This window comes from Odontesthes bonariensis, chromosome 4, assembly GCF_027942865.1.
Source record: "Odontesthes bonariensis isolate fOdoBon6 chromosome 4, fOdoBon6.hap1, whole genome shotgun sequence".
NCBI lineage: Eukaryota > Metazoa > Chordata > Actinopteri > Atheriniformes > Atherinopsidae > Odontesthes > Odontesthes bonariensis.
This window is the reverse complement of record NC_134509.1, coordinates 42,758,316-42,830,404: the sequence shown is the minus strand read 5'-3', so window position 1 is coordinate 42,830,404 and position 72,089 is coordinate 42,758,316. Positions and strand designations below refer to the sequence as shown.

Genomic DNA, 72,089 nt, shown 5'->3' with positions numbered 1-72,089 from the left:
GTTTCAGGGGGGAGAGCGAGGTGCTGCGCGTGCACGCTGCTTGTGCAGATGCACGCCGTTTGTCCTTGACATTCTTGTGCTGTTTCCACACTCACAAATGTTCGTGTGTAATCACATTTTCTTTCCTTTTTGTTTTCCAGGGCACTTTATGGTTGAACTGTAATAATTATTAGTTTCTTTAGGTAATGTGCTAATTGCAGAGTTGTTATCAGTCGAGTAAATGAGGGTTTCGCAATCTTAGAGGAGAGTTTCTGCTTCTAAGCCATTGTTTGTCACGCCATTTGACGTGATTTTTGACATTCCTGATAAAGAAAGTTCTTCGCTTATGCATCGTTTCTGTATCCTTTGGTCTGTATTTCCCCCTGTCCACAGCTAGTAAAGTGAATTTCTTTCTCTTTCTTAATTTATTACAAAAGTGTGACAAACGCCATTTTGAGTTAGGGTGTGTTTCAATTGTTATGTCTTGATCATAAGATTACATATTGGGAGGAGTCAATAATCATCCTTTTCTTCACTGCCATGTGCAGATATGACAGAAGACGACTACCTAAACTTTACTCCAGCAGCACTTGACTCTCTTGTTGACAGCACTATAGTTTCAATGCGTACAGCACTGGACAATGTTGCCCCTCTGAAAAGGAAGGTAATCAGTCAGAAGAGGTTGGCTCCTTGGTATAATTCACAGCTGCGTGCTTTAAAGCAGACCGCAAGAAAGCTGGAGAGACAGTGGCGTTCCTCTAATTTAGAAGAGTCTCAGTTAGTCTGGAAAGATAGTTTAACAATGTATAAGAAAGCCCTTCGTAAAGCTAGAACTGCTTATTATTCATCATTGATAGAAGAGAATAAGAATAATCCCAGGTTTCTTTTCAGCACTGTAGCCAGTCTGACTAAGAGTCCGAGCTCTGCTGAGCCAGGTATTCCTTTAACTCTCAGCAGTGATGATTTCATGAGCTTCTTTATTAATAAAATTGTTTCTATCAGAGAGAAGATTGATGGAGTCCTTCCCACTATTATTAGTGATGTATCATCAAGTACAGCAGCTTTAGAAGTATCTTTAGAACCTGATTTATATTTAGAAGGCTTCTGCCCAGTTGATCTCTCTGATCTAACAACAGCAATAGTCTCTTCTAAACCATCAACTTGTGTTTTAGACCCAATCCCAACCAGACTGTTCAAGGAGGTTTTCCCATTAATTGACACTTCCATATTGGATTTGATCAATCTGTCTTTGTTGACAGGATATGTACCTCAGACTTTTAAGGTTGCTGTAATTAAACCTTTACTTAAAAAACCTACTCTTGATTCAGAAGTGTTAGCTAATTATAGACCTATATCCAATCTCCCTTTTATGTCTAAAGTTCTTGAAAAAATAGTTGCAGCTCAGCTTTGTGATCATTTACACAGAAATAATCTGTTTGAAGAGTTTCAGTCAGGATTCAGAGTGCATCATAGCACAGAAACAGCACTGCTGAAAGTTACCAATGATCTCCTCTTAGCCTCTGATAGCGGACTTGTGTCTGTGCTTGTCCTGTTGGATCTCAGTGCTGCATTTGATACGGTCGATCACAGTATCTTATTACACAGACTTGAACATGTTATTGGGATTAAAGGAACTGCATTAGGCTGGTTTAAGTCATATTTATCTGATAGATTTCAGTTTGTTCTTGTAAATGAAGAATCTTCCTCACACACCAGAGTAAGTCATGGAGTTCCTCAGGGTTCTGTGCTTGGACCGATTCTTTTTACTTTATACATGCTTCCATTAGGTAACATTATTAGACAGCATGGCATAAATTTCCATTGCTATGCTGATGATACTCAGCTGTACTTATCTATAAAACCAGATGAACCCAATAGGTTGGTCAGACTACAAGCATGTCTTAAAGACATAAAGACCTGGATGACTCAGAACTGTCTGCTGCTAAATTCAGACAAAACTGAAGTCGTTATCTTTGGACCTGAGCGTTTCAGGGAGAAATTGTCTAGCTATATAGTTACTCTAGATGGTATTTCCTTGGCTTCTAGTTCTACAGTGAGGAACCTTGGAGTTATTTTTGACCAGAACTTATCATTTGACTCGCATATAAAACAGGTTTCTAGGACTGCCTTCTTTCACCTTCGTAATATTGTTAAAATCAGGAACATCTTGTCTCAGAGTGATGCAGAAAAACTAATTCATGCATTTGTTACTTCAAGATTGGACTACTGTAATTCTTTATTATTGGGCTATCCCACATATTCTCTGAAAAGCCTCCAGCTGATCCAAAATGCTGCAGCCAGAGTCCTGATGAGAACTAACAGCAGAGATCATATTTCTCCAGTTTTAGCTTCTCTTCATTGGCTCCCTGTTAAATTCAGAATAGAATTTAAGATTCTTCTCCTTACATATAAAGCTCTTAATGACCGAGCTCCATCATATCTTAAAGATCTCATTGTAAGATATTTTCCTAACAGAGCACTTCGTTCCCAAACTGCAGGTTTACTTGAGGTTCCCAGAGTTTCTAAAAGTAGAATGGGAGGCAGAGCCTTCAGTTATCAGGCCCCTCTATTGTGGAATAAGCTGCCAGTAAATGTCCGGGAAGCAGACACCGTTTCCACTTTTAAGACCAGGCTTAAAACTTTCCTTTTTGATAAAGCTTATAGTTAGGGATGGCTCAGGTGATCCTGAAACATCCCATAGTTAAGCTGCTATAGGCCTAGACTGCTGGGGGGCCTCATCTGACACACCTTTCCTCACTTTACTCTCTTTATGTATATGTGATATTATTATGGTCATTAACTCGTGTTTCCCTGTTCCAACAGATATCCTTTGAATGGTGTTACAGTGCCGCCGTCGCGGTGGCCCCCTGCCCCCCCCCCCCCCCTTTTCTGTCTTCTCAAACCCCAGCTGGTCGAGGCGGATGGCCACCCTTCCTGAGTCTGGTTCTGCCAGAGGTTTCTTCCTGTTAAAAGGGAGTCGTTTCTCTCCACAGTCGCCTCAGGCACGCTCAGGCCAGGAGATTGGACCGAAAAACAAAAAGTTTTCAGTGCAATCTGTTGGTTTTCTTAGCTAGGAAATTGTTTTTGAATTGGCTCTATATGAACGAATTGGATTATTTAATGAATTATGATTATTATTAATTAATTGAATTCCAATTGGCTTGAATTGGACTTACTATCTAAGTGCCTTGAGATGACATTTGTTGTATTTGGCGCTATATAAATAAAAATGAATTGAATTGAATAAGAGCCTGGGAGGCAGGCTTAGAGGTGTGTTCATATTTTATTGGTCAGAATTTACATGTCCCCGACGTGTTTCATTGGAGGTAGGTTTAGAGGTGTGTTCAGATTTCATTGGTCAGAATTTACGTAGCTGTGACGTGCATTGTATCATCTGGATTGGTGGAGAGACAGTGGCCCTCATTTATCAAACTTGCGTAAGACGAAAAACGTGCGTAGGTCGTGTGTACGTTCTTTTCTGCGCAAAGGTTGGCATTTATCAAATCCATCGTGAACGCAGGAAAGATGAAATCGCCACGACCACTGCACGAAAAGAGGGATTTGTGTCACTGTGGACGGCAGTGAACTTCCGCGAATTTGCCTAATTTTCGGACGCACCTGGGCGCTTGCAGGCAGACAAACTTTAAGTTTGTTGAGCGACAAAATCGTCGGAAACGAACCCAACTCGCGGCGGGCTCTCACAGCGGGGTGCTAATGCCCCAGCGATTAGCACCCCGCTGTGAGAGTGCCTGGACCTCTCACTGGCCTCGCTGGTATTGGACAAAAAAGGCACGTGATTACATGAAAAAGCTCCTGCAAAGCTGTCCGCCCATTGGCCAATAAGGTTAATATATGCATACTTTATATGGGCATATCATTCAGCAATTATGATTAATAATTGTGATTATGATTACTAATATTCCTGGGATGTTTGTGTACTTCATATATTCACGTCATTCTTATAAGCTGCACTATGACTAGGCTAATGCAGGCATGAATGACGTGAATCTATTGAGAATGAAAAAGGAAACTTTTTTTTTTTTTTAAAGCGCTTTTATTGCCACACCACACAATGTACATAGCTTACATTGTAATAAGAACCATGTTGATAATAAAGAATTGAAAACTATATACACACACTGCTGTAGCCTACAATATACACAATAAGTCTAAACGCCGCCGTTTGGAATCCGCATTACTCCGGTCCCTGCAGGGTCTGCGGGAGTTGTCAGACGTCCTCATCCTGGATCAGAAGCTGGCTTCTGGGAGCTGTTGGAATAACCAATAAATAATCCATGCACAGCATATTGACAACTTGTCTATAAAGTAACAAAAGTCATATTGACAGTGTATATGTTCTTACTCTCTTTCACTCTTCTGTGGTGAGACTGTGAGTATTTCGGGTTGGCTTCAAGACGCGCCTGTAGCACAGCACACAGGTCCGTCACGCAGCTAAAAACAACAAACAAGAGGAATGAATAAAATGACCAGTGCTTAAAAGTGTCAGTGCCAGCCGTGGTAAAAGTCAGCGCCGCTCACCCTCGATAGTGTCCCCGTCTGCCTCTCTGAAGTTCGGACTGTTTGACACCGCCTCCTTCAAGCGACTCGTTACATCCATATTGTGAGGTGACAGTAGCCTGTAAAAACAACAGGCCTATGGTTAATAAAAAAAACTGCATTAACGTAACATCGGGTCCAACTCAACTAGATATTGGGAGAACATTCACTTATTCTTACCCTTGACCTGGATTATAATGCCACGGTGAGTTATGCAGGCGGCGAACTGCTTCCTATAAATTGAAAACACGAAATTCATTTTTTTAAATAAAGCAACTCACACTGGTTTTCACGTGATGGACACAATTAAGTTGAGTTTAGCCTAAAGCCACAGTCAATAACCTACTCTTACCGCGATTTTCGGATTCTGTATCCGCCTTCTCTTGGGGGTGCGCTCTTCAACTTCTCTGGAATGTAACTCCAGTCCGTTCTCGACGGCCATCTTGCCTCCAACCTAGCGAATCTCTGGTCCATTCCCTCCAGAACCCTCTCCACGACCGTATCCACGGTGCTGGCCACCATACGAGACATCCCGGTCATAGCATTCAACAGGACTTTCATTTTATCTGCCTGTAAGCAAGTGAGTAAGTAAGTTTAATATACAGCACATCAGCGAGAACTGTCCCAAGTGCTGTACAGTGTCAACAAGACTAAAATTAAACTATCAAATGGTCATGTGCAAGTAGAAAAAAACACACAAACCTGTAGACCCGCAGAGAGTTGCTGGGGAGTTGAAAGCTAGTAGTCTTCCAGCCCATTGTATTCCGCATACCAGGGCAGTTTTCACAGCACGGGACCTCAGCGATTTCTGTCTGCCTTTCTGCCGCCAGATCTGCTCCTTAAACTTTTTGTTTACACTGCACGACACAATGTTTCTCATACGTGATTGAACGAGAGCTTATGCGAGCCGTTAAGCTCCACCAATCATATGCGTATACGTCATTACACGGAATACTCGCGAGACAACCTCCCGTCCTTTTGCTATTTAATGTTGTCTGACCACAGCTGGCAATTTGCACTGTGTTGACACAAAAATGGACTCTGCAAGGACAAAGAAAAGACCTCGGCGATATTGTGACCATTGTGACACCGAATTAAGCCATACACAATAAAACACTGAGCGCACTACTGCACATTATGTATACAGGCCAGATTTCTATATTTTTATTTCTATATTTCTATTTTATTTAAGAAACCTTTTAGAATATTGCTTATTTTATCTTTATCTTATCTTTATTATTATACATTTGGACATCCAGTGCGGGCAACAAAGAAAATAATTTCATTGTTCAGGGAAACACGTTTCTAACTGCACACATGACAATAAACCTTTGAATCCTTGAATCCTTGAATTTTGCCCACAAAAAGCGGTATTACAAAAGAGGTGTTTGGGAGAAAAAAAACAGATATGCATCACCTGTCACCAGCAGACAGCGTGCACCTCTTCTTTTTCAAGACAACACAGCAACAAACTTGGCTGGAGTTGGAGGTGATGGTGAACGTGTAGAAACAGGCCTGCCCACCCCCCACCTCACCTCACCCCACCCCACTTGAAAATGACTGTGGCACCTCCTGACCTGATCACTGGCATTTACATATTAAAGGCTCTCCTAAGTAGGGGAGGGGAGGGGGGCATGGGGGAGCAGTTGCCAGGTCAATTTGCGACAATTTGGGCCAAGTTTTCACTTTTACCACCGCAAATGCAGGGGCTTAACGTATGCGGACATGTAAGGGGCCACATACATCCGCAAATCCCTCTTTTCATGCAGTGGACAGGTCTGAGGCCGTGTACGCACTTTTCCATTTTGACTTGCGGTGACTGCAATACAGCAGCGTCACTAGTGCGTGCTCAGGAGTCGCAACAAATCCCTAGGTTAAAATTACAGACTTATCACTTTAAAGAAGGCCCATGTTTTATTTGACTTCAACATAAATATAAACATAAACGCAAATTAAATAAATTAAACAAGTACAACTCCGTAATTGGAAGAGTGATGGCTCATTATTCAACCGCGCACCCTCACACCGAACAGGAGAGGCGCTTTAACACTGCGCATACGCGCACGCGTGCCACTGTGGAGAGGTGTACAGGGCTCCTAAAGCTGGATCTGTCTCTCGGCTGCGGGGGGAACCCTATCCGCCCGAAAAGGTATGCAATATTATTATTGCATGCGGGCCTCTCCATAACATTGCCCAAAAAAATGGAGTGCCATTTCCAGATGTACATCCAGAGGACCCCGCACCCAGAGATCCCTTCCACCAGCCTGCACAGCCAAGAGCGCTCAGGAGGAGAGAGGAACTTATTCAGCTATTCTGACTTTTGGGAAGCATTCTGTTATTCAAGGAAAAAAGAAAGGAGAACAACGATTTCTTTCAGCATTTATTCTGTGACTTCAGTGTTTCATTTATGTCTTTCAATGTACTGTCGATAGATTGCATGGTGTGTGTTAAAGCCATCATCCACTTCACGATCTCTGTTTGTCTTTCTAGGACCTCTGTGGTTAACATGGCTGGCCGGTGTGACGCTGCAGACCGGGGGGCAGAGGCAGAGGCAGAGGCTTCGGATGTTGACGGGCCGCGTATTTGTTGCCCGGATGCCACTTCAGATTCATCTGTGAATGAAAAATATTAGTTTGATTAGGAACCTCATTTGTGTTGAATATTAAAGCAACTGTTTTATTTAAACGTCTTGGGTGTGCAGTCATTCTTACCATTCTCGAGCTCTGACATGGGCGCATCAGTGTCAAGTTTCCCTGGCACGCCCGATGAGGACGTAGCTCCGATCAGGCCAGCCACCCTCTCCTCCAAGGCACTCAAATCCAAACCTGGATCGGACCCCCCCCCCCCAGTTTGTGACATGCTGCGTCGGAGAGCTGCGACCTTCTTTTTTTGGCCAATTTCATATCTGACCACTTCTTCCTGATCTTATTGGAGAAAAAGTAAAACATCGTTCAATTTTAGATTTCATTTAATCTGGAGTTTATCACATTTTATTGACCATCACAGTAGGGGAAAATACATAACTCACTTGAGCCTCTGCGTACGACGAGTTCTCCGCTCATATATACGATGCTTTCTACGACTGCTTGATAAATGAGGGCCATTGTGTATGGATCCGATCGGAAGCATCCAGATGTGAGCAAAGGTTGGGGCAACGCCTTTAGCCTGAGTCACTTCAAACAGAGTAAGCATTAACTGAGCTTTCGATTAGCAATAAATTAACATTGTTTAGCATTAGTAATACAGCCAGTATTGATTAGCAATAACTAGTATTGATTAGCAATAACTAGCATTGATTAGCGATAATTAGCATTGAGTAGCATAATTAGCATTGATTAGCATTGGTTAACAAGGAAACTAGTATTGATTAGCAATAAGTAGCATTGATTAGCAATAGTTAGTATTGGTTAGCATTTCTTAGCATTTCGTTAGCAATAATTAGCATTGATCAGAAATACAATTAGCATTGATTAGCAATAGCAATAAGGCAAATATTGGGTTAATTCTTAATTAGCAATAAGTTAGCATTTATTAGCAACAGCTAGGAAGCTAACATCAATTGGCATTGGTTAGCAAACATTAGCATTAGCAATAAGCTTATAATAACCTAACTCCAAACTAGAAATTAAAATAGCCACAAGCTAAATTAGCCTAACATTGAATTAACATTGGGTTAATTTTGAAACCAACCTAGAGCATAAGCTTTCAAAGCGAACATAGGCTAACATTAACATTATCTGAGATCTGGTGTCCTCATACAATGAGATGGTGGAAAATGCCAGATCTGACTATATTCGTCAACTGGTAACAGTAAATAAGAAAAACCCCAAAGTATTGTTTGACACGATAAATTCTCTTGTATGTCCTGCTGCACCAGTTACCCCTGTTTTTTGTGAAGCTGACAGCAATGCATTGTTGAGATTTTTTGTTGACAAAATTAAGATGATCAAGGAGAAAATCCCTCCCCCTTTGTGTGGAGCCCCTGCTGTCATTGAGCCTGTCTCCAGCTTGTGGTCCTCATTTAAGTTAGTGACTCTTGCTGATATCTCGGCATTGGTGACCCCAATACATTTAAGCATGCCATAGTGGAGCCCTTACTTAAAAAGACAGGCTTAGACCCGACTGTACTCAGTAATTTCAGGCCTATTTCAAAACTACCACTCTTGTCCAAGATCCTAGAGAAGGTGGTCTCTGAACAACTGTCATTATTCCTGGATCAAAGTAACATCCATGAGACGTTTCAGTCTGGTTTCCGCAAACATCACTCTACGGAGACGGCCTTGCTGAAAGTGTCCAGTGACATTCTGATGTCTGCTGATTCGGGAAAATGCACTGTTCTAGTTCTTTTAGATCTGTCCTCAGCCTTTGACACCATTGACCACCAAATCCTGCTGAGAAGACTGAGGGATGAAGTAGGTCTGTCAGGTTCAGTTCTACACTGGTTCTCGTCGTACCTTTCTGGGCGTAGTTTTAGTGTCACAGCTAACCAAATAAGTTCTGAGTCAGCAGATCTGCTGTGTGGAGTCCCTCAAAGTGCTGTCTTGGGTCCTGTATTATTTTTACTGTATTTGATCCCTTTGGGAAAAATCATCCAGAGATTTTCTGATGTTTCGTACCACATATTTGCTGATGATATCCAGCTTTACTGCTCTTTCAAGCCAACTGAGCCCCAGAGGCTAAACTCCTTAGTTCATTGTTTGGTGGAGATAAAACAATGGCTAAATGATAACACCTTGCAGCTAAATGTGGACAAAACAGGTTATTGCCCCTGATGACTCCATTCCAGGGATTAACCAGTACTTGGGTGACTTGGGCCAGTCTGTTAAAACGAGCCTCAGAAACCTGGGTGTTGTGTTTGACAAGGACATGTCATTAGTGCAACACTGCAAACAGCTGACCAAAAGCTGCTTTTTTCAACTGAGGAATGTCTCCAAACTCAGGAAAATGGTGTCACGGGATGATTTGGAGCTGATTATACATGCATTTGTGTCTTCGCGTTTGGACTATTGTAATAGTCTGTTTTCTTGTCTGAACAAGAAGGAGCTGTCTCGCCTGCAGTTGGTGCAAAACTCTGCTGCGAGAATTCTGACCCGCTCAAATAGGAGGACTCACATAACTCCTGTTCTTAAAGCTCTTCATTGGCTACCAGTTTCCTCTAGGATAAATTTTAAAATTTTGGTTTTAACTTTCCGAGCATTGCATGGTCAGGCTCCACCCTACATCAAAGATCTGATCCAGTCTTACACCCCAGCTAGGGTTCTGAGGTCTGTGGATCAGAATCTTCTGATGGTGCCACGCACGCGTTTCCGGACCAGAGGAGACCGATCCTTCCAGGCTGTTGCTCCCAGGCTTTGGAACGATCTTCCGCTCTCTCTGCGCTCGATGGAGTCTGTTGACGCCTTCAAAAGGCAACTTAAGACCTTTGTATTTGTTCAGGTTTTTTCTTAATTTTCTTAATTTTCTTAATTGTCTTAATTGTCTTAATCTTCTTAATTGTCTTGGGCTGCTATTATTGCCACTGAGTTGCTTTGGCCTTTTTAAACTTATACTTTTATGTACTTCTTAACTGTGTTTTTCTACTGTACCTGTAAAGCGCTTTGTGACCCTGGTCTGTGAAAGGCGCTGTACAAATAAATTACTTACTTACTTACTTACATTAGCATTGACAATATCCAAGGCAACAATTAGCATAATTAGCAGCATCTAAGCTAAATTTAGCCGAGCATTAAATTAGCATTGATTAGAGTTAATTTAATTTAAATTGATTTTCAAGAATTGGGAAAATAATAATAATAAGTAAATAAAAAAGTCAAAAGAAGGGAACTAATTAGGTGAAACAATGGATGTAACACCAACAATAACCATCAGCGCCAAGCATCCTGAACATTCCAAAGATATTAAAAAGATATCTCAAAAATGGGAAAAACGAACAAAAAATAAGTTCTCACCCTGGCCAAAAGGTGGCACTTTCAATGTAGCTGCCTGTAAGATTATGGAACAAAGGATTAAAGCTTACAAACCAAAGGACAAAAGCAAAAAGAGACAGGAAAAGAGAGCTTAAAATAAAAGTTTTACATTTCTTTGAAAATGCAGAGCTATATCCAACACTGCCAGGAGCAGTAAACATACAAGGAGATTCTGAAATGAAAAATCACAAAATATCTCATGAACGTCCAGAACCACAAATAGCTACATCAAGCAGTCATGGAGCTCCTGAGCCAGACGCCGTCTGTAATTCAGATCAGGCAAGGGGACAGCTCCCACAATACCAAAGGTCACCAGAACTGGCACCTCCAGTTCAAAAGGCATCTTCTGAAGAACATAAGAGTCCAACAGCGTCAGCACTGAGTTTGATAGAAATGACGCAGGGACAGTATGTGCCGTGGCAGACGCTCGTCCTAGGGGGGCTGGTTGCTCGATTGCCGGATGTTCACACAGGTGCAAGCAAATGGATAAGAGCTTTTGAACAAGAAACTGTGCATAAACTGTTGTCTGTTGGACACATTAAGGCAGTGTGGGCACTGTGTTTTGGAACTTCTACCATGGAGGGCATTTTGAGACACAGTGAGAATGACTGGATGTTAAGCCACCGAGCTGATGGAACTGACTTTAATGCATATCGAGCTGCACTCTGGAGAGCGTTACGAGCTGAGTTTTCTGTGGGAGTGGACCTCGAAGCATTAAAGGGGGAGCCACTGTCAGAAACAGAGAGTCCAGCTGTGTACATTGCACAACAATTGAAGAAATGGAGACAAGAGTCTGAGGGAGAAATCGAGAAGAGCCCAGCTTGGGTGACATTGTTCAGAGTTTCCATCAAAGAGGCTCTGCCTGCCCCAGTTCAGGGGAGGCTGGAGGATGTGGTGGGTTTGAATTCAATGTCATATGGGCAATTCCGAGACCACGTGGTGCATGCAGTAAACAAATACAGAAAAGAACTGAAACGGAAGGAGCAGGAGAAGGATATTCAAAGGGAACTTGGACGGTTGCAGTTAGAAGAACTGCAAGTGAAGCAAGAAGTACGAAATGAGGCCATGACAGCGGGGGCCGCTGAACAGCCATCACAGGGGCAAGTCCATCGTCGACCCTGTCAAAGGTCAAGAAGAGGTGCACCTGGAGGACGAAGGTCCTCGGGAGCATGTTGGGCCTGTGGCGAGAGGGGACACTTTGTTTACAGCTGTCCGAGAGCACCGAGAAACCCGAGTGTTCGGCAGGACCGTGGCCAGTCCCTGCGGGGCGGAGCAAGTGGCCCGGCAGGTCCAAGGCGTTCCTCTGGCAGAGGAATCCCAGTATTTGTTTGCATTGACATATAGAGGTAAGAAGTACACTTACACCAGACGTACTCAAAGGGTTTAAAAACCGCCCTCAGGTGTGTCATTATTACAAAACAAAACAAAGTTTCTAAATTTAAATTTAAATATGTCACTATTTCTAAATGTAAAATTAAATGTGCCACTATTACAACATTTCTAAAATTTAAACAAAACAAAGTTTCTAATTTACATTTTAGCATTGTTAGCCTAAATTAGAGTATCTATTTATCCCATAGGGAACTACTGATATCTCTCCATCCCACTTGGAGGGAGTAAGGAAAGCGCCATGTCCAAAATAAATAAATAAATAACTAAATGAATAAATAAATAAAATTAAAAATAAAACAATTATGATCTTTTTGGGGAAGATTTTGCAATAAAATTTGCTTCCTCTGAAAGGAATCATGGAAAATCCAAAGATCAAAGGTTGAAAGCACAACTGGAGAGGACAAACGAGGCTAAGTTCAATTCAATTCATTTTTATTTATATAGCGCCAAATACAACAAATGTCATCTCAAGGCACTTAGATAGTAAGTCCAATTCAAGCCAATTGGAATTCAATTAATTAATAATAATCATAATTCATAAAATAATCCAATTCGTTCATATAGAGCCAATTCAAAAACAATTTCCTAGCTAAGAAAACCAACAGATTGCACTGAAAACTTTTTGTTTTTCGGTCCAATCTCCCGGCCTGAGCGTGCCTGAGGCGACTGTGGAGAGAAACGACTCCCTTTTAAGAGGAAGAAACCTCTGGCAGAACCAGACTCAGGAAGGGTGGCCATCCGCCTCGACCAGCTGGGGTTTGAGAAGACAGAAAGGGGGGGAGGGCCGCAGCGGCGGCGGCGGCACTGTAACACCATTCAAAGGATATCTGTTGGAACAGGGAAACACGAGTTAATGACCACAATAATATCACATATACATAAAGAGAGTAAAGTGAGGAAAGGTGTGACAGATGAGGCCCCCCAGCAGTCTAGGCCTATAGCAGCTTAACTATGGGATGTTTCAGGATTACCTGAGCCATCCCTATTCAAGGTAAACACAAGAAACTTGTGCTAACGAAAAAATAAATAATAAAATAAAGGACCAGACTCAGTGAGTAATTCCCTATACTCCCTATATAGATCTGCTCCTCACACCACAACAACCATCTTTTTACAGCCACAAGCTACCTCAGCCTCTCACCAACTGCACACCAGTCACAGCGGGGTGGGGATGCAAACCCTGGTTCGGGTAGGGGGAGAAATAAAAGAGGTAAGATAAGCGGGAATGGGATTCAAACCCTGGTTCGGGTAGGGGGTAATGAAAGTATAGAGGGTGCCAGAGGTGGAGGCAGAACAAGACACACTAGCAGACACACTATCAGATTCAACAGACCTAACTATAAGCTTTATAAAAAAGGAAAGTTTTAAGCCTGGTTTTAAAAGTGGAAAGGGTGTCTGCTTCCCGGACATTTACTGGCAGCTTATTCCACAATAGAGGGGCCTGATAACTGAAGGCTCTGCCTCCCATTCTACTTTTAGAAACTCTGGGAACCTCAAGTAAACCTGCAGTTTGGGAACGAAGTGCTCTGTTAGGAAAATATCTTACAATGAGATCTTTAAGATATGATGGAGCTCGGTCATTAAGAGCTTTATATGTAAGGAGAAGAATCTTAAATTCTATTCTGAATTTAACAGGGAGCCAATGAAGAGAAGCTAAAACTGGAGAAATATGATCTCTCCTGTTAGTTCTCATCAGAACTCTGGCTGCAGCATTTTGGATCAACTGAAGGCTTTTCAGAGAATATGTGGGACAGCCCAATAATAAAGAATTACAGTAGTCCAATCTTGAAGTAACAAATGCATGAATTAGTTTTTCTGCATCACTCTGAGACAAGATGTTCCTGATTTTAACAATATTACGAAGGTGAAAGAAGGCAGTCCTAGAAACCTGTTTTATATGCGAGTCAAATGATAAGTTCTGGTCAAAAATAACTCCAAGGTTCCTCACTGTAGAACTAGAAGCCAAGGAAATACCATCTAGAGTAACTATATAGCTAGACAATTTCTCCCTGAAACGCTCAGGTCCAAAGATAACGACTTCAGTTTTGTCTGAATTTAGAAGCAGACAGTTCTGAGTCATCCAGGTCTTTATGTCTTTAAGACATGCTTGTAGTCTGACCAACCTATTGGGTTCATCTGGTTTTATAGATAAGTACAGCTGAGTATCATCAGCATAGCAATGGAAATTTATGCCATGCTGTCTAATAATGTTACCTAATGGAAGCATGTATAAAGTGAAAAGAATCGGTCCAAGCACAGAACCCTGGGGAACTCCATGACTTACTCTGGTGTGTGAGGAAGATTCTTCATTTAGAAGAACAAACTGAAATCTATCAGATAAATATGACTTAAACCAGCCTAATGCAGTTCCTTTAATCCCAATAACATGTTCAAGTCTGTGTAATAAGATACTGTGATCGACCGTATCAAATGCAGCACTGAGATCCAACAGGACAAGCACAGACACAAGTCCGCTATCAGAGGCTGAGAGGAGATCATTGGTAACTTTCAGCAGTGCAGTTTCTGTGCTATGATGCACTCTGAATCCTGACTGAAACTCTTCAAACAGATTATTTCTGTGTAAGTGATCACAAAGCTCAGCTGCAACTATTTTTTCAAGAACTTTAGACATAAAAGGGAGATTGGATATAGGTCTATAATGAGCTATCACTTCTTAATCAAGAGTAGGTTTTTGAAGTAAAGGTTTAATTACAGCAACCTTAAAAGTCTGAGGTACATATCCTGTCAACAAAGACAGATTGATCAAATCCAATATGGAAGTGTCAATTAATGGGAAAACCTCCTTGAACAGTCTGGTTGGGATTGGGTCTAAAACACAAGTTGATGGTTTAGAAGAGACTATTGCTGTTGTTAGTTCAGAGAGATCAACTGGGCAGAAGCCGTCTAAATACAAATCAGGTTCTAAAGATACTTCTAAAGCTTCTGTACTTGATGATACATCACTGATAATAGTGGGAAGGACTCCATCAATCTTCTCTCTGATAGAAACAATTTTATTAATAAAGAAGCTCATGAAATCATCACTGCTGAGAGTTAAAGGAATACCTGGCTCAGCAGAGCTCGGACTCTTAGTCAGACTGGCTACAGTGCTGAAAAGAAACCTGGGATTATTCTTATTCTCTTCTATCAATGATGAATAATAAGCAGTTCTAGCTTTACGAAGGGCTTTCTTATACATTGTTAAACTATCTTTCCAGACTAACTGAGACTCTTCTAAATTAGACGAACGCCACTGTCTCTCCATCTTTCTTGCAGTCTGCTTTAAAGCACGCAGCTGTGAATTATACCAAGGAGCCAACCTCTTCTGACTGATTACCTTCCTTTTCAGAGGGGCAACATTGTCCAGTGCTGTACGCATTGAAACTATAGTGCTGTCAACAAGAGAGTCAAGTGTTGCTGGAGTAAAGTTTAGGAAGTCGTCCTCTGTCATATCTGCACATGGCAGTGAAGAAAAGGATGATGGAATTAATTCTTTAAATCTGGTTACAGCATCCTCTGATAGACACCTTCTATATGTAAATTTCTTCTCAGAAACTGTATAGTCAAGTAATGTAAACTCAAAGGTTATCAGAAAATGGTCAGATAAGACAGGGTTATGAGGGAACACTGTTAACTGTTCACTCTCAATGCCATAAGTCAGAACAAGATCAAGGGTGTGATTAAGGCAGTGAGTCGGTCCCTGAACACTCTGAGAAAATCCAATAGAGTCCAATATAGAATTAAAGTTCATATTCAGGCTGTCATTTTCAACATCTACATGAATATTAAAGTCACCCACTACAATGACTTTTATATTTGATTATAGAGTAGACTACGATAGTGAGTTTGAATACTTTATAAGTGATGGATTTAATAATGTCAGTGGAACTCACATAGGTAATACTACTGTTAAATGCAATGTCACATGGGTTTTATCTTGGTTTCCACACGCAAATATGAAACCAAGATTTATTAGGACACCTGTGTGGTTTGAAAATCCGGTTCCTTTGGATCAATAATGTGAAAATATAGAAATGATCATTTTAACTCTATATCTTTTTGGGGATCAGACACAATCGGTAGCTGAGAGTTACTGGATGTGTGGAGATGATGTTTTGTTAAATGTGTTACCCAACAGGTGGATAGGTCTGTGTGCACTTGTGAGGATGAAAACATCAGTTGTGTTAATGTATGACAAGGTAAACGAGATGCTGGGGTTTGGATGTGGAAAAAGGGAGAGTTAAAAGATCTAGTGGTAACTACATCAGGGATAAGCACGTTTACTTGGATGCAATAGGGCAGCCGAGAGGGATTCCTTTTGAGTTCAAAGCACGCAGTGAGATCGCAGCTGGATTTGAGTCTATTTTGCCGTGGATCACAATTAACAAAATGTGGAGTGGATTAATTACATATACTACAATCAACAGAGAATTCTTAACTACACGAGTGAAGGGTTTGCAGCCTTTGGAGAACAACTACATGAGACGAGTAGGATGGCTTGGCAGAACAGACAAGTTTTAGATTGGATATTAGAAGGGAAAAGTGGTGTTTGCCAGTTGGTTGGGGAAAATGTTGTACATTTATACCCGGGAACACTGCAGCTGATGGGACCTTTACAACGGCCATGAAGGGGATCAGGAAAATGAAAGAGGAGCTGAAGAGTAATGCTGGTGGGAGTGAATGGTGGTGGACTGGTCTGTTTGGGATTTTGGGAGAAGGGGGAGCGAGGACAGTTAAAGCGGGAATAGCTATATTGTTGATAGTGAGGATGGTTTCCCTATTGGTGTGTTGCATTATACCCATTCTGAGAAGGTGGTTGCTGTAAGTGATGTTCAAACAAACAGTGGAAGAAACCAGGATGCAGCTGACCATGCGAGACCAGGTCTGAGGACCAACGCATGGAAGAGCTGGTCAACGAATGAAGGTTACCAACGGACGGTTCACAAGATTCTTTCCTCGGGTGTGGAACCAAGTATAGTCTGACAGGGAGAAGAGATGCTGAAGATCTCTTTGATTGGGAGTGACGTACTGGCGACCTCTCCTCCCAGAGTTAGCTTAGCAGGTCCAGACCCAGCCGGACGGATGTTTGGCCAGAAGCAGACGGCACCAGAGTACGGGAGATGGGACGGGACTGGAAGAGCTGCAGTACATTGCATTTTATTACTGTTGTTGTGTGATAATCCATAATTTTATGTATTGTACTTGGTACAAAACTGTGATTTATTCATTTGATGATGGTAGTGTATTCATTCTATGTGTATTATCAATCAGAACTGATCACTAATGTCCATTGCCAGTTGTGTCAGTCAACGGTTCGGAGTGCGACCTTTGGTAAAGTGGTCGGTCGCCAAGTGGGGGGGGCCGTAGGAGAGTTTTCCCATAAATAAGAACATGAGTTACGAAAGTAGTGGCCGGTGGGTTTTTCGCTCCTATGCACTGCGAACAGTGGACAAGTTCAATTCAATTCATTTTTATTTATATAGCGCCAAATACAACAAATGTCATCTCAAGGCACTTAGATAGTAAGTCCAATTCAAGCCAATTGGAATTCAATTAATTAATAATAATCATAATTCATAAAATAATCCAATTCGTTCATATAGAGCCAATTCAAAAACAATTTCCTAGCTAAGAAAACCAACAGATTGCACTGAAAACTTTTTGTTTTTCGGTCCAATCTCCCGGCCTGAGCGTGCCTGAGGCGACTGTGGAGAGAAACGACTCCCTTTTAACAGGAAGAAACCTCTGGCAGAACCAGACTCAGGAAGGGTGGCCATCCGCCTCGACCAGCTGGGGTTTGAGAAGACAGAAAGGGGGGGGGCACTGTAACACCATTCAAAGGATATCTGTTGGAACAGGGAAACACGAGTTAATGACCACAATAATATCACATATACATAAAGAGAGTAAAGTGAGGAAAGGTGTGACAGATGAGGCCCCCCAGCAGTCTAGGCCTATAGCAGCTTAACTATGGGATGTTTCAGGATTACCTGAGCCATCCCTATTCAAGGTAAACACAAGAAACTTGTGCTAACGAAAAAATAAATAATAAAATAAAGGACCAGAATAAAATAAAGGACCAGTATAAAATAAAGGACCAGAATAACAAGTGTGATGGCGATGTTAAAATTTGTATTGTTGTTGAATTCAGTATCATTTAATGTGATTCGGGTACATATATGTATGCCTTTTCATGTATTCAATATGTTCCCTTTGACTTAAAATGTAGAATTATTAGAATAATTTAGTGTTGATTATGTTACTTAATTAGTTATGTTAATTATGTGGGATGATTTTCTTTCATTTTAGATTATTTCTTTATTAAATCACTGATAAGTGATTTCAGGGGGGACTATGTGGGAGAGAAATGTCATGACATGGCCTAATTACATTGTGTGCTTTGTTGTTCGGTTCATATGAATATTGTTGAAGGTTAGCTCCTCCAGGATGTCCCTTTTGGGGACTTCCTGGAGGAGCTGGACACTCTTGTCTCTCACTTCCCTGATGATGGCTCCGGCCTCACCCTTCTCGGTGATTTCAACATCCAGACAGAGAAGCGTCACCCTCTTGTTTCTCTTCTCTCCTCCTTCGACCTAGCTCTCTCCCCATCTCCTCCTACCCACAAGGCTGGCAACATACTGGACCTTATCTTCACCAGGCACTGTTCTAGCGCCAACCTCTCTGTCACTCCTCTTCATCTCTCTGACCACTACTTCATGTGCTACACCCTCTCCCTCTCCTCTCCTCCCTCCCGACCTCCCCCCACCCACTTGGTATCTTCTCGTCCCAATCTCCGCTCTCTCTCCCCCACTGACTTCTCCTCTTCTGTTCTCTCTGCTCTGCCTGCCCCTGAATCTTTTTCTCTTCTTTCCCCTGACACTTCTACTGATCTTCTTCTCTCCACCCTGTCCTCCTCTCTGGACAAACTCTGTCCCCTCACCTCCAGGCCTGCACGCTCAGCTCCACCTGCCCCTTGGCTGTCGGACTCAGTGCGTACTGAGAGGCGGAGCGTGAGGGCGGCTGAGCGCAAATGGAGGAAAAGAGACCTTCTTGCCTTCCAGTCCTTGCTTTCCACTTTTTCCTCCTCTCTCTCTGCTGCAAAAACTGCCTTCTTCTGTAACAAAATTCAAACTTCTGCTTCCAACCCCAAAAAACTCTTCCACACTTTCTCATCCCTCCTCCAACCCCCACCCCCTCTCCCCTCCTTTGACAAGAAGGTTAACGATATCCGATCTTCCTTCCCTCACCTCCCAGCTGTCCACACCACCCACACCTGTCGCTCTCCCACTCCTCCCTCTCTACCACCTTCTCCCTCACCTCCCTCTCTGTCCCACTTCTCTCCCCTCTCTGCAAATGAGGTCCTTCACCTTGTAACATCCAGCCGCCCCACCACATGTTCCCTTGACCCAGTCCCTTCCCCTCTCCTTCATTCTGCTGCACCTGATCTTCTTCCTTACCTGACCCACCTCATTAACACATCTTTGACATCAGGCTCTTTTCCTTCAGCTTTCAGGACTGCCAGAGTCACTCCTCTTCTAAAGAAACCAGCTCTTGACCCTTCAGAGATCAAGAATTACAGACCGGTATCCCTTCTACCCTTTCTGTCCAAAACTCTTGAACGTGCTGTCTTTAAACAACTGTCCTCTTACCTCCACCAGAACAACCTCTTGGATCCCTACCAGTCCAGGTTCAAGGTGGGCCACTCAACTGAGACGGCCCTCCTAGCAGTAACTGAGTCACTCCAAACTGCTCGAGCTAACTCTCTGTCCTCTGTCCTGATTCTCCTGGACCTGTCTGCAGCATTTGACACAGTGAACCACGACATCCTTCTCTCTACCCTGGAGGGAATGGGGGTTTCTGGCTCTGCACTCTCCATGTTCTCATCCTACCTGACAGATCGCTTCTACCAGGTAACACTGAGAGGGTCTGTGTCGAAGCCACGTAGGCTCACCACTGGGGTTCCCCAAGGTTCGGTCCTGGGTCCTCTTCTTTTCTCCCTCTACACATCATCTCTTGGTTCTGTCATCCACTCCCATAACTTTTCCTACCACTGCTATGCAGACGACACCCAGCTGATTCTGTCTTTTCCCCCTTCTGACACCCAAGTGGAAGCACGCATTGCTGCGTGCCTGGCAGACATCTCGGGGTGGATGTCGATACACCACCTTAAGCTCAACCTGGACAAGACTAAGCTGGTGTTTCTCCCGGGGAAGGGCTGCCCGTTCCGAGATCTGGCCATCACCATGGATGACTCTGTGGTGATGTCAACCCGGACCGCGAGGAGTCTGGGTGTGACCCTGGACGACCAACTGTCGTTCTCGCCAAACATCGCATCAGTGACCCGTTCCTGACGATTCCTCCTCTACAACATCCGGAGGATTCACCCCTTCCTCACCGACAAGGCAGCACAGGTGCTCATCCAGGCTCTGGTCATCTCCCGCCTGGACTACTGCAACTCCCTCCTTGCTGGCGCCGCGGCTTCTGCCATCAGACCTCTGGAGCTGGTTCAGAAAGCTGCTGCTTGTCTGGTGTTCAACCTCCCCAAGTTCTCCCACACCACTCCCCTTCTCCGCTCTCTACACTGGCTCCCTGTAGCTGCTCGCATCCAGTTTAAGACTCTGGTGCTGGCCTACAGGGCAGTGGAAGGAGCAGCTCCTTCATACCTCCAGGCTATGGTCAAGCCCTACACCCCCGCCCGACCACTTTGCTCTGCGGCCACCAGGCGCCTGGCTGCCCCGTCACTCAGGGGTCCCTGCGCACGATCGACACGGTCACGGCTTTTCTCTGTTCTGGCACCCCGATGGTGGAACGATCTCCCAACTGATATCAGGACAGCTGAGTCGCTGCCCATCTTTTGCCGCAGGCTGAAAACCCACCTCTTCAGGAAAAACTACCCTGATCCGTCCTAGTTCCTTACGCACTTATTGTTTCCTCCACCACTGGCACCCTCTATATTTTCATTACCCCCTACCCGAACCAGGGTTTGAATCCCATTCCTGCTTTTCTTACCTCTTTTATTTCTTCCCCTACCCGAACCAGGGTTTGCATCCCATTCCTGCTTTTCTTACCTCTTTTATTTCTTCCCCTACCCGAACCAGGGTTTGCATCCCCACCCCGCTGTGACTGGTGTGCAGTTGGTGAGAGGCTGAGGTACCTGACTTATCGCACTTACTCTAACACTAGTTTTGCTCTTAGCTGTTTGGTATTGGAAGGAAATGCACTCATGATTTCTTGTGACCTGAAGTTCTTTTGCCTACCGATGTTGAACACACTTATTGTAAGTCGCTTTGGTTAAAAGCGTCTGCAAAATGACCGTAATGTAATGTAATGTTAGAATGAGCTTGTTTATGATAATGGCGAAAGCTAGGCGCCTCCAAAGAAGATTGGGGCCTGGCCACGTACGCTTGTTATGATCCAGGACCAGTATAAAGCCAGGTCACAAAATGAGGTCGGTGGAGATTTGCGGACATCCTGTAGGCCCATTTGCTGTGACGGCTTGTTCAAATAAACTTCCCCAATGAAAGGCTGACCGACGCATATTCGACTCCTTTTCTCCACAACATGGCTTAAGTAGCCTGATGGTTTTTTTTGTGTTATGTTGTTGTTCTGCAGCTCTTGCTGTGGAGCGGAAGAGAGTTGTGCAAGAGCCTGTACCTCCTTTGAGGAGACACATAAAGACGTTTTTTTTTTTTCTAAGGACTTGATTGTTCATTTTTTTTGTTTGTCATTTAACCAATTAAAGGTTGACACCTTTGTGTGTTCGGTCCTTATATGGCCGCATAATATACCAAAAGTATTTAAATTAAATTATCCTATTTGTCAGGAGGGATACCTGACTGGCACCCCAGAATTTTGTTGTATTGTTTTCTTTTTTTTTATGAAATACTTTTGAAAACTGTCACGGTGTATGCTGTATGCTGTTGCTACAGTCCACTTTGGGGCACACAGATGGTAACCTTTATCTTATATAAACCTCATAAAAGCGAGTGGCACTCTAAGGTTGTAAATTTAGTAGGTCTGTTTTTGGAAGAGGGAAAGAAGACAAGAGGAGGAAATTTGTGAAACTTGTGAGGAAATTTGGTCCACTGCCAGAGGTTTGGACAATGCGCTTCGAGGGGAAGCATAAGTTCTTTAGAAGGACAATTCGCAATACTCAAAATTTAAAAAATGTTGCCATGTCACTTGTCACAAAACACCAGAAAGCAGTCAGTTACCATCTTGACTGTAGCTCATTTTTCAGACCATCAGTTGTGATGTCAAAGGTTACGACAGTTTCAACCGTAGCTTTCCCAATGATGGTTCAGGCAGCAATTGGTCAAGGATCAGTGCTTGATGCATCATCTGTATGTATAGATGGCATCAAGTATCGTCCAGGCATGATACATTCTACTGTCCCATGCTCAGGTCTCTCTGAATTTGTCCAGATTGAAAAGATCGTTGCAGCCAATGCAGAAATTCTATTAATTTGCCTCAAAATGACAGCATGGTACTCTGAGCATTTAAGATCTTAGGAACTTCAATGTAATGACTCCACCTCTATATGTGTGGTCAAGATACCAGAGTTAAATGATGTCTTCCCACTGTCAGCTTACAGGGTACAAGGACAGCTTATGGTGACACTGAGACAATTTATTATTTGCTAAATACCTGTCTTGTAATTTTTCTCTAGATGGCTGCGCCACAGAAATGAACCATGCGGGTTATTGTCTGCGAGGGAGATATCAGAAAGATTACAATGCTGATAAAACCAGATACACTTTAAGACTTAATTTGCTGGCTCAAAGATGCTCTTCAAGCAAACTACAGCTTCGCCTTACAATACCAAGATCTGGAGTTTAACAATGAATTGTGTAACCTCACTGATGTCTCTGAGCTCCCAGAGAAACCAACCATCAAAATCATCCCATTGGTTGAGCTTGTACCGGTCACAAATCAATCAGAGTTATGGAGTGACATAACTAGCCTGGCAGACACAGAGATATTGTCCATCGTCTCTTCTGAGAGAAGTTCTCAGTGGCCAGAGAAATTTGAAACTCCAAAATTTTCAGTAGATGTCGAGTACAGACTTCGACAAGGTAACCTGCTGAATATGAGGGATGGATCCTATCTCAAAGTGACTAAAGAACTGAAACATGACATCCTCCAGACACTGGGCGAGACCATGTATACATTCAAACCATACTCGCAAAAAGAGGATTGTGCAGTTGTTGCCAAAGCCTTGGTGCAAACACATCCATGCCTAAAAAAAAAAGGGTCATCTGGCTGGGAAGGATGGAAGAACAGTATCTACTTTAAATTAGGTAATCATAGAAATAAGTTACACAAGATTTGATGTCAGTGTCAATGGAGGAAAACGTGAAAGACACACCACAGGCGGTGACCCTCCCAGCAAAGACATCAAGAAGCCAAAGAAAGGGGAAATCAATTTCCTTCCTGATTATCCAGAAGGGATGTGTTATGGTCCCCTTGCCCCCTTAGGTGCTGGCCCTCCTACATTATGTCTTTCTCCTCTCTCACTCCTCCCTCTGTTTTGTGTGTCTGTGGGCGTGAGCAACAACTCTGTGTACCCCCCCATAAGCAGGCGTGGCTGTCCCAGTTTCTCCTGCACACCTGACCATCATCATTCATCTACCACAGTATTTAACCTGGACTCTCCTTCCACTCATCGCCTGATTGTTATCTACATTCTATGATCGAGGTCTCAAACTTTGGATCTTGTTTTTTTACCTAACCTTGCCTGTTTTTTCATGTGTCCGATTCTCCTCTGCCACAGACCCAACTCCGGTGTGCCTGCTAACGTTCATGCTGACAAATCCTGCGGTGTTCTCACCTTCAAGCCTCAGCCATATCCCATTGTGTGTGTCCTGCTATTGAGTCCTTTTGCAACCACCCCTTGTGACAGGATGGAAGACCACAACCTGGAAGGAGCTGGTCAGGTGCTGGTCCAGGACATGATGAAGACAAAGCCAAATGCATCGCTTGTGAAGAAAGAGATGGATGTGACCTTTGCTCTTCGCAGACAGGAGGTTGTCAAAGATAAGCCTACCATTAGCCAGATGGTACAGAGATGGCCGGCTCTTATCACAGAAAGTCAGGCTTGTACGAGTGTTTTGAATACTACTGTAAAATGCATTATTTGTTGTAATTGTAATGTTGACTAGTAAACAAATGACTACATTAATGCTTTTGGCACCTTGGGCCTGCTTAATTTATCAGATTTTAAAAGATGGCTCTAAAGGATGCACTATTTTGCTTCCCTTTGTGATACACATATCAGCCAAGTGGCATGTGAAGCATGGTGCAGTTGAAATCACAGAGGAATCTTTTAAGTAAAATAGTAAAGCAGCCACAAGTTGTCTAAATAAAGCTTTGGTTATTTTGTTGTGTACGTAATCATACAGATAAGAAAATATAACATGGCAGATATGACAACTTGGCCATGGGCTTGTATGTTGTTTGCTTTGTTTCAGGTTAATTATCAATTTAGCAGAGTGGTGTGGAAAAATCTCAGAAAAAACTTCTTTGATTCACTAGACAGCTTCTCTACAAGCCTGATTGAGCTCTTCAGGAAGAAGAGGGGCCTTACAGGTCAGCTTTTGGTTGCGCTTTTACGTCAAACAAAGGTGACTTGATTATTTTGTCAGCCAAGTTTCTTCACATTGATGTATAAGTGGAACACTTTGACAAGGTTCAAGAGGTATTAAAGTAATGTTACAAACACAGTCTCACACACACACACACACACACACACACACGGAGTCCTCTTAGTAATGCTGCAGACTGCAATTTAATAAGTGCTCAGTTTTCTAGATTTTGTTCACACACACACAAACACATTTTTAGATATGATTTTTAGATACATATTTTAGATGTGATGTCATTTGTTGCGATGTTACTGTTCACTTTTAAGCATCCAAAGTAACAACAGCAGAGAGGTGGTTTCTAAACCTTTTGTTTTATGCTAAATATGTTCAGGAGCTGAAATAAAAATTAAATTTTGATATTTTAATTTCCTATTGTTTAATTTCCGACTTCTACTTTCCACAAAGTTTAGCTAATCAGTCAGAGCAATAGACATGGTACTTAAACATAGAAATAACATAAATAGAAATAACATTGGTTTTCCCTTTCAAGATGTAAGCCTGTATAAGTTGAGTTTACTTAAAAAAAATTGAGGAAAGTTGTTGCCTTAAATAAATTAAGTAAGGATTAATGAACTTTGAAGTACATTTAAATTAATTTTTTTTTGTAATATCAACTGCTTAAATATTTTTTGTTAAATCAACTTGGAATTTAATGCATTGAACTTAAGTTAAGTGTGATAACCTAACAACAACTTTTGATGTGATGTCGGCCCACCCTTTGGAGCTATAACAGCTTCAACTCTTCTGGGCAAGCTTTCCACAAGGTTTAGGAGTGTGTTTATGGGAATTTTTTACTATTCTTCCAGAAGCGCATTTGTGAGGTCAGACACTGAGCACCAAACTTTACACTTGGCACAATGCAGTCAGACAAGTACTGTTCTCCTGGCAACCGCCAAACTCAGACTCGTCCATCAAATTGCCAGATGGAGAAGCGTGATTTGTCACTCCAGAGAACGCGTCTCCACTGCTCAAGAGTCCTGTCGCGATGTGCTTTACACCACTGCATCCGACTGCATCTAGTCAACATCTCACTCCAGACTGGAACATTTCCAAAGGCCTTAAAAACCGCTGTCATTAAGCCTCTTCTAAAGAAGAGCAATCTTGATACCACAGTACTGAACAACTACCGGCCCATATCAAACCTGCCATTCTTAGGCAAAGTCCTATAAAAAATTGTATAACAACAGCTTAGTGACTTTCTCCTGTCTAACAATGCTTTTGATACTTTCCAATGAGGCTTTAGGCCCCACCACAGCACTGAGACAGCTCTGATCAAGGTGACAAATGACATTCGCCTGAACACAGACGCAGGCAAAGTCTCAGTCTTAGTTCTGCTGGACCTGAGTGCTGCCTTTGACACAGTTGACCATGCGATCTTATTACAGAGGTTAGAAGACTGGGTGGGAATCTCTGGGAGTGCTTTAAACTGGTTCAAGTCCTATCTGGAGGACAGGAAATATTTGGTTGAAATTGGTAACTGTGTCTGAGACCAAATGGCTATGACCTGTGGGGTTCCCCAGGGGTCAATCCTGGGACCCGTATTGTTCAATCTGTACATGCTTCCATTAGGCCAGCTAATACGCAGCTATAATGTGTCCTAACACAACTATGCAGATGACACTCAGATCTACGTGTCACTGACAGCAGGAGAACACGGGCCTGTAGATACATTGTGTCACTGCATCGAACAGATCAGTGTGTGGATGCAAAACTATTTTCTCCAGCTAAACTCAGACAAAACTGAAATCATTGTCTGTGGCCCACAGAAACAAAGAGAAAGTGTTATCAGTCACCTTGAGACTCTCTCTCTTAAACCTAACTATCAAGTTAGAAATCTCGGGGTAATATTGGACTCAGACCTGAACTTTAACAGCCACATTAAATCAGTAACATCAGCAGCTTTTTACCATCTAAAAAACATTGCCAGAATCAAAGGAATAGTGTCTAAACCATACTTAGAAAGACTGATCTATGCGTTTGTCTCCAGCAGGTTAGACTGTAACGGCCTGCTCGCTGGGCTCTAAACGGGCTGTAAGACAGCTGCAGTACATCCAGAATGCTGCTGCTCGAGTCCTGACTAGAACCAGGAAATACGACCATATTAGTCCAGTGCTCAGGTCTCTGCACTGGCTTCCTGTCGCTCAGAGAATAGACTTTAAAACAGCTCTGCTCGTGTATAAGTCTCTTCATCAGTGGCGGCTGCTGACTTTTAAAACAGGGGAAGCCCATATTACGCGTTCAGGGTTGTAGTGGCTCGTGCCATCCCAAAGCAGAAGATAGCAAAGTTAAAAAGAATTAGTTATAACATAGCTGTGTCTAGTATGACAAGAATGCCCAGCAAATACACAGAAAGAAGGTATAGACTTTGAAAATTCACACAGCAAGGCCAAAATCAAGTATGATGGAATCTAAGGCCAGTAAATGGCTGGATCAGAATCTGTGGAGCATTTTTCCCTGTCATAATGAATACTTAGAGTTTGATGGTGGTGGTAAGTATTCTTAAAAAAGGTAACATTTGTGAATGGGCTGCATGAATTCTGGAAAGAAACAACTAAAAGTATTACACAGTGCACCTTTAAACTATAAGCTAAGCCTTGAACACACACCCAGGTGGATATATTACAATCGATAACACAGAGCCTAACACTCAATCGATAACACTCTCTTAACCACTCAACTTGAACCAAATGCACACTTCAGACTTCATATTCACTAAAACTATTAGACTATTTATAAACAAATTCTGCCCTTCGCTCCTTTCCAGAAAATGGTCTGTGACCCTGTCATACCAGGTAGTTGTGCTTTCCAAACACTTCACAAGCTTCTTCTCTCTCATGATGGACAAACACTAACTCCAATCATCACAACACAGCCCCTCATATTGACACGCCCACGTCTAATCTACCCCCAGAGACGCCGGGCTGCCTCGGAAGTGATGAGTTTTTGTCGATTTAGCCAATGATGACCTAGAATTGTAGAAAAAAACTTGACTCTCCCGCCCCCTCCTGAAGCCGGGCAGCCCTTGGCTCGGAAGCCTGGCTGTTAGTGGCGGCTTCATAACATGATTTCCTCAGTGAACGGCAGCGATTTCAGAACAAATCACTTCATTAAGCTACAGGACAACATGTTGTAAGTAAAAGCAGTATTGGGCATATCTTGTGTTTTGTGAATAACTGTTTTATCGTCAATTTAACATTAAAGATGTAGCAATTTCGCCAGAGAATGGGAGAGGCTGTCCGGCTTCCCGTGTTGTCTCTGAATAGCCACGGCTGCTCTTCATAGTTTAGCGCCAAAGTACATCTCTGACATGTTAGAGCCATATGAACCAACTGGGACTCTGAGAACCTCAGGGAGGGGTCTCCTGCTGGTGCCCAGAGTCAGGACTAAACAAGGTGAGGTTTGGGGGGTTTGACCCCCCAAATTACATGACTTCATCTCGCCTAAAAGAGGTACAAATAGATTGGGGGGGGGGGGTGTGAAACATTTATCTTTATTATCATTAAGTAATAGTAATCTTATCATTAAGTAATAGTAATCATTAATATTACAATACACAGTATATTCCTCCTCCGGGAGACTCCCTCGTCCTGCTGGGGGACTTCAATGCTCACGTGGGCAATGACAGTGAGACCTGGAGGGGCGTGATTGGGAGGAACGGCCCCCCCGATCTGAATCAGAGTGGTGTTTTGTTGTTGGACTTCTGTGCTCGTCACGGACTGTCCATAACGAACACCATGTTCAGGCATAAGGGTGTCCATATGTGCACTTGGCACCAGGACACCCTAGGCCGCAGCTCGATGATCGACTTTGTGGTTGTATCGTCGGACTTGCGGCCGTATGTCCTGGACACTCGGGTGAAGAGAGGGGCGGAGCTGTCAACTGATCACCACCTGGTGGTGAGTTGGCTCCGCTGGTGGGGGAGGAAGCCGGTCAGACCTGGCAGGCCCAAACGTATTGTGAGGGTCTGTTGGGAACGGCTGGCGGTATCCCCTGTAAGGAGGAGTTTCAACTCCCACCTCCGGCAGAGCTTCAACCATGTCCCGAGGGAGGTGGGGGACATTGAGCCCGAATGGGCCATGTTCCGTGCCTCCATTGTTGAGGCGGCCGACCGGAGCTGTGGCCGTAAGGTGGTCGGTGCCTGTCGTGGCGGCAATCCCCGAACCCGCTGGTGGACACCAGTGGTGAGGGAAGCCGTCAAGCTGAAGAAGGAGTCCTATCGGGCCTTTTTGGCCAGTGGGACTCTGGAAGCAGCTGATGGGTACCGACAGGCCAAGCGGAACGCGGCCTCGGCGGTTGCTGAGGCAAAAACTCGGGCTTGGGAGGAGTTCGGGGAGGCCATGGAGAACGACTTCCGGACGGCCTCGGGGAGATTCTGGTCCACCATCCGGCGGCTCAGGGGGGGAAGCGGTGCACCGTCAACACCGTGTATGGTGAGGGCGGGGCTCTGCTGACTTCTACTAGGGACGTCGTGAGTCGGTGGGGGGAATACTTCGAGGGCCTCCTCAATCCTACCAACACGCCTTCCGATGAGGAAGCAGAGTTGGGGAGCTCGGACGTGGGACCTCCCATCTCTGGGGCTGAGGTCGCCGAGGTGGTCAAAAAACTCCTCGGTGGCAAGGCCCCGGGGGTGGATGAGGTCCGTCCTGAGTTCCTCAAGGCTCTGGATGTTGTGGGGCTGTCTTGGTTGACACGCCTCTGCAGCATCGCGTGGACATCGGGGGCAGTGCCTCTGGACTGGCAGATCGGGGTGGTGGTCCCCCTCTTTAAAAAGGGGGACCGGAGGGTGTGTTCCAACTATAGGGGGATCACACTCCTCAGCCTCCCTGGTAAGGTCTTTTCGGGGGTACTGGAGAGGAGGATCCGACGGATAGTCGAATCTCGGATTCAGGAGGTGCAGTGTGGTTTTCGTCCTGGCCGTGGAACAGTGGACCAGCTCTATACCTCCGCAGGATCCTGGAGGGAGCATGGGAGTTCGCCCAACCGGTCTACATGTGTTTTGTGGACTTGGAGAAGGCGTTCGACCGTGTCCCTCGGGGACTCTTGTGGGGGGTGCTCCGGGAGTATGGAGTGCCGGACTCCTTGATATGGGCTGTTCGGTCTCTGTATGACCGGTGTCAGAGTTTGGTCCGCATTGCCGGCAGTAAGTCGGACATGTTTCCTGTGAGGGTTGGACTCCGTCAGGGCTGCCCTTTGTCACCGATTCTGTTCATAATTTTTATGGACAGAATTTCTAGGCGCAGCCAGGGCGTTGAGGGGGTCCGGTTTGGCGACCTCAGAATCGGGTCTCTGCTTTTTGCGGACGATTTGGTTCTGTTGGCGTCCTCAGGCCGTGACCTTCAGCTCTCACTGGAGCGGTTTGCAGCCGAGTGTGAAGCGGCTGGGATGAGAATCAGCACCTCCAAATCCGAGACCATGGTCTTCGGCCGGAAAAGGGTGGAATGCTCTCTCCGGGTTGGGAATGAGATCCTTCCCCAAGTGGAGGAGTTCAAGTATCTCGGGGTCTTGTTCACGAGTGAGGGACGAATGGAGCAGGAGATTGACAGACGGATCGGTGCGGCGTCTGCAGTGATGCGGGCTCTGCACCGGCGCGTCGTGGTGAAGAAGGAGCTGAGCCAGAAGGCGAAGCTCTCGATTTACCGGTCAATCTATGTTCCTATCCTCACCTATGGTCACGAGCTGTGGGTAGTGACCGAAAGAACGAGATCGCGAATACAAGCGGCCGAAATGAGTTTCCTCCGCAGGGTGTCTGGGCTCTCCCTTAGAGATAGGGTGAGAAGCTCGGTCATCCGGGAGGGGCTCGGAGTAGAACCGCTGCTCCTCCGCATCCAGAGGAGTCAGATGAGGTGGCTCGGGCATCTAGTGAGAATGCCTCCTGGACGCCTCCCCGGTGAGGTGTTCCGGGCCCGTCCCACTGGGAGGAGGCCCCGGGGAAGACCCAGGACACGTTGGAGAGACTATGTTTCTCGGCTGGCCTGGGAACGCCTCGGGGTCCCCCCGGAAGAGCTGGAGGAAGTGGCCGGGGACAGGGACGTCTGGGTCTCTTTGCTCAAGCTGCTGCCCCCGCGACCCGATCCCCGGACCAGCGGAAGATGATGGATGGAATGGATAGTATATTCCATATCCATGCCAGGAAGATGCTTGTAGTACCAAACCAATGTTGTGCTGACGATACCCAGCTCTATCTGTCATTACCACCTGACGACCACACGGTCTCAGCACGAATCTCAAACTGTCTCTCTGACATATCGAGATGTATGAAAACCCATCACCTCCAACTGAACCTCTCTAAAACTGAACTGCTTGTCTTTCCAGCCAAACCAACCATACAGCACAGCATCTGCATCCAAACTGAATCCCTATCTCTTGCTCCATCAAAGGTAGCTACATACAAATATATATATATATATATACAAATAGCCTTCTTCCACCTCCGCAACATTGTACGCCTTCGCCCTACTCTCTCGCCCTCAGCTGCCGAAACACTCATCCATGCCTTCATCACCTCCAGACTCGACTACTGCAATAGCATCCTGTATGGGCTCCCCTCCTCTGCTCTTCAAAAACTGCAATATGTTCAAAACTCGGCTGCCCGACTGCTCACTCACTCCCCCTCCAGAGAACACATCACTCCCATCCTTCATCAACTTCACTGGCTTCCAATAAAACAGTGAATCAACTTCAAGATCCTTCTCATCACCTACAAAGCCCTCAATAACCTTGCACCTCCATACCTTACAAACCTCCTCCACCCCTACTCCCCCACTCGACATCTCCGCTCCTCTGATGCAAACCTCCTCACTCCCATCACCAAGACCAAGTACCGCACCCTTGGGGACAGAGCGTTCTCCATCGCCGCCCCTACCCTTTGGAACTCCCTGCCCCCCGCCATCCGGAACTCCGATACACTCCCCTCATTCAAAAGCCAGCTCAAAACCCACCTGTTCAAAATCACCTACAACACCTGATAAAATGTTCCGCTCCCCTTTGTGCTATTTGTATCTAGATTTCGATCAAGTGTAGTGTTGTGATCAAAATCACCCCCCCCCCCCTCTTACTTCCTTTTTTGTAAAAACTATAATAAGTGTTTTTAAATCCCAATTTTTTTAATTTCTCGTGCTCCTGGTCCGATAAATGTGTTTCTTGTAAAAAAAAAAACTGACCTGTGATTTTTCCTTTTTTAATTTTGCTTCCCTCTTTTCATTGGGTTGTTTAGTTTGTTCACATTCAGAGACACCACTTTAAGTTGGTTACATTGCATCCTGTCCTTTTCTTGGTTCATCTCCTTCTTTCCCACTAACACTAACAACCATATGAACAATAACAACAGAACAATCCTTCCGATAGCTGTGGGCCTCTTGAACTGTGCCAGTGTTCCTGTTGGAGGGGGAGGGGAAAATCCCCGGTAAAAGTGGGGCCCCTCACTAGAGGTGGGTGGAGGTCCTAGTTGGGGACCCCCCTGCCTTCTAGTAGTGTCCAACATTTCTCTACGTACCCACTCTACTAGTCTATAAAAAACATGTTAAAGAAACCTTGCAATGGGAGGAAATCTTTACATCTTGCTTTCAGGTTCTGAATTTAACCAAAAGTTATTAAACCAACTGAAATACGGCCCCCATGCTTATTGCAGTGTCTTAAACTTAAAATGTTAGTCTTATTTACTCTTCTCTTTTTTTCTTTTTTTTTTATCTCGTACACTTGAAATTAACCTGGTCTGTGCATTAGTGTCATATTATAGCGTACACTTACAGTACAGTTATGTTACAGTACAGTACAGTTAAGTGGACAGAGTGTGAGGAAAATAGTGAAGGAAGTTATCGTGACGCTTTGCTTTGCGGTAAGACGTATTGCATCACTTCCTGGTACCTTGCTTGTGTACTGTGGAATTTCTTGCTCCGCTTGGACTACTGATAATCACTTTATTTCTATCTATAACTTACACAATTTTGCATAGTTAAACTCTATAGCTTACCGTTCTGTTCTAACAGAACCCCTATCTCTCTTTCTTTCTTCTCAAACCCCAGCTGGTCGAGGCGGATGGCCACCCTTCCTGGTTCTGGTTCTGCCAGAGGTTTCTTCCTGTTAAAAGGGAGTCGTTTCTCTCCACAGTCGCCTCAGGCACGCTCAGGACGGGAGATTGGACCGAAAAGGAAAAAGTTTTCAGTGCAATCTGTTGGTTTCCTTAGCTAGGAAATTGTTTTTGAATTGGCTCTATATGAACGAATTGGATTATTTTATGAATAATTATGATTACAATTAATTGAATTCCAATTGGCTTGAATTGGACTTTATTATCTAAGTGCCTTGAGATGATATTTGTTGTATTTGGCGCTATATAAATAAAAATGAATTGAATTGAAAGTGTCAGATAAGGCAGTAAAGTCCAGTCAGTGGATTTGGATTAGAAGAAGCAATAGCAGCTGGGGGCCCAGCAGGGGGAGCACTTAGGGTAAACAGACTTTTAGAAAAAGCAAAGAAGAAGTTAAAGATATTTAAGTGGAGGGTGTGGCCCATGTGATCCTTTTGAAACCAGGCGGCCATTTTGGGTGAGTTGGCTTGGAGTGAGGTGTATGGCTTTGTTTTTGCTGGCATTTTTAGTGATTATAGGATTGTTTAGGTGAGTTTGGCTGCTGAATCTGCTAGTGTGTCTTGTCTGCTAGGGTTTGCATCCCCACCCCGCTGTGACTGGTGTGCAGTTGGTGAGAGGCTGAGGTAGCTTGTGGCTGTGGAAAAAAAAAGATGGTCGTTGTGGTGTGAGGAGCAGTGTTAGCTGGCATTAGGGGGGTGACTCTGGGACGCCAGTGGTCATTGTCTAGCCTCCTGGAGGTGTCGTGGGCCCAACTAGACGAAACACTGATGAAAGGAGGTCCCCACCTGATGACCCCAATGATATGTTGGTCAGCACTGCTCACTGATCTATATAGGGATTATAGGGGATTATTCACTGAGTCTGGTCCGTTTTTATTTTGATTTTTTTTCCTTTAGCACAAGTTTCTTGTGTTTACCTTGAATACACCTGCACCTCACATTCCTCTCAGGTGTTTTCTACCTCTTCGGATCTCCGAAACTCCTGCAGCCTCCCTTTCGCCCGCTGAGCTATATCTTTTTGCATTCTCGGGTCTCCGGCTCGTTGCCACTGATACTCCTTGAATCCGCTCCTCCATGCGCCCCTCACCTGGTTCTTTCATCCGGACACCCATTCCCCTTTTCTTCATCTCTCTTGCTGCGTCGTATGTGCTGTTGTAGAGCTGGGGACCGTCGGTCCAGTGGATTTGGATCCTGGTTAGGGGTGTCTGGAATCTGATGCCCTTTCCCTTTAAGATTTTTTGATCTCGGTGTATGCTTTCCGTTTCTAGACCACTTCGGCCGCGTAATCGTGGTCAAAGAACAGAGGTGTATTGTTGAGTTTAACCCGTTTCTGCCAGGCTTTCTTTAATATCATCTCTTTGGTGTCAAATTGGTGGAAGTTAACGATTATAGGCCGCGGTGTCTCTCCGTGGCCGGATCTCCTTGCTGCTGCTCGGTGCACTCATTGAATTAGCAGGTTGGTACCCGCTGGCGGTGTCAGCTCTCTCTGTAGTAGTTCCTCCACAAAACGGGAAACCGAGTCACCTTCCGTGCCCTCGGGAACCCCAAATATCTGCAGGTTGTTCCTTCTGGACCTCCCCTCAAGATCGGTTAACTTTTCCTGCAGCTATCTCTGCTCACGTAGCGTTGTCAACAGAGCTTCTTTAGCTTCCATGTTGAATGTCTCGAGTTCCTCGAAGCCTGTCTGGGCCTCAGTGAGGCCTTTTCTCTGGTCCAGCAGTTCTTCGCAGTTAGCCTTTAGCTTGTTGTTTATTTCTTCTTTGAAGCTGGAAAACTCCTGTATGAAACTTGTATCGAAAGACTTTATATCGTGTTTAATTTCTTCTTTGAGTTCACGTATTTCTTTGGAAATCTCCGTCAAGTTTTTATAAAGTGTTGGCGTGTCTTTTTGGGCTACTACTTCATCGTTGCCATTTTCCTCCATTTCGCTGCTTTCTTCACTAACGAGTTTTGTCGTTCTCTCCTGTGCTTTCATGACTTTTCGGCTTCTAAGACAGATTCCCCCGTGCTCTGCTTGATTCATTTATAACTGAAATCACGTTATCGTTAGTTAAGGGGGGTTTGTTTGCTTCGACTGGTGGGAGCTAAATCCTACGCCGCCATTCCTTTCGTCGCTCAACCGGAAGTCCCTTGATGATAGTAGCTTTTAATAATCTTATTTTTAAAAAAGGAAACAGTAAAATAAAAACAAGCTAAAATAAAACAGAACTAAGGCCACAGTACCGTACATCTGATAGATATTTTGCAGTATGGTCCTTTGAAAACTGAAACATTAACCTAACTACTACTTAAAGACATAAACCACATCAAAATCAAACTTTGTGCATAGAGGGGACAACAAACACTGTAACACCATTCAAAGGATACCTGTTGGAACAGGGAAATACGAGTTAATGACCACAATAATGTCACAATAATAACAATAATATCATTTGAGAAATTAAACAGGGGAAAAAGAGAGTAAAGTGAGGAAAGGTGTGACCGATGAGGCCCCCCAGCAGTCTGGGCCTATAGCAGCTTAACTATGGGATGTTTCAGGATCACCTGAGCCATCCCTAGCTATAAGCTTTATCAGAAAGGAAAGTTTTAAGCCTGGTCTTAAAACTGAAGGCTCTGCCTCCCAAACTGGCAGCTGGTTCCACAGAGAGGGGCCTGATAACTGAAGGCTCTGCCTCCCATTCTACTTTTAGAAACTCTGGGAACCTCAAGTAAACCTGCAGTTTGGGAACGAAGTGCTCTGTTAGGAAAATATCTTATAATGAGATCTTTAAGATATGATGGAGCTCGGTCATTAAGAGCTTTATATGTGAGGAGAAGAATCTTAAATTCTATTCTGAATTTAACAGGGAGCCAATGAAGAGAAGCTAAAACTGGAGAAATATGATCTCTGCTGTTAGTTCTCATCAGAACTCTGGCTGCAGCATTTTGGATCAGCTGGAGGCTTTTCAGAGAATATGTGGGACAGCCCAATAATAAAGAATTACAGCAGTCCAATCCAGAAGTAACAAATGCATGGACTAGTTTTTCTGCATCACTCTGAGACAAGATGTTCCTGATTTTAACAATATTACGAAGATGAAAGAAGGCAGTCCTAGAAACCTGTTTTATATGCGAGTCAAATGATAAGTTCTGGTCAAAAATAACTCCAAGGTTCCTCACTGTAGAACTAGAAGCCAAGGAAATACCATCTAGAGTAACTATATAGCTAGACAATTTCTCCCTGAAACGCTCAGGTCCAAAGATAACGACTTCAGTTTTGTCTGAATTTAGCAGCAGACAGTTCTGAGTCATCCAGGTCTTTATGTCTTTAAGACATGCTTGTAGTCTGTTGTCTGCATGTATTTTCTCCAGGGTGTAAAGGGAACCCAGTGCAGCGCATGCTTCAGTTAACAGAAGTTTTACAATCCTTACAGTATCTTGCTTGTTCAACTAAATGTCTGCATTCTGTAGATGATGATTAACCAAATTTTACACCATTTTACTGTTCATTGGGCACATAATGTACCACACAAACAACTTTTGCAGTCATCAACAAAGTATTGTAGACTCTGTAGAAACTGCCAGCAAATCAGACACATACACACACACACACACACACACACACACACTGCTCAAATGCAGATCTACACAATGCTGAACCAGAACCAAACACACTATTAACATGCAAAAGAGTGTGGACCTGTACCTGACACAATAATCTAAAGACTCAGTGATTCTTATATTTTCAACTAATTCAGGAGTGATAAACATATGGATCCTGTAGAATAAGGATTTATTTTTCCATTAGACTATTTTCAAGGTCAGAAAACAGTCCTCTCAAACCCCAGCTGGTGGAGGCGGACGGCCACCCTTCCTGGTTCTGGTTCTGATGGCCACCCTTCCTGGTTCTGGTTCTGATGGCCACCCTTCCTGGTTCTGGTTCTGATGGCCACCCTTCCTGAGTCTGGTTCTGCCAGAGGTTTCTTCCTGTTCAAAGGGAGTCGTTTCTCTCCACAGTCACCTCAGGCACGCTCAGGCCGGGAGATTGGACCGAAAAAGAAAAAGTTTTCAGTGTAATCTGTTGGTTTCCTTAGCTAGGAAATTGTTTTTGAATTGGCTCTATATAAATGAATTGGATTAATTTTGAATTAAATTAATTGGATTTGATTGCAATGAATTGGACTCTAATTGGCTTGACTTGGACTATATTATTGAAGTGCCTTGAGATGAGGTTTGTTGGGATTTGGCTCTATATAAATAAAACTGAATTGAATTGACCTTGTGTTTCCTAAGTTTTCTGAGACTCATGATTTGAGTAGGTTTAAGTATTAAAAAGACATTAAAATACATGATCATTTGAACTTTGCCTGAAAACGATATCAAAACTAAATATACACACTTTGTTTTTTTACTGTGGAGAAATTACAATCTGAAATGAGACTGAGCTGGACCTTTGGTTATAACAGCTTTTTTAATAAGAGATGCAGATAATAAACATGAACAGACATTTTTGCTTTTTTTCGGTATGCTGACAGGTCATTTCCTTACAAGCAGAAGTGATGATCTTACACAAAGATGCAATCCACAGATAGACACATTTGAAACGCATGTACAGCACAGATAAGAATGATGATTATGATGATGGTGGAAGAAGAGGCCAGCTAGAAGCTGTAGCCACTGTTTCTGTTGTACGAAGGGTCGTGGATGTCGCCGATCGTCAGACGCTCCAGAGCTGATTTGGTGACACACAGAAGAACAGCCATGTTTAGACAAATTACTGCTAAAGTTTTCCACATTTGCTATTTTTCATACTCATGAGCTTCTTTCAGACCTGCACAGCTTTCCATTTATCTGACAATAGCTGAATGTCTTGGTGCCATGTGTGGGTGACTCTCTCGATGCTTTTCTGTAACATTTCTAAAGGCAGTCTGACTCGGTCAGACCCAGTAAAATAAACGGTACGCACCACTTTCAGCAAGTGTGAACAGCTGCAGTCAAAATAATAGATACACACACACAGCAGCACTGGGTTAATCTGACATATGATCAGCTGTAAAGTGATTAGCTATGATCAGCCTTATCACCAGTCAGCCCCTTTGTCATGCTGCTGTTAATCACTGTGACACTCCCTAAGAGAACTTATTGAAATGGAGATGGAATTTAAAAATGAGAAATAGGTGAAGGTGGTGCAAAAAAGTCGAGGGATGAAAAAAATAAGTTCTTATACAATTGTTATTGAAAGGTCGACAAAATGTTATTGCTTCCCTCTATATTGTGGTACAGACAGCATCATCTTATTCCATTCATAGCAAAATGATGGGTTCAAGTTTCATTGGATCAATGATCTACTGGATTCTTACTGAAATCACAGATGGATGAAGCTGCTATGCTTCAGCATCCGTTTGCTCTTTAATTTATTCATTCTTGTCAAGAGCTCAGGTAAGCTCAACAGGTGACACAGTTTATAATTGGGATGTATTGTACTTATAAAATTCTACATGCACAGATATATGTGTGTGAGAGAATGTGTAAATATATATGTTTCTAACATGAAAGTGGACTCACCAGTGATTAAATTATCAGTTAATTTAATTTATAAATTTCGCCCTAGTCCTCTCAGGTGCACACCGTGTAGAAAAGTGAGATTTTCTGCTGCTTCCAATGTTTTATACAACTACTGTGACCTTGGTGTGCTAACACCAAGCTCTAGAGGAAGAGCAGCCAGCTGCCAGCGAGAGGGTTGATGGTTTGATTTCTGGCTTCCTGGGACTGCATGTCAAAGTGTCCTTGGGCAAAACAATGAACCCATATTTCCTCTAATGTGTGTTATAGAGTAAAAAAACACTATATAGACTAAGATGTGCTGTATGAGTGTGTGTGTGTGTGTGTGTGTGTGAATGTTAAAGAACTTTGAGTGGTTAACCAGACTAATGTGAACTGTTAAAGTGATATGACATGTTGGATTGAGACTTTTCTGAAGTAAGCATGAGGAACAGCAACAGAAATGTCTGAATGACTCAGCGCTGTCACTTTAACAGACTGATGAAGGCCTTAAAGTTATAGATCTCACATGAAAAGGGCTGTAGATTACTTTTTCCTTTAGTCTATGCACAATAAACCACACTATCAAGGAAAAGCACATTTTTGGATTCCTCTACTGATTTATGATTAAGAAAGAGAGAAACAAACATACACACTGGTACATCTTTCTCTTGGAACCTTCTCTCATTATTCTTTGCATGAAAGCTTAACCAGGATGGATGGGAAGTGCTGACGCATAACCATTTTCCAGCCAATGTCCACATTATTACATTTTCATGCTGTTATGCTATTGCACACATTATTATATTATTTAAAGGGGATAGAGAATCAAAATCATCTTTTTCCCGTTTTTGGTGTTAGTTCTGAGTCTCCCTGCTGTGGGGAGTACACACCAAGTGCCAGCAAGTGTCAGAACCTCTGTTTCAAGTACTCCCCTTTTTTGAATATCCCCCAGAAAAAGTGCCAATCCGTTTTTGTGAAAAAGTGATGTCCCTTTTTGAGCAATCGCCCCCCCACACCCAAATCCACAGCCACCCCGTTTCAGACACCCCCCTTCGGTGAGAAACAGGAACAGGTGAGCCTTCCAGGGCTGTGAAAGCGGACTACGATCCCGGAAAGCAATGTTCGCGATCAATGGCTTTTATTTATTTTTAACAGGATTCCCAGTACATACAACCGCCGACTTTTCCTTTGCTCTGCGCATTTCACGGAGTACAGTTTCACAAAGCTTGCACGATTCCGAGCAGGCTTCATGGTCAGTTCCGACAGGGACAGACAGACTGCAGCGAGTTGTGCGCTCCGCTGAGAAGGTGATCGGCTGCAGCCTCCCATCTATCCATGACCTGCATGTCTCCAGGACTACGGGGCGAGCAGGTCGGATCACAGCTGACCCTTCTCTTTCTTTCTTTTCATTTTTATTTATATAGCGCCAAATACAACAAATGTCATCTCAAGGCACTTAGATAGTAAGTCCAATTCAAGCCAAATGGAATTCAATTAATTAATAATAATCATAATTCATAAAATAATCCAATTCGTTCATATAGAGCCAATTCAAAAACAATTTCCTAGCTAAGAAAACCAACAGATTGCACTGAAAACTTTTTGTTTTTCGGTCCAATCTCCTGGCCTGAGCGTGCCTGAGGCGACTGTGGAGAGAAACGACTCCCTTTTAACAGGAAGAAACCTCTGGCAGAACCAGACTCAGGAAGGGTGGCCATCCGCCTCGACCAGCTGGGGTTTGAGAAGACAGAAAGGGGGGGAGGGCGGCGGCGGCGGCGGCACTGTAACACCACTCTATTTGCACCACTCCTCTCGGGCAGGAGGCTTCGGTCCATTCGGACCAGAACCTCCCGTCACAAAAACAGTTTTTTCCCCTCGCAGTTGGACTTATGAACACTTCATAATCACCTCATAACCTGCCCCAGTCACTTTACCATCATTAAAATTGCACTAATGAAGCTGCACTGTTGTTGCTCTGTATATTGGATACTGTGTATTGTTGTACACACCTTGTACATTTTATATTCATATATTTGTATTCTTTATTTTTTATTATTATATCCTATGTTACATGTTTGCACCTTATGCCGCAGCAAATTCCTAGTTAGTGAACACTGTTCACTAACAATGGCAATAAAACGAATTCTGATTCTGATGAGCTTTCTTTTCAGTCAGTGTATTACTCTATAGCTCTGTTTTCAGTGAGAGCAAGGGCAGCCAATCAAGCAACGGTAACCGAATAGCACCAACACCTACCTGCATTTCATAATGAGGTTGCCAGATAAGCTCTGAAACGACGCCAATAAGGGAAAAAGACGCATTCTAAACCCAGCATAGTAACAGCTGTTTCAGAGAGCCTTTTAGGGAGGTTCTGAGCCATTACAGACCCAACCAATTTTTTTTGGGCTACATATCACATCACAGAACAAGGATTAATGCCCCATTCAACCTTTCTCTATCACCTTTAATTGTATACATTCATAGTGTGTTTAAAGGGTGCTTATAGTTGGTGTGTTTTAAGATATTGTGCCTTTGATGCTGAGAGCTACCAAATGAAAATTTCGTTTTGTGTATGCATAAGACAATAGAGAATTCTTGATTCTTGAGATCTCTGCAAGGTTCTGGTCCAGACTCTGACTGAGCCCCTTCAGGATCTTCACATTTTTTCCTGAAGTCAGAGAGAAGGACATGACATGTAGCAAACCCAGTCCGGTGTGACGAGGAGTTCAGCCTCTGTAGTGAGGTGTCTCATTTTCAGAGTAGTTTCAAAAGATCTACCGCGGCCATTTTGGGGGAGTGGGACTTTTTTTTTTGTTTAGTCCCAAGTTCTTGCATTAGAAATGGAGGAGTCCAAGAAAAGGAGCCTTAAAACGTCAAAACAAACCTTTAAACACATCCCATATCATGCTACAAGATGCAAATTTGCTGGTCGCCTGATTTAAATGCCCACAGGAGTTTTGCTTACATGCAACTGCCAGGGGTTGAATATTTTTCTAATGTAAATAAAGGTCATAATTCCTGGCTGAAAAAAAACTCATTATGTCTCTAAAGTCTCTAGGGCAGTATGACTTAAGTTAAGGGTAAAAAAAAAATTTCAATAAGTGTAAAAAAAGGTTTCAGTATTAACAGAGATGGGATGTTTCAGTTTTGAACTTCTAATAAATGTAGAAAATCCTCCTTTTTGGTTTGCCCATGTGGAGAATTGTATCCAGATGTGGTTCTGAATAACTGAGTATCATCTGCGTTACCTGGGTATGACAGCCTCTTCTCTCCATCACTGCTTTTAACTGCAGTGTTCCCTCGGTGGTAAGACACTAACAGAGTCGTAAACAGATTAGAGATTAACATTAGAAATGACTCCATAAACACACACAAATATATAGAAATACATAGTACAAACTAGACAAGACTGAAGTGGAGGAGCATCTACTCGGGATGTGCACGACAAAACAATTAGGCGGAATGGCGCACACAATATTGTCTACTTTCTTAAAGAGTCAACTCATTTTTGTTTGTGGCAGGAGGAGAATTATGGTTCACGATGCAGAGACGTGTAACTTTTTATCTCATTATTTATATACCACTACCATTCATATGTAGGCTACATACTCTGCACTTTTGGCTTCTTTGGACTTCTGGTTTAATGCTAAACTGTGTTTCATTGTCTGTGCAATGACAATAAAGTTAAATCTAATCTAATCTAATCTAGTGTTTACAGTGCTGTTCAGTTCGCACCCACAGCAGAAGCAACAAAACGCAGCGAAGCGTGGAGCTATTTCACTCAACTGGACAATAAAGTCGAATGCACATGATGCGGGATGAAGCTAGTTTACTGCGTTCTACCAGCGCGATGAGGACTAAACTGTCCCAAAAAAGTTGTGCTTCAGGAGAAAAAAGCCCAGTGACTGGTTTGGTTGTAGCGAAATGCTCATGTAACAGCAAATGACAGGAACAAATTACTGCTTTGGGGATTAATGTTAGTTTAATCATGATGACTAATCGACTTTGATGGGCTTGATTAGTCGACATAAAAAATCACTTCAAATGCCCATCCCTAGCATCTACATCAGACTAAAGATGACTCAAATGGAACCTGTGTGACAGATGAGTCAGATTTCAAAGTCTTTGTTTGAAACCATCCCGTTTCTGTTTCTCCTTTGATAAAAGCATGATTCCTCAGTGTGTAACCCCCAGGAGGGTCATTGATGGGTTACTGGGGTTTTGCTGCAGGTTATGGTAATTACTTTGTAAAATGTTGTTAAACCAAAGCTGTGCTGCAACACTTGAACATAACTGGGTGTATTTCTACTAACAAATCAACATCTTTATCTATTTGTAGTTCTATTATACTTTCATCTATACTTGTCTTATCTGTCTATACCTTGCCTGTGTCTCTTAGCTAAAAGCCATTTCTAGTTGGTGATGTAAAATCACCTCAAAATATTTAGTTTCATCATGTACAAAATGATTGCAGCTCACTGTACATGTCCAGAAATGTTGAAATGCAGCTTGTGTGCACAGTGTGGGGAACACTGACATAAACGTTATGCTCGACTTGGAATGAGACCATTTAAGAAATAAATGGTTGAGAGACTGACTCACCACTCTGTGTTGGTCCAATCCAGCGTGTTTGCCTCTTATCTGATACTGAAAAGCAACAAGTCATGTCAACACAGCAGTTAATACATGTTAAAGTTTCAGTGATTAGCATGATGATTAGCATGATGATTAGCATGAGGGTGGTGTTCTCTGTCTGTCTGTGACCTGAGCCTGCTCTGCCTGCATGTGGAAATGTTACACACCCTTTTTAAAGACTACAGAACACTGCACATTCAGACACTCAGGAGACGCTTCGGTTTATCAGCTGAAAGGCTTTACATGTGACAGATAGCAATGTCCATTGTTACAGCTCTCATTCATTGACTTCTGACAAAGAGCAACACACACCCCCCTTCAAACCTTCCACACAGACAGCATGCCTCTTGGAAAAGGATGCACACCATGCACTGCTCATGACAAGAGTCAGCTGTGTTCTATTCTATTCTGTCCTGTCCTGTCCTATCCATCTAATATCGTCATTCTGATTCTTCATTTTTCTTGGACATAATATTTGATTTAATGACTTTTAATCTAAAAATATTCATTTTCTGGTCATATGCATCCATGTGTTTGGTGTGTGAGCATTAGCCTGGTGTTTGCGTGGCCCTGTCTGTGTGTTACAGTGTGTGTACTCACATCTCTTCTGCAGGGCTTTAACGGTGGGTCTGGTGAAGCGGATTAATAAAAGGACCAGCAGCACACAGCAGAGCAAAGCTGTCACCACTTTGTAGGCCTGCAGCTGTCCCTTCACATCTGGGAGCTCCTTTCCTGGAAGCACACACACACACACACACACAGATGTCGATTTAGTGATTTTGTGGATAATCCAGATATCTGTGTTAATGTATATGTATAGTCTAAAGCTTTGTGGTTTTTAAAGACAGTTTACACCAAGAGTAGGAAAGTGATATTTTTCATAATGGCAGCTCCATTCAGTTTGATTTATGTAAACACACATATTCCAGGAAAGTTGTAAGGTTTTCGTAGATGTTACAAAAACACAACTCTGTAATTTTTTAACTGGATTGAAACTTTACTTAACAGACACCAGTCCATCTGGCAGCTGGGATAGGCTTCAGGGGGCTGAAGCCTATCCCAGCTGCCCCTGTGCGGGAGGCGGGGTACACTCTGGACAGGTCAGTCTCACTCGTATGGTCAATTTAGAAACCTCAATTAACCTAACACACATGTGTTACCGTCAACATGCCAGCTAACAACTTCTTTCATGCGTTATAGGATGTGTAAGCCTGCATTGAGGCCTTCTGGTGCAGCCTTTCACAGCAGCTAACCCTGCTGCCGCTGTGACCTACACCTGTGAAGCTGAGCTAATACCTTAGCTGGAACTCTGCTGCTGTTTTGTCTTTTGCTTTTTGTTTGAATTGATTTTGACACACTGATCCTGACGAAATTGTTTGGTGGGCTCACTTAGCCTGCCAGTGTTACTGGCTCATAAATGGCCATCACCTGCATGGAGTTGGGACTTCTTTTTAGTCATTTTAACGTGTGCCGATGGCCTGGGATGGTGGAGGCTGGCCTCTGCCAGTTGGGGCATCTCCTTTTTGTGTGCCGTGTTTAGCCCTGTACTCCTGGACATGGGCCTTCCCCATTTTGTGTGCCTGTGTGAGGCAACGTGACTGATGCCCCTACTCCCGCTTGCCCCACCGCTGGTGGGCCTATCCACACCAAGGATTGTATTTTTAATTGGTCATACTTTAATATTACTTTTCTTATTCTTGTGTCCATAAATAAATATTTGTGCTGGGAAATGGAATCTCGTCTCCTGCTTGGGTGAGCAAACCTGGGTACCTTAAAGGAAATCCACCTAACAAACTATTTCCCTGGGGGCAATTCCCAGGGTGGCGTTTGTCAGACTTCTTAGTTCTACCATATCTTATCATTGCAAAATCAGCCAACATATCTATTAAAATAAATGTTCAGCTTGTTGGCTCTGTCCAGGCTTCCATCAGTCTGACCTTCTTCACCTTAGAGCCTCTGATCTTTTCCTCTGATCCTGGCCACAGATCTCTTATGTTCTGGAGCTTTCTTTCCTGCTTTTTTTTTCTGTACACCTTCTGTACAGTCCTCAAAAACTCCCCATCTCCCTCCCTGAGTGTTTTTTTTATTAGTATTTTTTATTTATTTATTTTTTAGTATTATTTTGGACGTGGAGTATGCAAATCTACTGTCCTCGTGCACATGCACTTAAATACGCACGGGTGGCATTCATCATTTACGCAGGTCGTTTTCACACTTTTTCCCAAGTTAAGAGCATTTGTTGAATCTGACGTGGCGTGTTCGTACGAGACCTTCGTACGAAAAAAGTAAGAGAAATTTAGAATAAGAATACGAAAATGTTCTTGCATGAGGCCCAACGTTCACACTGTTATTTACAATAAATATAATAAAATAGTATTATTCATCATTCAAGGCTTTTAGGGTGAGCAGTATAATTTCAAAATCAAAAGTAAATCTATCAAGAAGCCAGTGAAGAGATTCAAACACAGGGCTGTGTGTTCATGCATTTTGGTCCAAGCAATGAGTCTACCTGCAGTGCTTTTAAGTCAGCTAGAGATGATGGAAGTATAGTGACTTACAGTTGTTAAGGTATAAGTCAACAGTTGAAAGAAATAGCCTGATTTTTGAGATTGTATGAAAAATATATTTGACTTAAGCCATGTTGTACAGAACGTTATCAGAAAGTATAAGAGAATACCACAATCTACTGTAAGTTGGGAATTCCTTATATATTGCTGTGTAATAGGTAATTCTGATAATAAATTCCCCTAAGAAACTGCCAAGACAAATCCGACTACTCTGGTATTTTCTCTACAACAATGCACAAATGGATTAGGGGATGTCTGCCCTGTGGAAGCCTGTCAGTCAATCTGCTGCAGTAAAGTCCGAATCATCTCTAAATATCTGCTTGTTTAAAGTCTCATCCACAGTAATTACTATAGATGAAGGACTGCAGTTGATTATAGCTCCCGCAATTACTGTAAATAGTGTGTAATACTGTGAAAACTGACTATGTAAAACAAAATCACTTTTTGGTTTTGATGTGAAATAATGTAGCCTTCTTTCTGTTTCCACTTCATATCAGGCTTACATTGTTGTAAAAACACGATCAATCTTGCACTTCCTTTTGTAAATACCAGTTTGAGAATAGGAAAAGGAGTATGCATGGTTTACTGGGTATGCATTGTTTATGCATATGGACTGAGATCTGTCTCTTATAGTAAAAAAAATGATCAAGATAAGAATCAGACAACAACAACCACGGACTGCTGAGAAGCTGAAATTTTGGATTCAGCAAGAATGGACACAAATTCCCCTGAAAAACTGCAACAATTAGTATCCTCACTTCCCAAAGCAAATTAAAGGAAGCTGGGAGGGAAACATGACTCTAGAACAACTTTTACTGTGTGCTGCTGAATCAGATTCTATAATTGTTTCTGTTTTCCAAACACAGAGAAGTTGGTCAGTGAAAATCACTTCTTTGGACTTGTTTCTGTTAAACTTAACTTTTTAATCAGTGAACAAATGAATGATTTATATAATTATAATTTTTTGTGTATCTTAGAAAACGTAACACCTTTACAGGAAATGGAGTTTGTTTGTACCAAATCATAACATCTCATACATGTTGTTAAGAGAAGCTCAACTATGGCCCCGTGGGTGGCTTGTGTTGGTGAACAAAACTTTCATTTAGTGGGAAGGAACACCTGACACAAACAGAAACTGTGTGAAAGGACAATGTTCATCGTATGAACTTCGATGTATTAGAGGAAGCAGAGAAATCAAAGCTGCAGCTGACTGAAAGCTGCATGGCCTTTGATGTTAGTCTTCATTACTTTAATTAAATAGTTCATGTGAGTCAGCAGTTTGGTTATTTTACACATTTTATTTGGGCAATGCTCTAATTTATTGTTAGATTCAAGTTTTATGATGAGAATAATTTGACTTCTTGATAGATAGATAGATGGGTTCTACTGTAGAACAAAATCAGACAGTGTGTGTTTCATGTATCACTTCCTGTAGTTGTATACACTATAAAATGCTGAGTATAGAATAAAAACCACAGGAGATGAAATTGGCTCACTCACAAAGAGTAGTGACACACAGACAAGTAGACCAACCTGTACAGGTGACTCTGATTATCTCGCAGCTGGACTCCTTGTTGGCCCCCTTCTCGGTTACCTTATAACCCTCTTTGATCTCGCCAGGATTGAGCGAGACTTTCTGACAGCCTTCCTTAGTCAGACACACATTATTTATGATACTCTGAAAATGTGTGTCTAGGTTGAAACAAACAGGTAAGGAGTGTTTGAAGTGAAAATATGGAACCAGGAAGACATGGCCTTCACATTTGCTTGACCATCTGACTGTGAGGAGGCCCAGGATGGGTGAGGAGCTGCTGGAGCTGGAGGGGGCAGTAACAGAGGGTTCAGTGGCAGCAGGAGGGCAGGCACCGTCGCAGCTGGAGCTGTTGGGCAGGGAAGTAGTCGCACCGCTGTTCGCTGGTGTTTCAGTTGAGTTGGATCCTAGGAGAAATACTACACTTAGTATAGAAAACACACAGATGAACACTCTGGTTCTAAATATCAAACTGCTTTGAGGAAGTATCACTCTGTTCAGGGGTTCATACAACAGCCACTAGCTGTCCCTTAACTGGCACCAATCAGCACGTTAAAATGGAGCGGTAAAAACTGTGCCATGATTATTAAAAACGTGAGGAAAGTGTGTGCTAGAAGCTTCTAATGCAAAGGATGCAGGAGTGTGCAGCCCAAAGGAAAGATGTGCAGATATTTACAGGAAAATAATCGGATTCTATTTAGAGATAATTCAGGACAATTATTGCTGTAAAGAGTAAAGAAGGTCATGCACATGCATATTGATATGCCCATGTGCTCAACAACAGAACGCAGGTAAAACTAGTAAAGAAAAAAATTCAATAACAATCATAATAATAATAATAATAATAATGCGAAGAAAAGGAATAATTTCAAAAGACATTAAAGAAAGCTCGGCACGGCTCGGCTTGGTTGTGTTTCCATTACAACCGAGTATACTTCGTACCTCCTCGACGTGGGCGGGGTCGTCGTAACACGGCTGCGCGACCAGAACAACAACAACAACAGCAACAGCAACATACGAGGGGGACAGCATGGAGGACATGGAGGCGCTCGTGTTGCTGCTCGCTCTGTGGCTGCTGCTCACCCTGTGGCTGCTCACCCTGTGGCTGCTGCTCACTCTGTGGCTGCTCACCCTGTGGCTGCTGCTCACCCTGTGGCTGCTCGCTCTGTGGCTGCTGCTCACCCTGTTGCTGCTCGCCCTGTGGCTGCTGCTCGCCCTGTGGCTGCTGCTCGCTCTGTGGCTGCTCGCCCTGTGGCTGCTGCTCACCCTGTTGCTGCTCGCCCTGTGGCTGCTGCTCGCCCTGTTGCTGCTCGCCCTGTGGCTGCTGCTCGCTCTGTGGCTGCTCACCCTGTGGCTGCTGCTCGCCCTGTGGCTGCTGCTCACCCTGTGGCTGCTGCTCGCCCTGTGGCTGCTGCTCACCCTGTGGCTGCTGCTCACCCTGTGACTGCTCGCCCTGTGGCTGCTGCTCGCCCTGTGGCTGCTGCTCGCCCTGTGGCTGCTGCTCACCCTGTGGCTGCTCACCCTGTGGCTGCTGCTCGCTCTGTGGCTGCTCGCCCTGTGGCTGCTGCTCACCCTGTGGCTGCTGCTCACCCTGTGGCTGCTGCTCACCCTGTGACTGCTCGCCCTGTGGCTGCTGCTCGCCCTGTGGCTGCTGCTCGCCCTGTGGCTGCTGCTCACCCTGTGGCTGCTCACCCTGTGGCTGCTCACCCTGTGGCTGCTCGCCCTGTGGCTGCTGCTCACTCTGTGGCTGCTGCTCACCCTGTGGCTGCTCACCCTGTTGCTGCTCACCCTGTGGCTGCTGCTCGCCCTGTGGCTGCTGCTCGCCCTGTGGCTGCTGCTCACCCTGTGGCTGCTGCTCACCCTGTCGCTGCTCACCCTGTTGCTGCTCGCTCTGTGGCTGCTGCTCGCTCTGTGGCTGCTGCTCGCTCTGTGGCTGCTCACCCTGTGGCTGCTGCTCGCCCTGTGGCTGCTGCTCGCCCTGTGGCTGCTGCTCACCCTGTGGCTGCTGCTCACCCTGTGGCTGCTGCTCACCCTGTCGCTGCTCACCCTGTTGCTGCTCGCTCTGTGGCTGCTGCTCACCCTGTGGCTGCTCACCCAGTGGCTGCTGCTCACCCTGTGGCTGCTCACCCAGTGGCTGCTGCTCACCCTGTGGCTGCTGCTCACCCTGTGGCTGCTGCTCGCTCTGTGGCTGCTGCTCGCCCTGTGGCTGCTGCTCGCTCTGTGGCTGCTCGCCCTGTGGCTGCTGCTCACCCTGTTGCTGCTGGCCCTGTGGCTGCTGCTCGCTCTGTGGCTGCTCGCCCTGTGGCTGCTGCTCACCCTGTGGCTGCTGCTCGCTCTGTGGCTGCTGCTCACCCTGTTGCTGCTCGCTCTGTGGCTGCTGCTCACCCTGTTGCTGCTCGCCCTGTGGCTGCTGCTCGCTCTGTAGCTGCTCGCCCTGTGGCTGCTGATCACCCTGCTGCTGCTCACCCTGTTGCTGCTCGCCCTGTGGCTGCTGCTCGCTCTGTGGCTGCTGCTCACCCTGTTGCTGCTCACTCTGTGGCTGCTGCTCACCCTGTTGCTGCTCGCCCTGTGGCTGCTGCTCGCCCTGTGGCGGCTGCTCGCCTTGTGGCGGCTGCTCGCCTTGTGGCTGCTCGCCCTGTGGCTGCTGCTCACCCTGTTGCTGCTCGCCCTGTGGCTGCTGCTCGCTCTGTGGCTGCTCGCCCTGTGGCTGCTGCTCGCCCTGTGGCTGCTGCTCGCCCTGTGGCTGCTGCTCACCCTGTGGCTGCTGCTCACCCTGTGGCTGCTCGCCCTGTGGCTGCTGCTCACTCTGTGGCTGCTTGCCCTGTGGCTGCTGCTCGCCCTGTGGCTGCTGCTCGCCCTGTGGCTGCTGCTCACCCTGTGGCTGCTGCTCACACTGTGGCTGCTCACCCTGTGGCTGCTGCTCGCCCTGTGGCTGCTGCTCGCCCTGTGGCTGCTGCTCACCCTGTGACTGCTCGCCCTGTGGCTGCTGCTCACTCTGTGGCTGCTCACCCTGTGGCTGCTGCTCGCCTTGTGGCTGCTGCTCACTCTGTGGCGGCTGCTCGCCCTGTGGCTGCTGCTCACCCTGTGGCTGCTCGCCCTGTGGCTGCTGCTCGCCCTGTGGCTGCTGCTCACTCTGTGGCTGCTGCTCACCCTGTGGCTGCTGCTCGCTCTGTGGCTGCTCACCCAGTGGCTGCTCACCCTGTGGCTGCTGCTCACCCTGTGGCTGCTGCTCACCCTGTGGCTGCTGCTTGCCCTGTGGCTGCTGCTCACCCTGTGGCTGCTAACTCTGTGGCTGCTGCTCACCCTGTTGCTGCTCGCCCTGTGGCTGCTGCTCGCTCTGTGGCTGCTCGCCCTGTGGCTGCTGCTCGCCCTGTGGCTGCTGCTCACCCTGTGGCTGCTGCTCACCCTGTGGCTGCTGCTCGCTCTGTGGCTGCTGCTCACCCTGTGGCTGCTGCTCGCTCTGTGGCTGCTGCTCACCCTGTGGCTGCTGCTCGCTCTGTGGCTGCTGCTCACCCTGTGGCTGCTGCTCGCTCTGTGGCTGCTGCTCACCCTGTTGCTGCTCGCCCTGTGGCTGCTGCTCGCTCTGTAGCTGCTCGCCCTGTGGCTGCTGCTCACTCTGTGGCTACTCACCCTGTGGCTGCTCGCCCTGTGGCTGCTGCTCACTCTGTGGCTACTCACCCTGTGGCTGCTCGCCCTGTGGCTGCTGCTCACCTTGTGGCTGCTGCTCGCCCTGTGGCTGCTGCTCGCCCTGTGGCTGCTGCTCACCATGTGACTGCTCACTCTGTGGCTGCTCACCCTGTGGCTGCTGCTCGCCCTGTGGCTGCTGCTCACTCTGTGGCTGCTGCTCACCCTGTGGCTGCTCACCCTGTTGCTTCTCGCCCTGTGGCGGCTGCTCACCCTGTGGCTGCTGCTCACTCTGTGGCTGCTGCTCACCTTGTGGCTGCTCGCCCTGTGGCTGCTCACCCTGTTGCTGCTCACCCTGTGGCTTCTGCTCGCCCTGTGGCTGCTCACCCTGTGGCTGCTGCTCACCCTGTGGCTGCTGCTCGCCCTGTGGCTGCTCATCCTGTGGCTGCTCACCCTGTGGCTGCTGCTCACCCTGTCGCTGCTCGCCCTGTGGCTGCTCACCCTGTTGCTTCTCGCCCTGTGGCGGCTGCTCACCCTGTGGCTGCTGCTCACTCTGTGGCTGCTGCTCACCTTGTGGCTGCTCGCCCTGTGGCTGCTCACCCTGTTGCTGCTCACCCTGTGGCTTCTGCTCGCCCTGTGGCTGCTCACCCTGTGGCTGCTGCTCACCCTGTGGCTGCTGCTCGCCCTGTGGCTGCTCATCCTGTGGCTGCTCACCCTGTGGCTGCTGCTCACCCTGTCGCTGCTCGCCCTGTGGCTGCTCACCCTGTTGCTGCTCACCCTGTGGCTGCTGCTCGCCCTGTGGCTGCTCATCCTGTGGCTGCTCACCCTGTGGCTGCTGCTCGCCCTGTGGCTGCTCACCCTGTTGCTGCTCACCCTGTGGCTGCTGCTCGCCCTGTGGCTGCTGCTCGCCCTGTGGCTGCTGCTCGCCCTGTGGCTGCTCACCCTGTGGTTGCTGCTCACCCTGTGGCGGCTGCTCACCCTGTGGCTGCTGCTCGCTCTGTGGCTGCTCACCCTGTGGTTGCTGCTCACCCTGTGGCGGCTGCTCACCCTGTGGCTGCTGCTCGCCCTGTGGCTGCTGCTTGCCCTGTGGCTGCTGCTCACTCTGTGGCTGCTGCTCACCCTGTGGCTGCTCACCCTGTGGCTGCTGCTCACACTGTGGCTGCTCACCCTGTGGCTGCTGCTCACTCTGTGGCTGCTGCTCACCCTGTGGCTGCTGCTCACCCTGTGGCTGCTCACCCTGTGGCTGCTGCTCACACTGTGGCTGCTGCTCACCCTGTGGCTGCTCACCCTGTGGCTGCTCGCCCTGTGGCTGCTGCTCACCCTGTGGCTTTTTGTCGCACCGAAGGCAAGAGAAGAGAGCCAGAGAAGACTCCTGGCCGCCAGATAAAACAGTATTGAAAAGTGACGACACTCATCGGCCAATCAGTGGAAGGCAGTCGGCTGACGTCACGTTTTAGTAACGCTTCGGCCTGCTTGGAACCAGGGCTGAGGTGATACGGAAAATCTACCCGGTAGCAGGTACTGCGTGCTAGTGGAAACACGCAATAGTGCGCCGAGCCGAAGAGAGCTGGTGGAAAAGCGCCATTTGTTACAGCGTCATTGGAAGTTGGAAAGCAACAGCGAAACGTCTCCTTCGGCAGATCGTACACTGTAAGTAAACTGTTAAAACTGTTAATATGTGCTTGTTTATGCAGATGGAAAGCGGGTGAATCTGTCTCTATGATTTAACTTTTAACTTTGTAATATACCATAGCATATATAGCATATATAGCATAGCGAGCGTGGTTAGCTAGCTCACGTAGCATATTGCCGGTAGGTAATGTAGATTTGAGTTAACCCTGGTAGTTTTGGTCACTATATCATTCACTCATCACTCATTCATCTAAGTTGACTATACACAGGTTATTTTTGTTAGTCTTACACTGCATTCCTATATTTAGAAATTCAATGTCTGAAGTATTTGACAGATTGTCTGTTTTGGAGTGCATCACTATGTGTATCCTGTCACATTACAAATTGTGATTATGATGGCGGATGATGATAACTTAATTGAAAATCTCCTTTTGTGATTACAGATTCTGTCAGAAAAAATCCTGTCTCTCGTGCTTCCACTGAACATGATGTCTGCAAGCATGCCATCCGGTGGTTCAACGTGGCAGCAGATAGGGGAACCTCAAGGAGACGCAGAACACACGAGGTTCACCCTGCTGACCATGTCTAAGCACAGCACATCACATGTTATGCCAGTTCCTTTTTAATTTTTTTCAATTGTTCATTTAAATGAGTGTGTGAGTATTAATAAATACATTAAGAATTTCCATCACATTTTTTCCTGTTTTTTTGTGTCCATTATCTTATTAGCCACTTGTAGTGATGTGTTGGTCAATCTGGTGTTTGTGCCAGCTCTTTTAAGTGAACTCAATTCCACTTCATTGGTTGTATCCAATCAATCATATGATCCCAAGGATCATACTCTAATGTCCCATATATCTCCAGGGAGGTTGGTGGAGGTTACTGTCCTGGTATGGAGGATGAGGGAGGCAGGGAGAGCAGTACAGCACAATGGATAGCAGATGAGATGAAGTACCCAGAGAGAACCCATGCATGTACAGGGAGAACATGCAAAGCACATACAGAAAGACCTCTGGCTGGATTCTAACACCTGCACCAGTGCTACCAACTGCACCACTGTGCAGCCTCAAAACTGTACATTTACTCGGAATAATAACCCAATTTTAGGTCTTTTGCAGCTTCACAATAAACCATTTTCAGGTGTATAAGGCTAAACTGGTGGGGTTTTATGGAGTCATTTCTAGTTGGTAAGCAAGTTTTTATCTGTGTCTACTTTTGTTAATAAATTCATAATAAATAAAGGTTCTGGACCAAATGAGTCCACCTCCATTATAAGTATCCAAACGGATCCAAAACGGATCCGGGCCGGATGTAGCACTTAATAAAAAAGAACTAGCTGGTGTGCAGCAAACAACCTGGCTCTGAACACCACAAAGACTAAGGAGATCATCCTGGACTTCAGGAAGCACAGAGCAGAGCCGCCTCCCCTCACCATCAAGGGCAACGCAGTGGAGAGAGTGCGCACCTTCACCTTTCTGGGCACCACCATCTCTGCTGACCTGTCCTGGTCCGCCAACACCAAGGTTGTCGTCAAGAAGGCTCAACAGCGTCTGCACTTTCTGAGAGTGCTCAGGAAGAACAACATCAACCAGAAGCTGCTGCTAACCTTCTACCGTTCCTCTATCGAGAGCATCCTGACCTACTGCACCTCGGTGTGGTTCTCCCTCTGCACCGGGGCAGACCGGTTGAAGCTCCAGAGAGTGATAAAGACAGCACAGAGGACCGTGGGCTGCCCCCTTCCTTCCATCAATGACATATACACATCTCGCTGCCTCAGCAGAGCGCAAAACATTATCAAAGACATCACCCATCCCGCCCACCACCTGTTTGACCTGCTTCCCTCTGGCAGACGCTACAGGTGCACCAGAGCCAAGACAAACAGACTCAAGAACAGTTTCTTTCCAAAAGCCATCACCATCCTGAATGCACACATGCACCAGCGCCCCCAACATGCAAAACCTCATGTGCAATAACCCCACCCTCACAGAACCCCCTTTGCAATAATCCTTTGTGCAATAATGTGTAAGAATGTAAGATAGTACAATAAAGCTTTCTAATCTAATCTAATTAATGTGTGGATCCAGATAGGGTCCGTGATCTGGATCTGTTCCGGATCCGTTCCGGTGTGCAAGTGGACTCCGATCCGGGTCCGTTTTGCGGATCCGTTCCTGAGTCTACCCTAAATCCGGAACGGATCCGTCTCACAAGCAAGAAGCTTGAAGGCTCAGCAGCAGCTACACTTCCTGAGAGTCCTCAGGAAGAGTCCTCAGGAAGATTCCTCAGGAAGAGTCCTCAGGAAGTGTCCTCAGGAAGATTCCTCAGGAAGAGTCCTCAGGAAGTGTCCTCAGGAAGATTCCTCAGGAAGAGTCCTCAGGAAGAGTCCTCAGGAAGATTCCTCAGGAAGATTCCTCAGGAAGAGTCCTCAGGAAGTGTCCTCAGGAAGATTCCTCAGGAAGAGTCCTCAGGATGTGTCCTCAGGAAGATTCCTCAGGAAGATTCCTCAGGAAGAGTCCTCAGGATGTGTCCTCAGGAAGAGTCCTCAGGAAGTGTCCTCAGGAAGAGTCCTCAGGAAAAGTCCTCAGGAAGATTCCTCAGGAAGAGTCCTCAGGAAGAGTCCTCAGGAAGATTCCTCAGGAAGAGTCCTCAGGAAGTGTCCTCAGGAAGATTCCTCAGGAAGTGTCCTCAGGAAGATTCCTCAGGAAGTGTCCTCAGGAAGAGTCCTCACGAAGATTCCTCAGGAAGAGTCCTCAGGAAGAGTCCTCAGGAAGTGTCCTCAGGAAGATTCCTCAGGAAGTGTCCTCAGGAAGAGTCCTCAGGAAGATTCCTCAGGAAGTGTCCTCAGGAAGAGTCCTCAGGAAAAGTCCTCAGGAAGAGTCCTCACGAAGATTCCTCAGGAAGAGTCCTCAGGAAGATTCCTCAGGAAGTGTCCTCAGGAAGATTCCTCAGGAAGTGTCCTCAGGAAGTGTCCTCAGGAAGAGTCCTCAGGAAAAGTCCTCAGGAAGATTCCTCAGGAAGTGTCCTCAGGAAGATTCCTCAGGAAGTGTCCTCAGGAAGAGTCCTCAGGAAGATTCCTCAGGAAGTGTCCTCAGGAAGAGTCCTCAGGAAGAGTCCTCAGGAAGATTCCTCAGGAAGAAAATTCTGGACTCAAACCTGCTGCTGATCTTCTACCGCTCATCCATCCAGAGCCTGCTGACGGTGTAAATGTCCCCTCCCTGATGGACATTTACACCCCCCGCTGCCTCAGCAGAGAAGAAACCATCACCAAGCACAGCTCCCACCCTGGCTTGGATCTGTTGGACCTGTTACCCTTAGGGAGGCCCTACAGCTGCATCAGAACCAGGACCAACAGACTCCAGAACAGCGTCTTCCCAAAAGCCATAAGCACTCTGAACTCACACATGCTCTGATTTCTCAGCCTAACACCCTCAACCCCGGACTTCTTCTACCCACGTACTGTGCAATATTTGATTATTTAATATTCAACAACACTGAAAATACTGTCAACCCATTTACTGTGCAATATCTGTATACCGTGCCATACCGCAATACCTCACTGCATATAACATTTATTTTTGCACATACTGCATATTTCTCTGCACTTGCAGTTTTTATGTTGTATATATCTTTGCACTACTTGTATATGTTGATATATATATTTTTTGCCTACATGTTTGCACTGAATGAGGAGCTGCTTTTAATTTTTAATCATTGTACTTGTGTATCGTGACAATAAAGGCATTCTATTCTATTCTTTTCGAACATTTCATTTAAGTTGAAAGTGACATATTTTACTATTTCACCCACCAAGAATATCAGCTCAGGTCCACGTTTCCCACTGTGTAGCATCCCCTCTTCTTTGAACAACATCTGGAACTGAGGAGAGCAGCTGCTGGAGCTTTCTTGTCTGATATGGGGTTCTAGCTGCTCAGTCTGGACTGCAGGCAGCTCAGTCCAGCAGCCGGACTCTTCTACTGTGAAGCCGTGCTGTTGGAATAGTTGCAGGATGTGGTTTAACTTTGTCCTGCTGAAATATGCAAGGCCTTCCCTGAAAATAGCAGATGTTCCTCTAAAACCTGTTTATAACTTTCAGCATCGATGGAGCCTTTCCGGATGTGCAGGTTTCCAGTTGAATAGGCACAAGCTGATGTCTCCTCCCCAGTGTGGTAGACGCAGCGTCCATGATGTCCAGAAAGAATTGAATATTTTGACCCATCTGACCACAGAACAGTCAAAGGCTTCTTCAGTTTGGATGCAAAACGGACCGCTACAGGAAATCTTTCCTGCCCACAGCCATCAGCATCTATAATAACTCCTTGATTTAATTGAGCTACATCAACATTTAATTTCCCTCTGGGATAAATAAAGTATTTTTGAATTGAATTGAATTGAATTGAATTGAATTTCCACTCTGCTTCAGTCCATTCTAAATGAGCTTTGGTCCAGAGAAGACAGCAGAGTTTCTGGATCATGTTCACATGTGGCTTCTTCTCTGCCTGGTGGAGCTCTAACCTGCATCTGAGGACGTTACGGTGAGCTGTGTTCACATGCTGATTCCTGGAAGGCTTCCTGAGCCCAGGCAGTGATTTCCAGGACAGAACCAGGCCTGCCTTCAATGCAGAGCTGCCTGAGGACCTGGTCAGACATCTTATACAGATTTCCAGCTCTGCCTCTCTAAGATGCTCTTTTTATACCCAGAGATGTTACTGACCTGATTAGATGCAACGTGTTCCTCCTGCTGTTTTCTAATATGTTGAATTGAAAAACGTACTTTTCCAGCCTTTTCTTTCCCTGTCCCAACTCTGTTGAGACATGTTGCTGCCACCAAATTCAAGATGAGCTGATATTCTTTAGGACATAGTAAAAAGGCTCACTTTCAACATTTTCTATGTTCTACAGTGAATAAAAAGTTGTTTTCTGAGATTTGAAAATAATTGAAACCTTTTTTAATTTACATTTAACACCGCGTCCCAACATTTTTGGACTTGAGGTTGTTATACATTGTTAGTGGACGTCACCCTTACTGCAAGCTGTCTACATCTTTTTTCCCTCTAAGCCCGTTTGTAGCACACAAATCTAACAGCTTTACAGACCGCTGACACATTCAAAGACTTCAAGAAGTGTTGTGTTATGATTGTAGTTACAGGAGATTTTCATGGATGATAAATACTGTAATTATCTTTGACCTCTGACCTGTGGTTGGGGTCAGACGCTGTCAGGATAACGCGTGAGCTCGCTCATCCCAGCCGCGCGCCTGCAGAACGATGCCAGCATGCGCTGCAGCAGGCGTATTAAATACTGCTCAGCGTGCACTTTCCTAACTGACAACATTGATTCAAAATAAGAAAGCCATTATTATTATGCTTTAATTGACATGATGAACTCAACATTTTCCAGTGCAGGGACAATCCTCTGCTATTGGTCTCTTATTTGCCCCTTACCACCACGCACCAGCAGACGTGTTGTTCAGGCTGAACATCAATAAAATGTTCACGGCAGCTCAGTCTTGGCTGCTACTTATCTGAAAAAACCACATCACAGATACACAGCAAAGTCCCAACCAAACATGCATTACTACACCTCTGATAAATTCAAATGAAATTAAACTAATAAACTATTCAAACAATGAGCTACAGTCACACGTGCTTTATTACAACCGTTCATGGTGTCGGGGCCAGAACAAAAAACTTCATATCAGCAGAAAAGAGTCATTTTGGCCAAACTTGAATGAACAAGCAGGAGATGAACAATGAATGGACTGATAGTTTCTCTCTCTTATGAAACCACTTCAACAAATCAACTTTTCGCCAATGAGTCGACAACCAGACCAATAATCTATTAAAGCACTGAGCAGTCAGCCCAGGCAAGAAAAGGATTTCTATCAAAGTCTTTCCTCAGTTTTATGGGTTAGCTAATGATTTACCGTTGAAGAGTGATCGGACTGTTTAATATGTTTCATTCTGGTTTCTCACGCAGAGCCCACACGCACTGACACAGTCCGTGGTGTGTGTGCAGATACTTGAGATGCACTGAGAAGAACGATCTAACTTTCTGACAGTTTTGCAAATGTCAGGTTTGGTAATTTGAAGACCACAAAGCCGTTTCTGTTCAGCGGAGGCGGCACTAGTTTCAGCGGCATGAAATTCAGGCCTCTGCAACGCAGCTGAAAGCTCTGCAGGCTGGTGGCGCTCTGTGGGCAAATGGAAGCATCTGTTTGGGTTTGGAGAATTTTTTAAAGTTTTTAAGTTGAGTTTAAAAATGTTTGTTTTCTTCTTAAAATAAAAGTCCTGTGCTTCATTTCAAACTTTAGATTTTTGCATATCTGAGACATTCAGTTCTTTCAATTTCTATGAAATGAATGAAACAAACATCCTGAGAAATGAATTCTGTCATCCAGCGAGGTTTCTTTTGATAACTCAGGCCCCATGAAATACTGTGTGAGGATGATGGGTTCTGGGTTAAAGAGGCTTCATGTTGAAACACTTTGACATAACTCAACAGAAAAGTAAGAATGAATACAAACCCTTCAAACACAGCATTTTAACAAGTGTTTGAAGAAGTTCGGATCATCTGTTTTCTCAATGACAAATAGAAGTCACTATCATTCAGCCAAGAACATATCTCTAACATATCCCAGCAGCAACATGACCCCTGGGAGAATCCTACGGCAGTACTGAGGCCCTGTGGTAGAAAACAGGTCTGTGGCTCTATGAAGGGATGAGGTGCCGTCTGTAAGACATCAGGACAAATGTTTAACCGTAAAGCCTCTAAAGTTCAAAAACAATCAGATATCCCGTTTGAGTCCCACTGACCTCCCTCTAAGCCCAGAAGCAGTGAGAGAAAACGATATTTGACGAGCTGAACTCGGCTGTCATGGACCTTGTGGTGAATTTAAAAAATAAGGACACCAACATGGCGGATCCTTTTTCTTCCATTCCTTTGATCATCGTTCACACACTTCCTGACTTGTATGTAGCACAGCCGGCTTTGCTCGTTATCAGATTTGATTTAATAACCATCAAAAGTTTGGTTCAGCTTCTGGTTCTATCAGGTAACATCAAAATGTGTGGTTTCCATTTTCAATTTTTCCATTTGATGCCGCCAAAACAACTCATATAGGTTAGATAGGATTGTTAGTAACATGACTGGATATGAAAATGATTTGTTTAACGATTCCGCCTGAACATTAGGACTGGAGATTTCATCGTCTACGCACCTAAAATATGTGGCTGATCAGAACAAATCTGTCAGACATTACAGGACTAAAAAAAACAAAGACAAACTAATGAAAACATCAGAGTCCAAGTTGATTAAAGATGGCAGAGGGCACCAATCAGAACCTGAAATTCTTTTTTAAATGTTACAGAGGAGAAGGAGCGTCCTCTCCTTTCAGCCCAAAATCCAGAAGCCTGCAGCTGGGGCAGTGTGCACGTGCATCAGTGCACAGGGATTTCAGACATGTTCTCTCATATCTTATGTTTAAATTTTGAGGTACTTGACTAATTTGAATTTCCCCCACTGAGGGATGAATAAAGTATTCTATTCTCTGTCCTCGTATCCCCGAGGCTGCAGCTCAAACTGAACACACACTCCTAAAGACAATGCAAGTGTAAATGTTCCGGGTTCAGTTTAACTTCAGCTTCAGATCAGTGCATCAGTAGCAGGCTGCTGCAGAACTTCACCATCTTCAGAAGTGATCCATTCCATCGGCCCTCCAGGTCCCACTTTGGACATCCCTGCTTTAAATGATTTGCTGATTTATTTATTTATTTTTTTGGTTGACTTTTCTGGTTCTTCTATGCGCGGCTGTATTTACGACTTGTCCTGCACTGTCTCCAGCACCTGAGACATTTTAATGTCGAACTATTATACTTTCTTTCTTTAGATATGAACCAGTTAATACATTATTTCGGCCTCTTGTGTACATCCTCCCAGGACCTGCAGCTTTTAAGATTCAAATGTTTTCTTTTAATGAACAAACTTAATTTTTTTTACTTTTTTAAAACCAGCTTTATCTCTTTTAGTTCCCTCCTCAGAGCTCTTTTTAATGCTGTAGACGTCTCTTAAATCCTGTACGTTTTCATTAATAATTTTATTTTAATTAATAATTATAGACGGCCAGGAACATGGTTTTAGAATTTTTAAAGAAAAATAAATCAGTGATGCACAATCAATAATTGTTGCTCCTTTTTTTTTTATTGATGCCTCAACCATTCTTTTTGTCTAGCTTTACATCCGTTGTTTTAAATAAGTTCATAAATGTGAAACATGTCAAAAGACCACCAACAAAGCAGAAAGCATTGTTATAATCTGTAACAACATATTTGATATGTTTCCTGTTTGGAATGATGACTGGCTCCTCTAAAGCCTTCTTAAACTGCCGTAAGGTTCCACTTAGCCGCATTACACAGACATGTTTCGTTACATTAAGGTGATACAGAAACTGTATTCCTCCAGTCTTACCATTAATTAAACCCAGATAACACCGGGTTCAGATAACAGTTCATCTGAAATCACAAACTTCTGTTTTTGAGGAATACATTAACAAAGTCACTGCAAACTGAGGAATGTCACCAAGTTCTGACTTTTTGAACTTTCAATGTCACACAAAGCTTACATGTCCTCACAGATTTAAAGTAACTGCAACGGTTTCTAAATATGTGTAAGTCAAAACCTCCAGACTCCAGACTCCAGACTGTAGAATGTGGCAGCAGAACTGCAGGCGGGAACCTGCCGGCTGTTTGGGTTCCTCACTGATAAAATGAATATGCTCCGTCACACATCTAAATCTATCAGCAGACCTTTTTTAAACTGTATTAACTGTTCTTAATTAAATGCTGTTTGTTATTTTGAACCCATTGCTTTCCTCTCATATTTGACGTGGTTCCGCAGTCCGGTTATTTATCCCCGCTGCCGTTCCTGTTTCATCAAACATGCTTTATTTCTTCTCTCTCAGCCTTCTTGATTTGATCCATTAAGAATGAGTTTTTTCTCTATGTCTGTGAGAAGCACTTTCTAACACTGCTTTTGATAAGTTCAGTACAAATTTAATTAAATAATATTATTGACATAGTTTGTAGTGTAAGCTTACATCACACATCCATTAGAAAGCACTGCAGCTATATCGAATCTGTTTGGACATTTTAAGCAACGACACATTGACAGAAATAACATGTTTTCATTTTTAACAGACCATAATATATATATGGAGATCCACCCTGTCGGCCTGTGCGGGTTGCATAGGTTTCCGCTGAATCTGGCTTTGCCTGCGAGCGTTGATCAGTGTGTGTTTCCCAGAGAAAGTGTGTTTTAGATGCTGTTTTAGTGTGTGTGTGTGAATGGGTGAATGTGGCTTAAATTACTCAAAAAGACTAAATCAATGCCTCTGTGTATGCTGTCCATTCATGGTTTATTTGACCATAAGTGCCATAAGACCATAAGTTGGGTTCCGGCGTATCCTTCTGTGTGACAGCATCTGTGTTTGCAGCACATGAATAAAAGCATGGAGTTGGTCTGGTGGCGGCAGATGAACCAACAGATGTGGAAACACTGCAGCTGGGCTGGACCAACACTAAGTGAGCTGAATCCTGGATGCTCTGCCCCCACACCTGCTGACAGGCTGAGGGTGGCTGTACCTCTGAACAAATGTGAGGCTATTATTATGAAAAGCTGTATTCTCAGTGGTTGGTGAAGAAATGGAGGATGTGAGTTCCTAAATGTGTGCACCATGAATGAGCTTCCTGGATGTGTGTGAGCAGGGGAGCATGGCCTGTACTGTAAGTGGAGCGCAGCGGTACCGTTAGAATAATGTTCATGTGACAGAAAAGAGATTCAGAACAGAATGTTCATTTAAACTACTGCAGTCACCCAACTTCTGCTGACACAGCGATAAGGCCTCAGCAGAAGAACGTCCCAGCGAGATGTTCTCCAGTGATAACGCTTCTGCTCCAGTGTCACACTGGAACTGGAGAACTTCCTCCTCTTCTATTTCTGATATTCAGTAGAAAACAAAAAGGATGCACTGACCTGCAGTCACCAGAGCAAAAGTTGTGACGATCACAACGGTTCTGAGATCCATTCCAGTGCAGATGAGTGGAGGAAGAAGAGAAACGGAGCGACAGGAGGAGTGCAGACGGCACAAATCAGATCAACACGCCAACGACAGAAAAGGTGATGAGAAAGGAAATGATGCAGAGGAGTAACCCCCCTTCTCCATTCAGTGAATCACTTCATCCCCGGCGGCGGCTGCTGCTGCTGCTGCAAAGTGCAGATTTCCTCCCTTCAAAGCAAAGTGGGTGAAGAAGGCGGGGATAGACAGAAAGCATGATAAACAGGGAGGAAGGAAGAAGAGGTGAAGGGAAGAGTTACCAGACTTTACAGCAAACACTTTTTATATCAGTTCACATTCTTCTCCTCATTTCCTCACACTTCACAGATCAAATCATATAAAACATATGCTCACTATTAAAGGATTTATACCCAGGATTACTCACATTCCACTTAACATTGTCATTGTTTCCTTTGACTATTGTTCATATCAAAGGTCTTATTCGATTTAGTCACTTCTATGAAATGTTTTTTATTGGCACAGGAGAAAAAAATCTGGTTTCTTTGTGAATAAAAAGAAAGTGCTCGGGAGCCACTTATGGCCAATATCTTCCTACACATGTGGAACAGCTGTGTTGTCCACCACCATTTTAGTCTTGATCATTTTTCCTCTCTTTGCTACGACTTTTCCAATCTGAAAGACCCCCAGTGTCCTCTGTGGAGGTCCTGGTGAGGGGTCTCATTGACTCGATGCCAGCCGTTAGCAGTGTAACACGAGGGCTCGACAGGTGGTAAATAGGATGAACAGCAGGGTAGAGACAGATTATTATACAGATATGTATTATTATTAGTGTTGCACCGATACCATTTTTTGGCCCCGATACCTGGCTGTGCAGTATCGGCCGATACCGATACCACTCTGTTTAAAAAAAAATAAAAAAATTAATATATAAATATTAAATTAATTTTTTTTCAAACAGGACAGTGTTTCCCGCAGCGCATTATAGTTAAGGCGGCCGCCTTAGCAAACTTGCACCGCCTTGCCAACGTTGCCAACGTTTTTTTTTTAAACCGAAGTAATAATTCTTTGCCAGGCTCAGACATTAAAAGACAGTATTGATAACATTGAATTGCGACACCTACTGGTTGTTAATGTAAATAGTTAATAATGTAAATAAAAAAGTGTTACAGCGCTTAAACAGCTTCGTTATTGCTCTAACAGCCCCCCCCTCCCCCTGGCTAGCTGTCTTCGTCGCCAGCAGCTCTAGATGACTTCGAATGATACCCTCCCCAGCTAACAGAGTGCCGTGTCGCTAGACATCTTGCTCCTCACACATAGAAAAAGCTCCCCCGGCATTGGTTAAGAGCGGCTATTGGCCCGCTCTCATTGGTCTGGAGCAGGCCAATAGCGATAGCTGCACAGTGATCACAACACAGTGTAGCGAGTGTCGGGAGACGTTCAAGTGTCATGCAAGTATCGAAAATGGTATCGGTGCCCTATTTGTTGGTACTCGCCGATACCGATACCACCATTTTAGTGCCGATCAGGGCCCCGCCCGATACTGGTATCGGTATCGGTGCAACACTAATTATTATACAGATTATTCTTTCTACAACATTTTACTCTTCATCTGCATACTTTTACCACACACAGGGGGAGTTAGACTAAAATCAAAGTTGGGAAAACACAAATGCAGATTCATTTTCACTCTTGAAGTCACAATGCAAAACTTGAATGCTGAAGATATAATTATAGAATATGATAGTAAGTACTTTATTCCTTCCCCGTGGGGGAAATTCAAATTGTCATGTCACTCAAATTAAATAATCAATGAATTAGATTAATGAATAAATGTGAGAAGAACTCAGCAGTCCCTGTTAAAAAGCCTTCTGGCTGTGGGGACAAAGGACCTCCTGAAGCTCTCAGTCCTGCAGCCTCTCACTGCAGCTGCTCCTCTGTCCTGCAGGATGCTGTGGAGAGGATGTTTATTATTCTCCATCACAGAATCTAACTTCCTCCTCATCCGTTTCTCCACCACAGCACAGAGGGTCCAGCCTTCTGCCTACAACAGAACCAGCCTTTTTCACCAGTTTGTCCAGGCGCCTACAGTTTGTGTCTGTAGTGTAGTAATTATATTACATTAAATAAAATACAATAAATGTATTGTAGTAATTATAGAAATATGTTTACCAGTAAAAACAAATGCATAAATAATTAAACACATGTTGTAATGAAATGAACTTAACCTCAGAGCTTTAGACTATCTGCCCTCAGCATGACTTTACTGCACTGCTGAGGGACAACTGTGGAGAGATGCTCACCTGTGGAGAGGTGTTCACCTGTGGAGAGGTGTTCACCTGTGGAGAGGTGTTCACCTGTGGAGAGGTGTTCACCTGTGGAGAGATGCTCACCTGTGGAGAGGTGTTCACCTGTGGAGAGATGCTCACCTGTGGAGAGGTGTTCACCTGTGGAGAGGTGCCCACCTGTGGAGAGGTGCCCACCTGTGGAGAGGTGTTCACCTGTGGAGAGGTGTTCACCTGTGGAGAGGTGTTCACCTGTGGAGAGGTGTTCACCTGTGGAGAGGTGTTCACCTGTGGAGTAAACGTCCCATCAGCTGCAGTGTTCCCGGGTATAAATGTACAACATTTTCCCCAACCATCTGGCACACACCATTTTCCCTTCTAATATACATTCTAAAACTTGTCTGTTCTACCAAGCCATCATACTCGTCTCATGTAGTTGTTCTCCAAAGCCTGCAAACCCTTCACTCGTATAGTTAAGAATTCTCTGTTGGTTGTATTATATGTAATTAATCCACTCACCATTTTGTTAAATATGATCCACGGCAAAATAGACTCAAATCCAGCTGCGATCTCACTGCGTGCTTTGAACTCGAAAGGAATCCCTCTCGGCTGCCCTATTGCATCCAAGTAAACGTGCTTATCCATGATGTAGTTACCACTAGATCTTTTAACTCTCCCTTCTTCCACATCCAAACCCCAGCATCTCGTTTACCTTGTCATACACTAACACAACTGATGTTTTCATCCTCACCAGTGCCCAAAGACCTATCCACCTGTTGGGTACACATTTAACAAAACATCATCTCCACACATCCAGTAACTCTCAGCTATTGGGTGTGTCTGATCCCCAAAAAGATATAGAGTTAAAATGATCATTTCTATATTTTCACAATTTGATCCAAATAAATAAATTCTAATAAATATTGGTTTCATATTTGCGTGTGGAAACCAAGGTAAAACCCATGCGACCCTGCATTTAACAGTAATATTACCTACGTGAGTTCCAAAAGCATTCAAACTCACCATCGTAATCAGTCGGACCAATCACCAATCAGTGGGAGGCCCATCCTGTGATGTATTATGATTAAATTCAGCACAAAAAGACTCCAATTTGTGGCCCTTCCTTATTTTGAAAACAACTATGTAATTTATCTGGCCCAAACATCAATCTGCACTTAATACCACACATAGGAAGCTTAAACAATAACCATTTATCCTCTTCCGATGTGAACCTACCTTCTCTGCATTCCCGTTGCTAGACCACTGCACAGTCTCTGAAGGTGTGTGGCTCTGGAACAACAACAGGCAATGCTCCTGGAGCGTCTGCACATACGAGACACTCCGTCGCTGTCAGTTCTCTTGTAGTGTACCATGTCCATCTATACCACATATCCTGTGCTGCCTTAACCCATCTTCCACAGTTACACTGTTTTCCCGACTCCACCTGTGCATGTACACTCCGTCTGTTCTTGGATTAACATGATTATTCTGTCCTGTAGCGCTAATGGTATCAAGTCCCCCTAGCCTTCCCCGAAAAATCTTTCTATTCTTACAACCATTGCGAACAACTTCTCCTGACCCGAGGACAACATGATCTTACCCGATTGCCCCTTTGTCGTGGCGTCCAGAGGCGGTGATTTGGTCGTCTCCTCCTCCGGACCCACGATCCACACTTCCTCACACTTCCACCAACCTTTATTCCCACGTACTTACTCACGCTTAACCGATACCTCTTCCCGACTAGCTCTAATGTGTATTGCTGGCAAAGTTCGTGGCGTGGCATGGTCTGAGTGGGTGTGTATTGTTGCATCATACTCATCTGACCAAGGCTGGCTACTTCCCCTGCGGGGTGGCTCCCTCACGGGACCCTTCCAGCCTCTCCTGTTTGCGGGATCCCGTCCAACATCTCCAGGCTTCGTTCTCCTGAGCCCATGCTGTCGGCCAACACCCACACCTGGATGCTCACAGTGTCAGAAATCTTAACCTCTTCCTTTTGTTCATCCTTTCCCTCGGACTTAACTCCGTCTGTGTCTTTAGTCCGAACCTTAGTGCAGTGATTCAAATGGTACCATGTGTTGCTACCTTCCATTTGAACTGCTGTTGGCGTTGCTCGCACCATTGTGTGCGGTCCTTCTCGTCTTGGCTCGTGCCACTTCCTTCGGAACACTTCGATGTGCACCTGGTCGCCTGGCACCACTGGTCTCTCAACCAGCTGTTCGAGACCTGAGTCTCTGGACTCCTCCTGTAGATAGATTGTTCTGTGGATTGCAGTTAGTTGCTTCATGTAAGCTTTCCACTCTGTTCGCAACTGCTCAAGTGGGGGCCCTTTAAAGGGACCTCTCAACTGAGGTGCCGGCATGGGTCGACCCGTTAGCATTTTATGCGGTGTTAGTGCGTGACTCTATGAGTCTGCATAGGAAATCTCATTAGTGCAAGCAGCAAAGCATCTAGTTAGTTTAGTTGACGCACAGATTCAATTCAATTTCACTTTCCAGGTTCCATTGATCCTCTCAACCATCCCTTGACTCTGTGGATGATAAACGGCCCCACAGCGCTGCTTGATTCGCAGCTGCTGCAGAATGCCTTTTGCACTTTTCTAAACAAACACTTAACCATTATTTGAGCTAATCTCTGATGGAATGACAAACAGATGAATCAATTCTCTTACCAAAAAAATTTTACGACTATTTATCCAATATGTATGACCAATATCCTTGTTGTTGCGTGACCTCTGGCTCCAGTAACACCATTGGTGCCAAAACAGCAAGCTGGCACTTTGATGCTACTTTCGCTGCTTCATCAGCCGCGTTATCACCTTTACCGACCATTTCGTTACCTTTACGATTATGTGACACTTCATCACTGCCAGATTTGCGAGGAGCATCATGACTGCAATCCGCTCCTTCCTTTGGACCTCCTGTCGCACTGGACTTCCGTCTGCCCTCCTGAACCCTCTCTGCTTCAAAACTGCTTCAAACAAATAGCAAATATCATGAGCATATGCAGAATCTGTGTACACATTCGTAACCTTACCTTTCACCAGTAGACATGCTTCCGTTAATGCCCTCAGTTCAGCTAACTGTGCCGAACATGGCTGTTCACACTTCTCAGCTTTCACCGTCACAAAGTTCTCCACCTTCCTGTTTCACAACTGCAAAACCTCATGATTACCCAAATGATCTCACAACATGAACCATACACAACATAAGTGACATCAGCCTGCACAAGTGGAGTTGCTCCTAAGTCAGGTCTCAGTTTAATGTATCTCACAGCTTCTGCCACACGCTCATGTGGTTCTCCTTCAAACTCACGTGGAATGACATCCGCAGATCCCGATGTAGTACACTTCTGTACTCACATCTGGACGTGTCAAAAGATGCACAACCTGCAAACATCCTGCCTGAGTCACACCATACCTACTCTGATTTATTAGTTCTGAAATCTTATGGTTTTTATTGGAGACATATAAGAAAAATGGCTTCTCATATTTTAGTGTTGCCCGTTTTGGATGACTTTTGCTAATTTTGTTTCAAACTTTCAAAGGCTAACTTAGCCTCGTTTGTCCTCTCCAGTTGTGCTTTCAACCTTTGATCTTTGGATTTTTCATGATTCCTTCCAGAGGAAGCAAATTTTATTGCAAAATCCTCCCAAAAGAAGATCATACTTGTTTTATTTTAATTTTATTAATTAATACATTTATTTATTTTGGACATGGCGCTTTACTTCCTCCCTCCACGTGGGATGGAAAGATATCAGTAGTTCCCTATGGGATAAATAGATACTCTAGTTTAGGTTAACAATGCTACAATTTAAACTCAAAACTTTGTTTTGTTTAAATTTTAGAAATATTGTAATAGTGACATTTAATTTTAAATTTAGAAAATTTGTTTTGTTTTGTAATAGTAATAGTGACATTTAAATTTAAGTTTTAGAAATTTTGTAATAGTGACACATTTAATTTAAAAACTTTGTTTTGTTTTGTAATAATGACACACCTGAGGGCGGTTTTTAAACCCTTGAGTACGTCTGGTGTAAGTGTACTTCTTACCTCTATATGTCAATGCAAACAAATACTGGGATTCCTCTGCCAGAGGAACGCCTTGGGCCTGCCGGGCCACTTGCTCCGCCCCGCAGGGACTGGCCACGGTCCTGCCGAACACTCGGGTTTCTCGGTGCTCTCGGACAGCTGTAAACAAAGTGTCCCCTCTCGCCACAGGCCCAACATGCCCCCGAGGACCTTCGTCCTCCAGGTGCACCTCTTCTTGACCTTTGACAGGGTCGACGATGGACTTGCCCCTGTAATGGCTGTTCAGCGGCCCCCGCTGTCATGGCCTCACATCGTACCTCTTGCTCCACTTGCAGTTCTTCTAACTGCAACCGTGCAAGTTCCCTTTGAATATCCTTCTCCTGCTCCTTCCGTTTCAGTTCTTTTCTGTATTTGTTTACTGCATGCACCACGTGGTCTCGGAATTGCCCATATGACATTGAATTCAAACCCACCACATCCTCCAGCCGCCCCTGAACTGGGGCAGGCAGAGCCTCTTTGATGGAAACTCTGAACAATGTCACCCAAGCTGGGCTCTTTTCAATCTCTTCCTCAGACTCTTGTCTCCATTTCTTCAATTGTTGTGCAATGTACACAGCTGGACTCTCTGTTTCTGACAGTGGCTCCCCCTTTAATGCTTCGAGGTCCACTCCCACAGAAAACTCAGCTCGTAACGCTCTCCAGAGTGCAGCTCGATATGTATTAAAGTCAGTTCCATCAGCTCGGTGGCTTAACATCCAGTCATTCTCACTTTGTCTCAAAATGCCCTCCATGGTAGAAGTTCCAAAACACAGTGCCCACACTGCCTTAATGTGTCCCACAGACAACAGTTTATGCACAGTCTCTTGTTCAAAAGCTCTTATCCATTTGCTTGCACCTGTGTGAACATCCGGCAATCGAGCAACCAGCCCCCCTAGGTCGAGCATCTGCCACGGCACATACTGTCCCTGCGTCATTTCTATCAAACTCGCTGCTGACGCTGTTGGACTCTTATGTTCTTCAGAAGATGCCTTTTGAACTGGAGATGCCAGTTCTGGTGATTTTTGATATTGTGGGAGCTGTCCCCTTGCCTGATCTGAATTACAGACGCCGTCTGGCTCAGGAGCTCCATGACTGCTTGATGTAGCTATTTGTGGTTCTGGACGTTCATGAGATATTTTGTGATCTTTTATTTCAGAATCTCCTTGTATGTTTACTGCTCCTGGCAGTGTTGGATATAGCTCTGCATTTTCAAAGAAATGTACAACTTTTAATTCAAGCTCTCTCTTTTCCTGTCTCTTTTTTCTTATGTCCTTTGGTTTGTACGCTTTAATCCTTTGTTCCATAATCTTACAGGCAGTTTACATTGAAAGTGCCCCCTTTTGGCCAGGGTGAGAACTTATTTTTTGTTCGTTTTTCCCATTTTTGAGATATCTTTTTAGTATCTTTGGAATGTTCAGGATGCTTGGCGCTGATGGTTATTGTTGGTGTTACATCCATTGTTTCACCTAATTAGTTCCCTTCTTTTGACTTTCTATTTACTTATTTATTTTTCCTCCTAATCTTATTTTATTATTATTATTATTATCCCCCTTTTTTTTTTTTTTTTTTTTTTTTTTTTTTAAACATTTTTGAAAGTCAATTTAAATTAAACTAACTCTACTCAATGCTAATTTAATGCTCGGCTAAATTTAGCTTAGATGCTGCTACTTATTGGATTGGATATTGTCAATGCTACTGTTAAGGTTAGCCTATGTTAGCTTTGAAAGCTTATGCTCTAGGTTGGTTTCTAAAATTAAACCAATGTTAATTCACTGTTAGGCTAATCTAGCTTGTTGCTATTTCGATTTCTAGTTTGGAGTTAGGTTATTATTATTGCTAATGTTAATGTTTGCTACCCAATGCCAATTGATGTTCGCTTCCTAGCCGTTGCTAATAAATGCTAACCTATTGCTAATTAAGATTTAAACCAATATTTGCCTTATTGCTATTGCTAATCAATGCTAATTGTATTTCTGATCAATGCTAATTATGGCTAACGAAATGCTAACAAATGCTAACAAATGCTAATAATGCTAACCAATGCTAACTATTGCTAATCAATGCTACTCATTGCTAATCAATACTAGCTTCCTTGTTGACCAATGCTAATCGAATGCTAATTATGCTTTTCAATGCTAATTATCGCTAATCAATGCTAGTTATTGCTAATCAATACTAATTATTGCTAATCAATACTAGTTGTATTACTAATGCTACCCAATGTTAATTTATTGCTAATCGAAAGCTCAGTTAATGCTTACTCTGTTTGAAGTGACTCAGGCTAAAGGCGCTGCCCCAACCTTTGCTCACATCCGGATGCTTCCGATCCAATCCATACACGATGTCTCTCCACCAATCCAGATGATCCAATGCACGTCACCGCTACGTCAATTCTGACCAATGAAATCTGAACACACCTCTAAATCTACCTCCAATGAAACACGTCTGGGACACGTAACTTCTAACCAATAAAATATGAACACACCTCTAAATCTACCTCCAATGAACCACGTGAATTCTAACCAATCAAATATGAACACACCATTACGTCTACTTCCTAGACTGTTATTAACTCCTCCCAAGCATAACAATTGAACCACACCCCTACTCAAAATGGCGTTTGTCACACTTTTTGTGACAAGTTAAGAAAGAGGAAGAAATACAATCTGTCCAGCTGGACAGGGAGAAGTACCAATTGCACTATTCTTCACCTCAAAATGACGTTTGTTAAGAAAGAGAAAGAAATACACTTTAACACGCTGTGGACAGGGAAAATACAGACCAAAAGATACAGAAACAATGCATAAGCGAAAACTTTCTTTATCAGGAATGTCAACATCAAATGGACTAGAGACAGAACCTCTCCCCTAGAATTGCGAAACCAATTTTCACTCGACTGATAACAACTCCGCAATTAGCACATTACCTAAAGAAAACTAATAATTATGACAGTTCAACCATAAAGGGCCCTGAAAGACACAAGGAAAGAAAGTGTGATTACGCACGAACATCTGTGAGTGTAAAGACAGCACAAGAATGTCAAGGACAGAGCAGCGCGCCTCCACACAAGCAGCGTGTGTGCACCTCGCTGTCCTCCCTTCTGAAATCCAAACACCTTCAATAAGTCTGTTGAAAATAGAACTTTAGAAACTTATCACAAATCTTATTACAATGCACAATATTAAAGAAATCAACACACAGCGTTTAAAAATCACAGCTCATTACTGTAACAACACTTTATTTCAACAAACTATCAATGCGGCAACTATAACAATGAAGCAAATTATAACAATTATTTAGCCTAAGATTATAAGTAAGACGTTGTGTTAACTCTATGTGTTAACTCAAAATAACTAAAACTACTCAAAAGTCAAGGGATGAGATGAGTTGGAACCTTGATTCCTCACACAAAATAACTTTTTCTTTTCTTCTTTTTTCTTTAGATTCACATAAAACAGCAGGATTTCACACACATTGACAGACAAAGAAAGACCGGTCACACACACTCACACCAAGTCAGTCGATCAAAGTTTTGTGTCA

General features: G+C 44.3%; 1 protein-coding gene and 1 pseudogene across 2 annotated transcripts; one reads left to right on the top strand and one right to left on the bottom strand.

Annotated features, from left to right (window-relative positions):
- The first annotated feature begins 16,518 nt into the window (after nt 1-16,518).
- On the top strand, nt 16,519-20,803 carry LOC142379173 (uncharacterized; annotated as a pseudogene).
- A 16,258-nt stretch (nt 20,804-37,061) lies between these two features.
- cd5 (CD5 molecule) lies at nt 37,062-62,400 on the bottom strand. Of its 2 annotated transcripts, XM_075464628.1 has the most exons (6): nt 62,159-62,395; nt 46,882-47,286; nt 43,382-43,513; nt 42,749-42,793; nt 41,395-41,460; nt 37,062-37,334 (listed from the first exon to the last, which is right to left on the bottom strand). In XM_075464628.1, the coding sequence occupies exons 1-6, from the start codon at nt 62,208-62,210 to the stop codon at nt 37,264-37,266; spliced, it is 771 nt and encodes a 256-aa protein (XP_075320743.1). In that variant the 5' UTR covers nt 62,211-62,395; the 3' UTR covers nt 37,062-37,263. The 2 variants fall into 2 exon arrangements, with proteins under 2 accessions (XP_075320743.1, XP_075320744.1); XM_075464629.1 differs by lacking the exon at nt 41,395-41,460 and having other exon boundaries at nt 62,159-62,400.
- Between the last annotated feature and the right edge of the window lie 9,689 nt (nt 62,401-72,089).

Bases quoted from the DNA above. Each gene is read 5' to 3' on its own strand.
- cd5 (XM_075464628.1), bottom strand. From the start codon at position 62,210: ATGGATCTCAGAACCGTTGTGATCGTCACAACTTTTGCTCTGGTGACT. The intron at 42,794-43,381 runs GTGAGTACACAC...GTTGCTTTTCAG, and splicing joins TAAAGCCCTGCAGAAGAGAT to TATCAGATAAGAGGCAAACA. The intron at 41,461-42,748 runs GTGAGTCAGTCT...CGACTCTGTTAG, and splicing joins GATTGGACCAACACAGAGTG to TGTCTTACCACCGAGGGAAC.